Raw genomic sequence first — 71,545 nt, forward strand, 5'->3', positions numbered from 1 at the left:
TCAACACCGACACCATTCCGTTTCATGAAGATACCCCGGAGGATGATTTAGACGAGTTTTTGGAATTAATACTTGCTGCGTGCAATGCAGACACTCGATCGAGTGAAAAATCAACTCGATCGAGTGAACTTCTTCATCCCATCACTCGATCGAACGGCCGAAGGGATCACCACGATCGAACGCACTCGAGATCTTGTTCGATCGATCATCTGAAGGAAGGAGAACCTCGATCAAACAGTCACCAAGTCTCATTCGATCGAGCACGGCTGAAGAACAAGATCTGGATCGAACAGTCTCGTGGATGTTCGATCGAGCAATATGAGTGAAGAAAGCTCTCGATTGAGCATCTTGTGATACCTCGATCGAATTGCCTTGCTATGGACAAAGATCGATACGTCAATAATGCCTATTTCTAATGACGATAAAAAGGAACATATAGTTAACTCCTATTCTGTTCAAGTTCCTTATCCACAACAATTGCTACCACACCGTGCATTCCTGGACCGTATCCGAGATCTCAATGTCGCTGATCACTACAAAGCGATGATTGCCCAGGTACCCTCTTATTCTGAATTTATTGGTCAAATTAATTGGTCTAAGAAGGATATTAGTGATGTTAAGGCGGTAATGAATGTTGCTATGACTGAAGAGTGTAGTGCACTTCTTCGAAATGGGACCCCGCCCAAAATGTCGACCAGTCGTTTTTCTATACCATGTTCAATAGGGACCCATTCAATTGATAGTGCTTTATGTGACCTAGGAGCTAGTATTAGCGTTTTACCTTTGTCTCTTGCCTTGAAATTTGGGTTGACTAAGTTCACACGCGCTAAAACGACTGTTCAGCTAGCTGACCATTCTTATGTTCGGGTCAAAGGAGCTCTACATGATGTACCTGTTAGGATCGGGGATTTCTTTATTCCCGTAGATTTTATTGTCTTAAATATACCCGAGGACCGTAACATTCCCGTTATTTTGGGACGACCATTTTTGTGCACTGCTGGCGCAATTGTTGATGTCGGGGTTGGGACACTTACCTTTCAGGTCGGAGGAGAGGACTTGGTTTTTACTAAGTCCGATGACCCTAGGGAATCCATACCTATCATGCCTCGCATTGATATTCTCCTTGTAGACTCCGTTGATATTCCGTCTGAGCCGTCTTTTAAGTCACATATATTATTTTGCTTTTATGACACCTCCGCCCCATTCGGGAGCGGGTGGAGGAACGTGTCTTTGTTTCTCTTTCTACAGGTCTTGACAAGTTCAAAGACCCGGGAGGTGAGATGGGTGCTCTTAGCATGAAGTCTGGAACTGCCTGGATAGACGACCCAGGAGGAGGTGTTGATAAGGCTACACCGTCTAGGAAGAAGCTGCGTGATGAGATGATAGATTGGGACCCGGATGCTGTGGGAAGCTGTTGTTCTTACATTGCCAAGCTGTGGAGGCCGGATGTCCGTCTGACGATTGCTGAAGCTACCGCGTCCAGTCAGAGGCCTAGTAGTAGGCCGATGATTTGTGCTGTTGGATAATCTGAAAAAGGGTCGTGCGGGACCTCATAAACCAGCGCTCTCCGGGAGGCAGCCCGGACTGTTTTATTGAACTTTTGTTGAACTATTTATTTCTCTTTAGCTTTTTGTTGAACTTTAGACGCTGTTTTACGAACTCCTTATGCTGTTCTAGCTTTAAATGCGTGTTTTGCAGGTCAAAGTACTCGATCGAATGGTTTTGTGCTTGATCGAGCACTTTTTTGAGGCAGTTTTCACTCGATCGAGTGATATTGTCCTCGATCGACCAAAACCAAAATCATGCTTACTCGATCGAGTGGTTTTCTACTCGATCGAGTCCTTCCAAGCACCAGTTCACTCGATCGAGCTGTTCCAAGTGCTCGATCGAGTAGTTTTGACTCCCAGCTGATGTTTTCCGTCTATGGAGTTACTGTTTGACTTTCTTTGACCTCCCATGTTCATGGTCGGTTTGGGGAGGTCCCTCTATATGACGTTTTGTAAGTTTTCCGACTCCATTTATCCTCTTCTCTTCAGTTTGCATTTCTTTCCCTATTTTTGGTACAATGAGGGCATTGTACGGTTTGGTTTGGGGAGGTATGCATCCATATCTGTGTCTGCATGTTTCTTGCATTTTTGCTTGCACGTTTATTTATTCTCGCATGCATTGTTGTTTTAATTAATTCAAAAAATCATATAAAAACCACAAAATTTCAAAAATTTCATGTTTAATTTAAGTCGGAACGCTTGAACATTGACGCTACTTTGAATCCTTACTTGAGCCCTGCATATTCTTGACATTTAGTTGGCATGATTATGTGCATAATCTACGAGTTTTTGTTTCTCTCTTATCTGAACGAATAGACTTGATTCATTATGTCGGCAAGCTACATTACATTCTGAGGTTAGAGCTTTATAAACTGGTGACATTCATGACCGGTTTCATTTAGGATGTGAGTAGTGCTCTCTTTAAGGCATGTAACATTAATTTGCATAAGCATGAGTCTAGTCTTCTTAATACCTGTATGCATTCGGTCTGTGGATGGTGACACATGTTAGGAGAGGCAGTTCCCTTTATTTCATTCTACCCATGAACCCCACATAGCCAAATTGCCTTTTTGTCCTATTAACTACTTTCTATAATACTTCCTACCCTAGCCGAGCTAGTAACGAGTAGTTGTTGGAATGTGCTATTGCAATAGGGTTATTTTATCTGATTTCCGAGGATGGTGGAAGAATCAAAGGGAATGAAATAAAAGAATTGTTGAGAAAAATGAAACGAAAAATGAAAGAAAAAAAAAAACGAAACAAGAAAAGAAGAAAAAAGAAAGAAAAAAAATCGTTTGTGAAAAGAAACTGGTTATGATTTTCACTCCCAAGTCTTATCTATATCTTATGGGGAGTTGACGATTCTTGGTGTTTTGTGAGTTTAGTGCATGATTTTGCACCGTTTCATCTTGCTATATTGAGTACGAAGTTGGGATGCAGTTTATATTTGGATTCGTTGTTGCTAGCCTGGCTATTAACCCCACATATCCAAATTCATTTTAGCCCCTTCTTACCCATTACCTCACTTACCCAAATGTAAGTCCTCGGCATATGTCTTGGTCATTAGTATGGTTGGAATGCATATGTACGGTTGTAGAGACTTTATTCATGTTAACTGCATGCATGTTCTTATAGGTCGAGTTAGGTGAGTGTCTTACTTCTTCTTATCTTTCACATATATACTCACCTTGTGCCTAATTTTGAGTGACGAGCGACCCGTGAGAGTCCGATATCTTTTGAATCTTGCAAGGTCGACGGTTCAGTAAGTTTGAAACATTGATTTAACTCGTTTGTACTTCTCATTTGCCACTTTGTCATTTTGTTGCATTAAATCGGTTTTCGTGGGTGATTTGTAGCTGATGCGTTGGTCCCGTTCCACTGTTGTTTCTTAGTTGCATTCATATTTGCTTGGGGACAAGCAAAGGTTTGGTTTGGGGAGATTTGATACGTGCCTAATGTATAGTCTTTTTAGCCTATTTTATGCACGTATTTCTATGCTTTTATCGTGGTTTTATGCTACGAAATGCCCCGAATATGCTACTTTGGGTTATTTTGTCTTATTTGCAGGAATGAGCCATAAAGTAGTGAAATCAAGCCTTTTACCGCTCGTTTTGCATGCATTTGGAGAAAGAGTAGATTTGAAGTGGAAATGTCGCTGCATTGGAGTGCGTGAAGTTGTACTTAAGGCGTTAAAGTCAATCTAGTAGCTGCGTTGAAGAGTATGTTCGATTGAGTGTTCAAACAGGTTGATCGAAAGGAAGCTGCTACTGGAATGCTCGATCGAACAGTCTCCGTGTTTGTTCGATCGAAGGAGCTTCTAACGGAGATGTTCGATCGAACAGTCTCCCTGTCTGTTCGATCGAGAAGAATTAACGCAAGGAAGCTCGATCGAGAGCCCATTGTCACTCGATCGAGAAGGCTTATGTCGAGACTTTATTTATGTTATGTTATATTTATTTTATCTTAGATAATAAGTTCTCTGATTATAAATAAGAGACTACCTAGACCTAAGAGAACATAAAATATAATTCCTGTTACTCAGTATCACGTTACAACGTTTTGGGCGGCGTTCTTCGCTTCTCCGTCGGATCCCTTTGTAACTTCTTCTCTTCTCTTAGACTTTAATTCTATTTAGTTTTATTCTCAATTCCCTTCTTATTGCCCTTAATTTCTCTACTGTTATTTATTTCTCTTATGCTAGTAGATCTCATTAATTCCCTTATTATGCCTCTTGATCTAGTTTATTCGTATATGACTGTTATTGTTAATTCGTTGGCCATGAGTAGCTAATTTTCATTATGCTAAGACTATAGGGGATCCATAATTATGAAGGGAGAGTAATTGATTTATTGGGTTAATGCTGGTATTGTTTTTGTTGGTTAAATGCTGCAGTTAATTGTATCCGTCTGATTGAGTCGACGCAATTAGACCTATAATTCCTAGTGATCCTTGACCTGGACCGAAAGGTTGGAAAAGGCTAGACTAGTAGCGAACAATAGAGTATTGCAGTGAGGGCGAAAGTTAAGCTGTTTACACTTTAGGGTGAATTAAGGACCGAAAGGTGACGTTCGTTACCCCTTAGACCGTATTTGCATTGACCTGAAACCTAGATTACTTGACCGGATGATTATGGTGAACCGTTTGTCTTAGCTGTTTCTCTCTGCCTGTTTAATTCTTTCCTCTTGTTCTCTCTTCCTTATTTCTTATCAGTTTAGAAAAACAATCAAAACCCCCAACTGTGACAATAGACAGACCGAGTTAGACAGATAATTAGCAAATAGCCTCCCTGTGGAGATCGACCCTACTTACTGCTAGCTATTAGTTAGTTGTACTTAGGTATTTATTTTTGGTGTAGAAACGACCGCATCAGCCATTAATCAATTATTTAAATTATATAAATTATTATCATAAATCATTATTAAATTACGGGGTATTACACCCGTGCATTGCACGGGTCACAAAACTAGTATCTAATTAAAAGGCAAGCCAAATTATCTACCATCATCTACATGTCATATTTTAATTAAATAAGATAACATTTTAAACTACTCTCATGTAAAGTGGATTTTGTAAAAAAAAAAAAAAAAGAAAAAAAAAATCAAGCAAACCTTATACATTCCATTTTTACCTTACTCCTTATTTATGTTTATATTACATTTCATAATAATGGAAAAATAATGCTCAAAACTCATGAACATTGATTCATATTTACGCCTATATTAAATTTGACAATAATGACAAAAAGATGGTCAAAAGTCATAAAACGCATTCAATTGTTTATATATTTTTGATGGATGGAAAAATTTGTAAGCCAAACTTTTCTAATCTATTAACTAATTTTTTTATTTTTATATGTATAAGTTGCATTGGGTTATGAAGTGTCCATCACATCGTATACATTTGTTTTGTTCTCATCATTTAGGAGTTATCAAGATTTGTGGTGCTGAACTATTCAAAGATTAACTAGTTTTTATACCCGTGCAATGCACGGGATAGAATTGAATTTCTCGCGTATGTATTTAGCAATTATTTTTATTTATAACTAATATAGATATTTTTATTTATATTACAGGAAAATGAGTGTTAATCTAACTATGATGGCTTTGTAAGTATTATATCTAAAATTTAGAATGTTGTTCTACTTTGTAGAACTTACAACATTTTTCTTCCCAACATTTTAGAAATTGTATAGTCCATATATCATATTAAAAAATTTAATTGAAGCATGTCGTTTATTGATCAGACTGTGTTCCTCTATATAAATCAGATATATTAGAGGATAAACAAATTCATTTGAATAAGAATGATAATTGCAAGACTAAATTCTTTAAAGTAGAGTTACTAATTAATAAATTACCAGGAAGTGCACTTTATAGAATTGGATCGATTTTGTAAGTTGGCGGAAAAAAAATATATGGAAATAATTATATAATATTAAGTATAGAGCTATTACTCATATTACCAAATTTATTTAGAGGTTATACTTCAGTTGATTAGTCCAATCTTCAAACTTATTTTATGCTCATATATAATTTGTACAAGATTTACCATTTTATAAGTGAATTTTTTTTCTATAGTATCAACTAGTGTAGATCCCGCGAAAATGCACGGTAAATATAGACCTTTTAATTTTAGTGTATTAGTTATAGATTTTAGATTTATATCTCGCGAATTTTTATAAAAAATAACTAATATTAAAATTAATCAAATGAATTGAATAATTCCATGAATTGTGTTATTTATGAAAATATTTTAACTACATCAATTTTTTTAAAAAATCTTTTTTCGTCACGAAGTTAATAGTAGAAGATACAGTTTTTATGTATAGATTATTTTAAATGGAAAATTAGTTTAATAAATGAAAATCTAATTTGTTTCCATATATAAGTTTGAGCACTTTGGAGGGAAAACTTTAGAGAAGTTGTATTCTTAGTACATAGGAGGATTTATATTTTTAAAATTTGCACCTCATTAATATTTATCAGCTCACTCCATTGTATTTATATGAAACAAAAAAATTGAAATGGAAAATTAATAAAAAAAAATATTGAAGTTGTGAATTTTTTTTAGTGAATGTTTTTTGTCACGAAGCTAATAGTAAGCATGTGTCAAGTTATTCTCTACAATAATAATTATTGCATTACTGAAAAATTTAGCAACTTATACTTTATAATTTAATATAAATTTTATTTTATTTTAATGAAAAAAACATAATTATGAATTTATTTAAAAAATTAGTGTTTATTTATAAGAATATAGTTATTGAAAAGATAATAATGTAATGAAAGAAAACTTTATTTATTACCTTATTTAGCTAGATGCTTTTTGAAGGGAAAACTAAGAGAATTTTTATTCTCTTAGTAGTATGGGGGATTGTCGGAAGTTTTATTTATATTGAATATGAAAATATTTGTCGTTAAGCATAAACTAAGCAGAATGTACAACTAAATATCTTGACAAATCATTATGCAAACAAAAAATACTATAGGTAAACATAATCATAGTCGTTATTACATAAAAAATTATATGAATTTACAGCAAAAAAAAAAAATTAGCATAAAAAATGGTTTTTTTTTTGTGCGAGCATAAAAAATGGTTGATATGCACGATTAATCAACTATATCTATAAAATCTTATTAAAAGGCTAGCCTCAAAAGGCCACGCAGACAATGCCACGTAGGATAAAGAAAAGCCACGTATGCATTTGCAATGTGAAGCAGGAGCTAAGGGATTTGATCAATCGAAATTTGAGGCAAATTCTTTTGAAGAAAGGGGATTTGCAACAGGAGTTGAAATATTGGGATGCCATTTTTGTGATCAATTAAAGGGAAAATGATAATGACAATCCAAGAAAGAAATTACTTAAGCAAAGAACATCAACACATAGCATTTTTGTTTTGATTCTAGAATAATGGTTATTTTGTTTCCTACATATCTTGAGTTTTACTTGGCCAAAATTTTTGTTCTTTATATGTACAAAATCTTGCGAATGTCATATTTCTCATGGGCTTGGAATAGTCAAGTTCAACCATATAGATATTTCTCAGTAATCCCTCAAAGACTGGCATGATTTAATGTTCAGTTTGCGCACAATTGACCTGTCAGTACTAAAGGGCTCATATCTCCCAAAACAGGAAAAATATTTGGAAAATTCTTATTGGAGTTTGTAGCTAACTCATCTAGCTTCGATTTGGTATATGGGACACCTCGTGGTTCATCTTGAGGCAATATTTATAAGGTCTGCAAAACGGGTCTGAATGCTAAACTGTAAAGCAGAGGTTCAGCCTGACCTGTCGGTACTAAAACAATCATACCTCTCAAACCAGACAACATATAGGGGTAATTCTTTTTGGAGGTGGTAGCTAACTCAAGTACCTTTCATTTGGTATCTATGGGACATTCTAATTCAACTTCAGGGGCAAGATATGGGGTCTGCAATTCGACACAGAAACTGGAAGTGCTGCTGAGTAAAATGCATCAGTTCTGTTTTGAACCATGAACGTTCAAAGGTTTCTGGCCATTCATATGCTATGTAAAACTCGTCCAACAAATGTACCTTAATCTTATGATGATGCTTGGATGAGGAAATAATATTTGCATCAAGAATGAAGCATGTGGGAGCATAAAAACCAAGCCAAATGCAAGGACAAACTGTCATTGTCACTTGTGGTCATACCATTTTGGGTGAGTTCCTATGTGAGTCTTAATGAGCTATGTTGGCACTAATTTGGCACGACTTGGAGCTGTTACAAGCTGTCACAAGACTCACCTACTTCCTAAGCATAATGCCAAAAGAGGACCCTCCAACATCCAATGACAACTCACCTTGCTCTCCAAGATTTATCTTTAATGTTTTATTTATTAATGCATTGTACTAGTTGAATAACAACCCTTAGATGTAGTTCTAGGATCAATTAGATGTCTCTTGCTTTCTTAGGTTTTTATTTGCCTATATAAAGGCTTCACCCTCGATTGTAAAAGACAGACTTTGGAATATATGAAAAACACTTTGCTTTGTGCAAAACAAATCGTCTTCCTTCGTGGAGTAGCCTTAATCTCGACCTTCGTGGCTTGATTAAGAAGATGAATTAAGCTTGCCTTTGTGGATGCTTAAGCTTGTGACTATCTTTACATTTTGCTGCATTTTATTTTGTTTATATACAACCAGAAAATCGTCACCAAAAACAACTATTTCTTCCTTTATTGTCACTGTTTATTGTTGAAAGTTACAGACTTTCATTACTTATATTTCTCTTGATATTAATCCACTCAATTAGTCATATGTTGCGAAATATATGTTCCACAATGCCACATCTTAATCCGCGTGTCACTATTATCTATAAAATTTTATTAAAAGTCTACTTGAAACACCTATTAAATGTCACGTAGACATCGACTAAAAGCCACCTAGGATTATAAATTATTTTTTAATCCACTCTTTTTTCTTTCTTTAAAAAAAATCGAATTAGTAATCCCTGTTCTTTTACTTCACCCACATATGAATCAACTACATATATTGCCGATGTCCGCGCTGAAATATATTTCTATCTATACAATATAGTTAAATGACTAGCTAAATCATCTATAAAATACCATTAAAAGACTAACTTGAGTAGTATTTTATTGTCATGTGACAACTCTCAAAAACCTCCTAATATGCAATATTTCATGTCAAAATAAGTTCTAACAAATTCAAGATGTTTTATTATGCATTTACTCCACTTTTGTTTTTCCTCTTCTCCCATTCATTGTAAGTTTGTAACCTAATTTCAACCTTTTATCTTACTCTTGAATTCTTAATTTTAATGAATGTTATAGCATTTATATATATATATACACACACTTCATCTCTATAAGTGAAATTACATATCTTTTGTGTGTATATCTTATATTGATTTTATTTTATGTTTTTGTTAATATTTCTATTAGTAAATTAAGTCAAACCTCTTTATTTTGTTGTGTTTTATAGGATTCAATGTCATGATCTTCTTTGATGTGAACGCTCTATTGTTATGTTGTAAGTTACTACTTTCGCCTATTGTTTTATTTTTCCAGTTTTTTAAATTTGTTTAACTCTTTAATTTTCATATATGTATAATTTCTATTCTTACCAGCTTTGAGTGCAACATGACAAACAAAACCTTATATTTCACCTCATTCATAAATTTTTTAAAAAAAATAAAAAATATAAGTTGCAAACACCAAAAAAAAAAAATTGATACAAATCTTTTATCTATAAAATATAATTAAAAGGCTACCCTAAAATGACTAATAAACGCCACGTAAACAAAACCACGTAGGATCCAAAAATGCACGTAAATGCCACGTAGATGTGAGCATCAAAACTCATTGCCACGTAATTGCCTTATTTTATAGATTTAATTCATTTTTCTATAAATTAATTTAATTTATGTAACCCTTACAAATTTACATCAAAATTTCATAATTTATAATCAATATTGACATTTTAATTGAACTTTTGTAATAAAAATATGTTAATAAATGTCATAATTTATAATTAAAATTGACATTTTAATTGAAATTTTGGTAATAAAACATGTTAATAAATTAAAACTTTTCATATTACTTAACATGCACCCACCATTTTTATTAACACTTTTTCCAATTTAATTCATTTTTTTAATTAAACATTATAATAAATTGATTAAAAGTCTTCATAATACTTAACACCCACCAAATTAATTAAAATTTCTTCCTATGTAATTAATTTTTATAATATAATATGTTAATAAATTGATTAGATTTCTTTATACTACTTAATACCCATAATTTTCATTCATTTTTCCCTATTTAATTCACCTCTTGAGTTGCTCGGCAATCAATTATGTAATTTAATAATACCACAAAATAAATTAAAAATAAAAATAAAATATGGGAGTCTATGGTTATGTGATGACTATAAAACCTATAATACCTATGATAGTTTATATTTACAATATTTATTTAAAATCTATTACTCATTTGCCCATGAGTTTCTAAGTTGTGGATTATATTTTATGGTTTAATTTATTTATTTTATTATAGAGAATATATTGAGTATTATTATTGAGTATTGTTGTTGTTATGTCATATAAAGCATATTTTAATTTGTTATGTTATTGGTTTTATAAATCCTTTGATTTATATTTAAATTCATGTTTTTCATTTGGTTTAATTTCAATGATTTACATGTGACAATGTTGATTCGTTTGTGAAGTTTTGCCATGTTGATGTTTTACCTTTTGGTCAATATATTTTTTATATGAATTTTAAAGCATCGTGAAATATATGTGAATGCAGATAGGACAAAGCATCACGTGGGTAATCTGAAGAGGGAAGAAATACAAAAGGCACGAAACCGAGGTAAAATCTATCTATAAAATATAATTAAAAGCCTACATAAAACATATAACTTTAATTCACATGGCATTTTTATAGAGGTTAATACTAATTCATCTATATTAATTACTTAATTATTTATTTTTATACAATATTATAAAAAGGCAAAACTATGTATTAAAAAGTTAATTATCTCCAAAATTGTCACATGCTTATAAGTACTAGAAAAATTAAAAAAAAAATAGTAGTTGCAATCACTAAAAAACTAATATAAACTCTTTATTTTCCTCTCATAAATTTGGTTATTAATCTACCTATTTATTTAACTTTAATTCCATAAGATAATTAAAAAGCAAGCGATACTATCTACCATTATTATTCTGCATGTCATATTTTAATTTCGGAAGATAATTTCTAAACCATTCTCATGCAAAGTAGATTGTGTAAAAAAATAATAATAATAGAGCAAACCTGTCACATTTCATTTCTCCTTACACCATATTTATATCTATATTAGACTTCATAATACTGAGAAAAATCTATAACTCTATAATCTAAATAAAAAATCTATAATCTATAAATCTAATTAAAAGGCAAACCAAACTATCTACCATAATCTATATGTCATATTTATTTACATACGATAATATCTTAAACCACTCTTGTATAAAGTAGATTTTGTAAAAAAAAAAAAATTATAATTATTAGTAATCAAGCAAACCTTATACATTCCATTTCTCCTTACTCCTTATTTATGTTTATATTAAATTTCATAATAATGACAAAAATGATGCTCAAAACTCAAAAGTCATGAACCTTGATTCATATTTATACTTATATTAAATTTGATAATAATGAAAAAATGATGCTCAAAAGTCATAAACTCATCCTCAATTGTTTATATATTTTTGTTGGAAGGCAAAATTTGTAAACCAAAATTTTTCTCATCCCTATTGTTTGTAGAACTAAATGTGTCACTAATCTTCCTATGATTCTATTCCAATTAAGGTAAATGTATTAAGGCTTTAGATTATTAACTAATTTATTTCTTTTTTAGTACAAGTTCCATTGGTATGAAGTTTTGATCAGATTTTTCAACTTCATCGTATGTATTTGTTTTGTTCTCATTTAGGGTCTACCAAGATTTGTGGTGTTGACTTATTCAAAGGTTAACATACTTATATCTCTAAGACTTCATTCCTATTCCCTCTTTCTTTCCTTATTTAAGAAGAAGTTTAAGTTAATAACGATAATATTGTATAAAACAAATTCCACTTTTTTTGTTAGTTAATTCGCACTAATTACTGAGTTACTTTTTTATAGGGACGATTCATTGGAGAAAGAATACTATATGGAGAAGGAAAATATTAGGATTGCTTAAAGAACTATATATTAAAAACTAAGTGTAAGATTGACGACATCAACGTGAATGAGTAATAGTTTTTAGTTTTTTTTTCACCTGTATTTTTTATTTTAGTATTTGTTGATTTTTTTCATCATTTTACCTTTGAAAAAATAGCACTCTTTAATTTATCGACTGTGATCTTTATGTTAACATGTAAATGCCCGTATTTTTAGTACACGATCTATCATGAATTATTCATGAGGTAATCTTACTATGTGATTTGATATTTTATAAAGTCTCAATTACTGGAAACACTAAAAACATCACACTAAAAACAAAATATCCCGTGAAATTCACGGGCCACAAAACTAGTTATTAGAATCAAAAGTCAAGTCTTATATGTAGATCCGCTTGTTATTTATACCACGATCACTGAACATGATTTTGCTTTCCAAATGTCAACTGAAAATGAAATTGGCATAAAAAAAATTAATAGAGATTCAATTTTTAAAAAGATTGTGTACGATTCAAAAAATTCAAATTATGTACCAATATTATCTTTCATCGTGATCAAGAGTATTCTCGTTCTAAATTTTTGTATTTCCTCCATTAGTAATTCACCTACAGCCAAATAATTTATATTTAAGTCAATAACCTCTCTAAATCATTTTTCTTAAATATCAATAAAAACAATCTACAGTAATAAACTACGAAAGATGGAAATTTGCAGCGAAATCAAATAAATAGGAGTATTAGAAATTAAAATTAGTAATCCCTTTTGTATATGTGAATATTGTTACCATTTGACACTATTTATACATAAATTTTTCCACTTTGATTCAGAAGTAAATTAGTTACTTTTGGTATTCCTTAATAACTTTAATGTTGAAGATAAAATGTTGGAATATTAAAAGTTACAATTTATGTGGATAAATTCAAAATATTACTATTGAGAGAAGAAAGGTCAAAAGTATGTTAAAAGTTACACAAAAACTTTACAGAGACGGTTTCTCAATAGCGTTATTGAGAGACGTCTCACATGATGAGGGAGGGAATTACTTATTTCTTATTTTCCATGTTATGTCTCCCACTAATTTAGTGGGAGACGGTCTCTCACGAGACCTACTGAGTTATTAACTTCACCTATTAACTTCCCCCATTAATATGCACTTAATATTTATTAGATGACTTGTGGAATATAATAATAAATTTAAATTTTTTATTTTTTAGATAAATACATTGTAAATAGCTTATCTTATCACGAGGCGATTAAAAATTACTTAAGTTCACCTATTAATCTTCCCCTTTAATAATTTTTTTAGATAACTTGTGAGATATAATAATATGTTTTTATGTTTTAGATAAATACTTTCTGAACAGTTTATCTTGGCAAGTGACGCGAAAAAACTACTCAAGTTAGCCTGTAAATTATATTGTATATATAGATGTACATAATAATTTAATGAAGTTGAGGAAGTTTATAACAAAAACAAATAGTTGCATATATGAAGAGAAAAAGGATTACGCATCGGAGGTAGTACCTCAGACCTTGTAGTTTTTGAGCATATACACATTTTTTCTGAGCATATTACCATTTATAAATATAGTTTTTGAGCAATATTATATTTTTTTAGTGTAATGTTTTAGTAAATGTGCTCAAAAACTTTATACTAAAACAGAACCCAAAAACTTTAAAATAAAACCCAGAAAATAAAAAATAAGAGGTACTACCTCAGATGTATAGTCTATGAACTGATATATGAACGATGATAAATTAGAGTGATGTGATTTTTATTTGTCATTCAACATATTCTAACAATAAACGCCAGAATTTTAAATTTAGTATGTATTTTGATTTGTTAATTGTTGAATTTTTTTTAAAAATTAGAAGGTCAAACTTTGTTCTTTATTATGCTATTTAAAAACTTAGTACGTATTAAATGTTTGCAAATTTATTATTTTTTTATTTTTTCTTTTCTAAATAATAGTGATGAGGTGGATTGCTATAATTGTGTCAAAAGTGAATTTGTGTAGTTTGGTTGTTTTTTATTGTCTTTTTATATTATTTATAGATATACTTAAATCTCTATGACTTATTTCTCATTCCCTCTTTTTTTCACTATTTAAGAGGAAGCTTAAGTTAATAACGATAATATAAAATAAATTTCACTATTTTGTTGGTTAATTACCACTAATTACCGAGTTACTTTTTTTTATAGGGACGACTCATTATTGGAGAAAGAAGACTATATGGAAAAGTAAAAAACTAGTATTGCTTAAACAACTATATATTGCAGACTAATTACAAGATTGACGACATCAATGTGAATGACTAATAGTTTTTAGTTTTGTTTTTTCAAATTTATATTTTATTTTGGTATTTGTTGATTTTTTTTCATCATTTTATCTTTGAAAAAATAGCACTCTTCACCTACTTGACTTATTTAATTTATCGCATTGATCTTTATGTTAACATTTCAATTCCCTTAATTTTAGTACATGATCTATCATGAATTATTCGTGTGGTGATCTTACTATGTGGTTTGATATTTTATAAAATTTCAATTACTAAAAATACTAAAAACATCATACTAAAAATAAAACATCCCTGTTGCCAAAAAAAAAAAAAAAAAAAAAAACATCCCGTGAATTTCACGGGTTATAAAACTAGTTGATCATTTAATCATTAGTTGTATTTAAGATAGAGATTTGATATTTCCACTGTGAGTTTTGTTAATGCCACGAACACCCCTCTAATAACCAAAAAAATCTATACTATACATGCACTAACTACTTTTGTGGCATTAACAATTTTTGTCGTGGTGTGTCCTCCCTTAAGATAGGTTTGTTTTACACAATATCTATATAGGGCGGTTTTACAAAACGATAATAGTTAGAATTAGGGCAAGCAAGTTTCGGTCTGGACTGAAAAAATGAACAATACCAGGCCATTTAGTTTGGATCGAACACGGACCAGATTCATTTAAGTCGGTTCTCGGTCCACACTTTTTGAAGTTTTGATTTTTGGTCTAGTGACGATTAATTTCGATCCGGGCTAAATAGACCAAAATTTAGGTATTTCGTGACTAATTTTGGCAACTCTTGAAAAGTAAAGTCCGCCTCATTCTATCCGTCTAAAGTTAAACGGATAGTGGACCTCTCACAAAATGCAAGTGGGAAGATAAGTGGGGTATCTATTTCCAATCCAGTCGCACTATCCACTTACATTTTGTGAGAGATATATGAAGACGGATAGTATCCAGGTACAAAGAGAATTTGTGTGAAAAGTAACCAAGTATTCAGTGTTTTGTGTGGTGTCCTGAGAATTGGAAACGTGGAGCAGTAAACAGAACATCGAAATGGGATAAAATGATCCTCACTCCATAATCTACAATGATTCTCCATTTCTGCCTCAAAAATATACGAGTAATATGAATATATGATTGGAAGTAGAGATTGATACAAAACCCAGATGAGGTATGGCTGCTGCTGCACTCAACAATGGCGTCTACCTTCCTAAACCCATAATTATATCCGCAGCACTTACAAAGCAAGGCCAGCGTTTCTTGAGCTCCATTGCAATTGCGCCTTCTTCTGAACCTTTACTCTCTAAATTTGTGTCTTCTTCTTCTAAAGCTGTTACTTTAAGTACCCTTAATCATCTTCTTTCCACTGATACTACTCACCCTCATCTCTCTTCTCTTGCTCTTCCTGTATGTCCCCTTCTTTTTCTGTTTCTTCTTGGTTGCTTCATTTTATTTCATGTTTTGCGTACATCCGAACCCCCATTACCTCGCAATTTGCGGGAGCCCTCGACTCATTGAGGCACTGAGAAATGTTAAATGTTGTTGTTGTTGTTGTTGTTGTTCAAGTAGAAGAATTTATTTACTGGGTTTGATAGTGTTAGTCTGATGTTATGTTTAATTGTTATAAAAGTTGAAGAATGCGTAGTAGGAGTACTGGGTGTGGTATGTTTAATTTAATCGTATATTCGACACCCTTTTACCTTACCTAAGCCAGGAGACTGTAATGCTCTTAGGTAAATGATATGTTGTATCTAACTGATGTTGAAGTAGAAAAATGGAATGTACTGAGTTTTACAGTTTTTGGCTCATTGTATCACTTTCGTGCTCATGGCAGGAGCCTTTGATGCAATTAGGTAATGACGTTGCGCTGTCTAATTGTTTGGTTAGAAGAATGCACACTACTGAACCTACTGGTTGTATTTGTTGTACATCCGACCCCCTTGTCCCGTTAGTGACTCTAGCTTCTTTTACTTGGTAGTTGGTAATGATGTTTATCTAATTGTCATTGAAGTAGAAGAATGCATTATTCCGGGATCCATAATTTTTAGTCACAAATTGTATGCATCAGACATTCAGACCCCCTTACTGGCATACTCCCTACGCGGGAGCCTTTGAGCCGTTTGAGGTACTTGGGTAATGCTACTGTTATACCTGATTGTGACTGCAACATCATTAGTCAATTGCATCAAAGGCGAGTAATACATGGGCACTTCGAGCTTTGTATCGTTTCTCTCATATTGTTTCTGAGTCAGTATGAGCTGGGTCAAAAATTTAATGTCACTTAATACTAATGACACGAAGTTGATGTTGCAGTTGTATATGAAAATCACTCAAGTGCCATGGTTTTCCTGGAATTCAAAACTTGTTTCATGTGTGATTGCATCATTATACAAACAAGGGAGAATACAAGAAGCCGAGACTCTGGTTTCAGAAACTATTTCAACAATGTGTTTAAAGGAGCGAGATCTCGTCTCCTTCTACTGCAACTTGATCAACTCCGTTGCTAAAGTGAAATCAAAGACTGGCTTTGCATATGCTCATGCACATTTAAGGGAGCTTTTATGTACATCATCCTCCACTTTTGTGAGAAAGCGAGCTTATGAATCTCTAGTTGGAGGACTTTGTGTCATGGGTCTACCTTATGAGGCTGAAAACCTAATCAATGAAATGGGACAGCTAGGCCTAAAACCGTCACTCTTCGAGTTTAGATCTTTAGTTGAAGGGTATGGGAGGCTAGGATTATTCAGAGATATGCTACAAAGTGTTTTTCAAATGGAGAATAGCGGGTTTCCGTTGGACACAATCTCTTCAAACATGGTCCTATCGTCGTATGGTCTTCACGGTGAACTAACCGAAATGGTCAATTGGCTCCAGAGAATGAAGGCTTTAGGCATTAGCCTTTCAATTAGGACATATAACACTGTGCTAAATTCTTGCCAGACTTTTAGGTTGTTATTGCAAGATCTGAAGAGTGTTCCGATTTCATTGAATGATTTGATTTTAGTGTTAGGCGATGATGAGGCCTTACTAGTACAAGAATTGGCAGGAAACCAAGTGTTAGACGAGATGATGACGTGGAATTCTTTGGAGTCGGAGCTGGATTTACATGGAATGCACGTAAGTACATCTTACTTAGTGATGCTGCTTTGGATGGAGGAGCTTCGGCTTAGATTTAATGACGGGAAATATGAAATACCTGCTGAAATGAGAGTAGTATGTGGAATTGGAAAGCACAGTAGCATTAGAGGGGACTCGCCGGTAAAGGGTATGGTCAGAGAGATACTGGTTCGTGCAAGAAGTCCTTTAAGGATTGACAGAAAGAATATTGGTTGTTTCATTGCTAAAGGGAAAACTGTAGTTGACTGGTTATGTTGATTTTGAGAAATTTCTTGTCCCGAAACCACGGTATTGAATCTCAGCTGTGACATCGCGGCATAGTTACAAGGATTTTAGAGCCTATTGCGACTGCATTTTAAGGATTTTGTTCACTCAACATTATGTTATTCGAGTACTCTCTTAAAGGGCAGCGTTGTCCAGTATGCCAAGTAATGAGAGAGGGAGAGCGAAGAACCAAGGACACGCGAGGGTAGTATTGTTGTTTTATTCGATGGATGTCTCCGCTTCCGCTATGTAAAGCAGCTTGGAGTGCAAGGATGTAAAAAACCCGAGGATTGTACAATTGCAGGGAGCCTAAAGATCTGGGACTTTTCTCATCTTTGTCCTTCAACAATAAATATGTGGACTTATTATTTCCCCCAACGTCTGGGGACTTATTATTGCCCCCAAACGTTTGGAGCTAGGTGTAATTTGCTCCCAAACGATTTCATATGAGCAATTTACCCCCAAACGTTTGAGATTATGTGCAAAGTAACCCAGTTTTAATTTCCGGCAATTTACATTTACTACCACCACCACCATCATCAAACACAACTCCCCACCCCAAGTACTACCCCAACTCTTCTCTCCCATTCAAACCCCAATCATAACCCTACCTTCAAAATCAACCCATTTTCCAACGATCACTCTCATACCCATTTTCCAACGATCACTCGCATACCAATTTTCCAACTACCACTCCCATACCCATTTTTCGACAAGGCACATGTACTACATCAGTGAACTTGAGTTCAATGATGAGCTTACCACATTTGATATTTTGCAAGTATAAGTGAGGTTAACAGTATATGATCAATACCAAAGTTAGCTGGTGTGAATGATAAAGAATAAGGACTCTCATCTCTTAAACAAGTGATCAGGGGTTCAATGGTTGTGTTCGATGGTGGTAGGGTGGATAGTGGCCTTCTGGGTAGAGGTAAATGTAAAATTACCGGAATTTTAAAATCGGGTCGATCAAACATTTGGAAGTAAATTGCAAATATACAAAGTTTAGGTGCAAATAGCACCAAACCCCAAACGTTTAGGGGGTAACTTGCTATTTTCCCACTTACTATTCATGCTTACAATAACAAATGGCAAGAATGAAAAAATTAACTGATGCACATTTCTTTAAAAGTAGTCGGATTCCGAATCAAATTAGATCAAAGACTAGCTTCTTTTTCTTAACCGTTGGATGTAATGGAATAAAACAAAATTGTTCCAGTGAACTCCCAATATTTCTTAAATTGTGCATTAGGAAAGTGCCAATACCATCTTACTAAAATTTCAATATTGTATCATTTGCATAATTTCTTGATTTTTGTAACACATTGGGTACATTTAAACCACCACAAATTCTTATTCAAGACGATTTGCATAGATAAGACAAAAATAGAATGCTTGGGTATTAGCAAAAAACTTGTCTATGCAAGTGACATGCTATTTGACCCGTTTTATTTTGTCTTAATAGAGGTGAAAACAATCGAGACACTAGCAGGCCTCCAAATATTAAAACTGCAGCAGTGCCAAGCTGGATCAGAGTGTGTCACAGCATACAAGCATGGCAATCTGTTACTTGCGAGTCGCCAACCTTTACCGTTAGTTTTCTGTAGATAAGCCATGGTCCATGGAAGTAGCAACCTAGAAAAACCATTCATGCTACTAGCTAAAAGTAGGGCAACGAATAGAGGTGAAAGGCTAAGCAAACTGCAAGCTGATATATTTGAACCTATAAGCAAGGCTGCAGATGTAGCGAAACTACCAATGTATTCTCCTCATTTCGATGTTATACGTAATTGTCCCATGCCTTTTTTGTTAATAAAATATATATCCTTTCAAATAATAAAATTGTCAAGAAATGGAGCGTTTCTTTAAAATAAACTACTCCGTATCATAGTAGCACAAAGTCAAAACCTGGATCAAACATGGAGAACTTGGCAGTTTGATGAACACTAGATGAAATCAGAGATGGGCGGCCCAATCAGGAAGTGGGCATTCATAACTCCAGTCGGGTCCGCTATATCTTACGCAGTGTAGCCATAAGCCTTCCTCATGGTCACCATACCTGCAATTCGACATCATGATGATTATTGATTAGTGCATAAACGGTAAACCTTTTGTATACTACTACTGATAAACATCTAACCCTTGCCACTGCACTGTTTACACTCAGATTCTGTCACGGAGTAGGAGATTCCATGATTGAATGATAAGGTGAAACCGTATTCAAAAGAAAGACGATGAAAGGCCAATGTAATTGAATCATAGGTCAGAAAAAAAGGACTCTACAATACGTCTTAAATCTCAAATAATTTAGGGTCTTCTAACATGAAGCATTTGAAACTGCTAATGAAAGTTAAAATATTGTACAGAAAAAAAAAAAGGAAAACAAAAACAAGAACGAAAAGTAGTCTATATATACAGTATAATTTTGTGAAAGGCATACAAATTCTGGAAAAATAATTTATGCTGAGGAGGATCATACGAGACGAGTTAAAAACCAAAAAAGGGGGAAAAAAGAGGAGCACCAATCAATAATCAACCATAACTTGAATCTTCTTATCTGTCCCCCACCCTCACCATTTCCTGCATCACTGGTAGAAAGGCGACTCTCAAGGTGGTCGGCATGGTAGATGGGAGGTGTGGCTGTGTAGGTGAAAGGGCATCAAAAAACGTTCACGTAGGTTTATAATGCTGAAATGGCATCAAAAACGTTCACGTAGGGTGAGGTCTCACCCAAAAGCTACTAAACAAAGAATAAATCAAATCAAAAGAACAAAAATATAATTCAAAATATTGAGAATGACAAAATGAGGATAAAAAGGAAATGAAAAGAAAAAAAAAAGAAATTGAAAAATAAGCAAACAATATACAAAATTCAGATAAACACCATTTTAGTTTTTGACTATATCATCAGATTTCTTCAAAAGCATACTTCGGAGTTCAGACAAACAGGCCCATGAAAAGAATCAATGAAGAAGAGAATCTTACCCTTGAGGTGCCAAATTTGGGCAATTAGTACACATAGGATCGATGCTAAATTCTGCTGAGGATTCCTCCTCAAGCTCAACATTGTTCTCACAAGCAGAAGATGACAAAGAGTCCCCAGATTTTGCAGCAGTTCTATCAGCACTTCTTCCTTCAGTAGAACGTCGACTAATTGATTCACCAAGATACATGTTGTCATTGGCGATTGGATGGCCAATATGCTGGAGATGTACCCGTATCTGAGAAATATGAAATAACCGCTATCACAAACTTACTCATTAGAGGGATGTTAGCTTCTTGGAAACTGCGAGCCAACCCAATGAATGAAACTTGCATATTTGAGCATTTAACTATCCTAAACACACTAGCATAAGAGTAAAAGATATAACAAGCTAACTCCAGCACCACCCAGATAAAACTAATAATATGATGCTACATGGATTAACGGCAAGAAAAATTACAGGATACCTGCATCAGCACTAGACCTGGCAAACGGAGTCAGATTCAGGCCAGGACATTGAGGGTTTGGGTTAGTCTGGGTATGGGTCAGTTTTGCTTTGAATCACTTATTGGGTCAGTGGTTAGAGTCACGTCAATCTATTCATTTTTGGGCCGTTTTGGATAGTGGCTATTAAGGTTTTTGTTTTACTATCATTTCGTTTCGGGGTCAAATTTGGGTTGGGTTTACTTTGGGTGTTCTTTTTGGGTTTAGGACAGTTCTGGGCCTTCAGCTTTCGCCAAGTCTAATTAGCAATCCACTATCTAATAGTATCTATGACACAGCTGGCAGTAGTTGAAAACTTGAAGTTACCTGATGAGTTCGGCCAGTGAGTGGTTCACATTGCACAATGCTGTGAACACCATCAGTATGAAGCCGTCTAAACTTTGTAAGAGAAATTTTGCCTTTCAACTTAACATCAGCCAAACCATCTCCTACCTGCAGCCATTAGATTTAGCACCAGAACAGTCATACGCAAAAATTGTGATTTAATTTAGAAACAAATGACAGATGACGTATCAAACATGTAGTAGCACAGGCAAATGCAAGTAATGCAACCTTGAATCTTGAGGAGAGTTCTAGCATTTCAACATCAGTCATAACCAAGTATAAAAAGGAATTAATCAACATGGCATGTAAGTGATGTAACTACAGTTTCCATAAGGTTTGCGCTTTTGGTTGCATCTAGTGCCTCACCTCGAACCCACCTCCCAGGGGCTCATAAAAAAAAATATGAATGTCCACAGTTGGAAAAAATTACCTACTTCAAGGCAAGACCCAAAGCCAAAACAGCACACTAACTACACAGTTTAAGCACGAATAGAAAACTCAAAAGAATCAGCCTTCAAAGTACGAACAGCCTCTTTCACCAATAAATGCACATAACTAAAAACAATATCAAATTAGAAAGGGACTCATCTCCCACACGGCCACACCAGCACCCAACTCCCTGTTTCAAATTTCGATTTAAATCAAGTGATCGGTTCAAAATTTGTGAATTTATTTTGCCAACCAAGAACACAAACCAATTTGCATATTTATAGATACGATAATTGTTTCTAATATCAGAGCATACTGCAACGTGTGTGACATTGCAACTTCAAATGAGTTAAAAACCTACTTTTTTGCCTATCAATGAGGATTGAGAGGTGCAGCTAATCTATTTCGTCATGACATAATAAACAGTCTGATTCTGGATTGTGATGAAATAAATCAAAATGGCTCACTAAAGTGGCTGCGCTTCTTTCTCTTGTGAAGTAGCAGTCCTTCGATGCACTTATTAATGCAATTTTCATCTTGCGTCATTTGGAAACAGCCTCTATGTGTTGCTAACACATGGGTAAGGCCCCACATATCCGACCCCCCCTCCTCCAAATTTGAGGGAGCCATTGAGGCAATGGGGTAATGTTGTTGTTGATGACATAATAAAACACAACCAGATAAATCAGTAGCATGGACTGTGCTGCAGCAAATATTCAACAGTCCCCAAATAAAATCTTACCTCAGCCGCACTTCTTCCTTCTCTAGGATCATGGTTTATGTTGGCATCCACAACTTTCTGCAAGGAAAAAATTATCTAAAAATAAATTGGAAGCCAGGTAACAAGAATGGTTGAAACTTAGACAAATGGTCACTCGTTAGGAAATTTACAAACTGCTAACCATCATCTATGTGCTAATTCCAGAAGTTACCCACAGCTACATGGACATGAAGCAAATTGCAAAGGATCAACCAAACCAATGTTGGAACAAATTTCAATTATTTCGTTTCACACGAAAGTGGCAATTTGCGCCCTTAACTTTGTTCAATGGTGAAATCAGGCCCCTTAACTTTCAATTGTAGCAATCAACCCCTTTAACTTTAACAAAAAGTGAAATTAAACTCTATTATTTGATTTCTCATGAAATTCCCCCCAAAATTCATTTTATAATTTAACTAATCAATTACAATTTTTTTTTATAACCTTACAACTTTTATACAATATATAATTGTAATAGTGAGTATTTTTTTTATATAATTTTACAATTATTAGACAATTTATTATGAATGTAAGAATAGTTCATATATTCTCATATTTTTATTTTGTTTATTATAGATGAATGTAAAATTATTTTTTAGGCGGATGATTAATTTTATATAAATTAATAGAGTTAAAATTAGTCATTTTTATGTGATATTAGTTGTATAATATAAATGTAAAATGAATTTTTGTTGATATTTAAATGAAAATTAAAAATTGGAGCTGAATTTCACTTTTTGTTAAAGTTAAGGGGGTTGATAGCTACAATTGAAAGTTAAGGGGCCTGATTTCACCATTGAACAAAGTTAAGGGGGCAAATTGCCTATATATTGCTAAAAGACACTGTTAAGAGCTTTGAACTATGACGTGAATATTGTGGCCCACCGTTTTAGCTTATGTACAAAGAAAGTATAAATCAACAATTAGTGTAGGATAAACCAAGCACAATCACGAGTTATGCCCTAACATTGACTTGATGGAACTCATAGAAGGTATTCACATTTGTGCTCACATAAAGTCTTAAATATCCAAGCACTGAATTTCTTTGCACAAAAGGAAAAAATATGGCCAACAAAACAGTATGGCAGCAATAAGTGACAACTCAAAAAAAAACATTTAGGTGCGCAAATCTACTGCACAAATCTATATTCATGAAGTCATTTTCCATTTATTTGCTTTCTCACAAACAGAGTACAAAGAAATAGAAGCTCGGTTTCTGAGTTCTTTTTCCCCTTTCTCTGCTGCAATAAAATGACTTCAAAAGTTTGGAGAAACATCTACTCAACAGAGGTCACCAAGATGCAATTTCACTTGAGACATTAATCTGAGAGATTGACAACTAAAATACCTCACCCTCTGGAAATATCCCAACAACCTTGGCAACGTACTGTTTCTTCACGAGCCCTCCTTCGATCTGATTACAGACAAGATATTATCAAGCGTCTTCGTGAACCAAAAAGGCAGACAACAAAAAAACAAAACAAAAAACCAACAAATTCTTCTCTAATCGTGGCTGTTTAGAGAATACAGAACACCAGTGCAACTCATCTCCTTCAAAAAGTTTCCTTTTTTGAAAGAATATGAAATTTTCGGATTAAGCTTTGTTGTAGTTGATGAAACATGAGATCTGTATTAATACCAAAGGGATAGCTAAATAAATACATATACAACAACAACATTACCCCAGTGCCTCAATGGCTCCCGCAAATTGCGGGGTAAGGGGGGTCGGATGTACGCAGCCTTACCCTTGTGTTAGCAACACAAAGAGGCTGTTTCCAAATGGCCCAAGATGAAAATTGCGTCGAGAACTGCATCGAAGGACCGCTACTTCACAAAAGAAAGAAGCGCAGCCACTTTAATGAGCTATTTTGATTTATTCCATTATAATCCATAACCAAACAGTAATGAGTCTTTGGCTCCATTGGAAATATGGAAAAGCTAAATAAATACATATGATGTGTTTAAATTGTCTTATCAATGCCAATCACAGTAACAATTGAAAATAAGAGTAGGTCGTGGGGTACTATGATGTGGTGTCTTGGATAGTACAGCGGTTGATCATGGTTAATTTTGTAATATCCATAGTCATATGGATCTAGTACGGGTTGTATTGGCTATATCATCCTAGGATCAGCACATTATTCACAACTTAAAAGTTCATAATTCTGATATCCTTTCAGAAAAGTTTGTGATATGCACATTTTCAGCCACAAGTTCATAGAAAAGGTTCAACGGATAAAAATGCGATACAAGCTCATCTCATTAATTCTTTAAGGCGTAGTAGGAAAAGGAAACAAAAGACTCTGGATAATTTTAAAAAAATAAGCACAGTTGGCCCAAGTTTATAAATGAACAATATAAATTTAATTTACCTGTTGTCTGAAAGTATCAGCCTTAGAAGCAGTTCTGGCCAATATCAATAGTCCTGAGACCAGGCGGTCCAATCGATGTATAGCTGAAGTTGACTGTGAAGGCTTACAAATCATAAAGCTAACAAAATTTAAGAAGAGAAATTCAAGAGACAGAAGGTGCCTTCTCACATTAGCAAGGTCATGGACATCTCCTTCCAAGTTCTAACTATACAATTATAAATGGAAATAAAAAGGATGCTTAGCAGCAGAGTAGCAAATTAGGATACGGAAAAGTGGAGCAAAACCATATTCTGCTTCGAGAATGCCGATAACTGTATTTTTCCGATATTGACCACAAGAATGAACCTTCATAGTAAAAAGAAAGTATAGTCATGACTTATAGTAACGTAGAAATAGGCATCAATTCATCAAATGATAATAAACCATCGGTCTCCAAGAAACCAGATGGTCTTTGAAACTGTCTCCAGGTACCCTTATTGAGCAGGAAAAACCGGCACAAAGTACAAGTACAGTATTATAACTTAAGAACTCCCTTTGTCTCGAACTCTCAATCAATAGTTATCTATGATTGAATTTGCTTCACAAAACAAGACAATAGATAAACATTAACTGGGATGGAGGGGGTATGAGTGTATGACATTTCAATAAGCCACAATAATTTCTAGATTTAAAAAATGAGAAAAAAATGCAAACAAGCAATAAAATACCTCTTATTAGTCAATGACAAGCATGAATAATCTCAAAAACAGGAATATACAGTTACTGATTAAGAAATACTACTTTGAGACCTCGACTTCTTCTTGCCCCTATAAATCACCAGAAAAGCAAAAAAAAAAGTGGTAAGCTTAGTACGGATTACGGAGTATCAACTTACAGGAATAGATGCAGGCTTGCAGACCGTCAACACATCCTCGCCTTCCTGCAGAACCGAGACATCCCAGGCCATTACAGGTGGTTCATGCCTACAGCCTTTATCAGATCAATTACTAAAATAAAGTTGAACACAGCGTCGATATAAATTAAAGGAAACTCCATCATGTTCAAAGGCTGTACAAAGTACAAACAAAATTGGCAAATACTCCAATATTTAAAACATATTTTGCATTAATGACGGCCAAACAAACCTGTGAACAAAGTGGCTTATCTTCTCCGACGACTTAATTCTGTGGTAGATTGAGACAGTTTTCCCACCAACAAGTATTCTTCCACTTTTAACAGCTCTTACCTAAATAGCCATACAATTAGCTTCAAATATATAAAATAAACTCACAACATCACAGACCATACTTTGCCTTTAACTAATAGTCCATAAGTTGCACAGTGAAGGTAGTACCATTGCACCATAGTATGTCAGATTACGAATGACATATGAACCAAACTTGCAGTAATTGAAAGGTTTTCAGCATCACGAGATTTGGCTACGTCTACTTTGGTGGCCTAAGATTTGCAACAATTCGACTTTGATTACCTACAGTGTAATATCGACAAAACTTCATCCAGATAACAAATATTTTTATCATAGTAAAGTAGCTATTTTGCAAAATTCTGTGAAAATACACCTTAATATTTCTTTTATATCTATTTTCACATTATATTATGCTAAAAAAAATATCAATTAGAGAAAATTTGACTATTTTACCCCTTAAGGCTACCAAAGTGATGAAATTTTTGAACATTGAATCAACAAAGACGGAACTAGCTCAAGTCCCAACTCTCAACTCTGAAGTCACAAAATCAAAACTAGCCAAAACCCGTGGCACCAGAGTGAAATTAGCTCAAACGTGAGAGCACGAAGCATTCAAAGTAGAACATAAGTTTCCGTTTACTTCCAGTTGACTTCTAGACAGTTACTTAAACTCTTATACAAACATACATTACTCTATACAGGTACCTACTAGTGTACTACTAACATTTGCAGGACTTAAATTAAGCTGAAAAAACACGGAAAAATCGAGTCATTAAATTCAGTAGCAGTATCACATACATAATAATCACGAGGCCGTCCTCTGAACTCGTCAGTAAACATATCAACTATAGTTTTACCCGTCCAGCGATTCTTCCCCTGCTCACAAATTTACCAATTAATTTCAGAAAAACCTCAATTCAGTAATTACCAATGGTAAATAAGATTAAACAGAATAAGTAACTGACATGACAAATGAACTCGAAGTAATACGGCTTGACGTAGCGCATTCCTGTGGACGAACAAACAGGCGCCAAAATTAGGTAAAAGTGTAATTCCCTCCGTCTCAATCATTTGTTTACTTCGAATAACAAAAAATATAAACAAATACACTATTGACTGAGACGAAAAAAGTTAAATATACTCCGAATATAATAACATAAACTATTGACCGGGATAGAAAAAGTAATTGAAGTGAGAATAATAAATTGGGGAATACCTTTGTGGAAAATGTAATCGTCGCGATGAGGAGGGTTTGTTGGGGTTTGCCATACAATGGTGTCCATGGCGGCGGTTGTCGCGGTGGTTGTTGCGGTGGCGGATTCTAGGTTAGGGTCGTTGGTTTGAGGGTGTGGGTCTCTTTTCCTCTTCAAAGTGTTGGTTGTTATCATTTTGTACACTTGCTCATATGCTTTGGTTGATAACGACCCAAGCTACTTTTGTCGGTAGAGTTTGTGAAACCTTTACTAAATATGAATCCGACATAATCTCATTCGAATCGACCTAAATTCAAATTGTTTTCATATTGATTCGATATGCTTGACTCAAGGTTATATAATTAAAGAGTTAGTATTTTGATATTGTTCGAAATAGGATAATTTGTCATTTTATTGTTATTATTCTCATGGTTCTGAACTCGGCCACGAATAAACTAAAAAATTGCGATAGAAGTGTTGGTCAATAAAAGTTACTCCATGGATTAATCACACCGATAAATAAGTTACATGACTAATGAGATAAGAACCTACAAATGAATAGTTAATTATTGAGTTTTATATAGTACCTTTTAACTCGTAAATTTGTTACCTTGCCATATATTGATCAAAGGCCTTTACTCCTTTAGTAGCATGACACAATTAGCACATTTTCACTAATTCTCAATCTCACGAGAATAAACCCTAAAACATAGACAATACAGAGTACTTCGTATCTTTTCTTCTGTGATCTTTATCATGTAGTATTTACACAAGTACTTTGTATATCACAGCCTAATAATTTCCGATCCACTTTATTAGTAGTATTCAACAAGAATAAATTTTAAAAAAGATTTATTAGTTAATACTAATATTATGATTATGACTACGATTACGATTATGATTATGAATTATCGGAAATTTGTTACTCTTAATTGATATTTGTAAAGGGTGATTAGTGTTAAAGAAAACGATATAGATGCACTAAGATTTGAAAGAACGATAAACCAAGAAATGGGACCTATGAGTAGTATGACTTCCCTTCCCATTTCCTAGTTGTTTTTCGCTTTGTCAATCAAAAATCACACCACAACTAATATCATTTCTCCCATCATCTCATCATACATACATAATAATTCAATTCAATTGGTCAAACCCTTTTAATTTTACAACAACAATAACTAATCACCCGCGTTTCAATACCATCACTTCATCCCAGATCCAGTTCCAATCAACTTCATTCATTCAAACTTCCAAAATCCCAGGTAAGATGATTGATTCATACCATGTTATTATTTGATTGAATTATGATTAATTTGCATGTAATTTTGATGAATTAATGTTGTTTTATGATGTGGGTCAATCTCAGATTGTTGAATCGTGGTCCCAATTTTTGTGAAGAAGAAAGAAACAAAGAAAGAAAGAAAGAAACAAGGAAGTGTGTGTGTGTGTGTGTTTTTTTGTGGAATCGTTGAGTCAACTCAGTAAGTATTATCAAATGCCGGAAGAAGATCTTGTTGATATTAAGTTTAGGCTGTATGATGGATCAGATATTGGTCCTTTTCGTTACTCATCTACATCTACTGTTGATATGTTGAAGGAAAGAATTGTTTCTGAGTGGCCTAAAGGTATTATCTTTCTTCATAATTCTCATTATTTTACTATTATGATTCTACTTCTTGGACATGTTTAGAAATGATTTTATGTTCTTTTTGATTGATGGGATTGTAGTAAGTGTTTAGCTTGTGTGTGATTGTTTGGTTTAGTGGAATTTTGTGTATGAATGATAGGACGGTTAGCATGGTAAAGATTAGTTGTTTTGTTTGCGATTGCGTGGCTCGATTTTTTTTCCCATTTTGGATGAAGCCAAAGATTATTACTCATTGGTTGTGGATTACGATGGAAAAAAAGCAAAATAGGTCACGAAAGTGGCTGTGCTTCTTTTGTGAAGTGCTAGTTTATCGACACAGTTCTTGATGCAGTTTTCGTTATAGGTCATTTGGAAATAGCCTCTTTGTGTTACTAACAAAAGAGTAAGGTGACGTACATCCGAACCTCTTTATTCCCCAATTTGCGGGAGCCATTGAGGCACTAGGGTAATGTTGTTGTTGTTTGTTGTGTGGCTCAATTAATAGTTGGTAACTGCTATTGTAGGAATTAGGCTATTGGGTTTTCTTTTCAGTTTTCGGGTTTGAAGGACAATGCATGTGAGTTTATGCCGTGAAAGGGGCAGTTGCTAGACGAGTGAGGTGCTTTTGGTTGTGATTATATGTCACTTTATATTAGTATCTCGTCCGAAATTGAAGGCTCTGATGCTTAGATCCATAAGTTTTATTAAGTGCAGCCTTTTCATTTACAGTCTAGCATGGATTGGTAGTTAGTTCCTTGATGCAAGCACGGGTTTATTATGAGTCGGTTTTGTATTATGATATCTTCAAACTATTAAGGAGTATTCAAGAACTATGTTATTTTAGTTATGGATTATGGTATCTTCAGACTACTATTCATGTTTGAAGCAGGGTTGCCTATTTTGTAGTCTGTCCCAATACAAATACGTAATACACATAAAGAATATGCACAGCATGCTTATGATGCCATAATACGGTGGATCTTGGACAAATATCGCAATACGTTGTGATGCGAATACAATATCATAATGTTGATGCGAATACAAAATTTGTGCAAATCAGTTTGTGACTCGGTGGGATTTGAGTGAATTCAGTAACTTTGATTTGAACGACAACCCCCGTACATTTATACGTGAAAGGGGCAGTTGTTGGACTAGCGAAGTGTCATTAGCTGTGAGTATATGTCACTTACCCTTTGTATAAATGAAGGGAAAGGGAGGGTAGGGAAAGGAAGCGGACCGGAGCAATTCTCTTTGCTTGGTTAGCAAAATACAGTTGGGTGTACTTGGAGGAAAGGGAATACAGATCTTTCTATTTCCCATTCCCTCCCCATTCTTCCCTTTACCTCTCCTCCCCTTCCCTCTTTTTGTATGCAAACACTCCCTTAATGTTAGTCTGTTACATAAAATTTCAGTCGTTGATGTTTAGATCCACTTTGGTTACTTCTCCAATAATAGTAGTAGAATTTAAGTCCAATAAATAGTTCTTTGATGAAATATAACTAAATTACGATAATGTCTATCTGACTTAGCATTCGTCATTTCGTCCTAGTGGAGCTTTTTGGTTCTCTTTTTTCGGGTTATGATATCTTAAGCTTATATCAATCCTGTGCATTTCACAGTTTTTACTAAACTTCTTCGGGGAAACGAAATATCTGTACTTGGTGAAACAAAATCATTTGTTCAACACAATCATCCAAATATCTGTATTTGGTAAAGCGAAATCATTTGAGCAAGAGTTTTAAAAAAGCGATTATCGTCAAAATCAAATTTATGATTTACTGTTTCAAGAGACAAATTACATTATTAGGGGCCTTTCTCATCACATTCTTTCCTTTTATTTTCATTTCCTATGGAGCCAATCTAAATAGTATAAAAGTTGAGTTCTTTATAACTCTCTTATTGGCCCCTTAAATTCATGAAAAAAAAAAAAGAATTTTGAAAAAGTGGTCCCTATTGCAAGTAGTGGGTGTCAAAGTTATTTAATTTCTTTCCTCCCTCAATACATACGTACAACCATTATCTAACACATAAATATACATTACAATATACAAAACATAAGTTAAAAAATAATTGTAAACGTGAAAAAAAAAAAAAACGATTTTTTTTGCCAATTATTTACATTCTCTTAAATTAAAAATATGACTCGCAGTAAAAAATTTTAAATATGCCATAATATAATACCTAATCGTGGATTTTCTGACAATAAAATATATGTTTAACAAATTTTATCGCTGCAGACCGTGCAATTTCTGCACGGGTGTAAAACTAGTGACTAATTGTTCTTTGGTTCTGGATCAAATCAATAAGAATGTGTATCTTCCACTAAAAAAAATATATGAGCAGTGTGTTGGGATCCTAGTTATTTTTCTAGCTTATTTGTGAACTTTGAATTATGGCTTGTTTTTTGTGAGATCTACGCATTCGTTGCTGTCTTCATCAGCAATAATGTTATGAAGCTTAAAATAATACACATTAGGTCCGCTAGTTTGAACAGTTTCTCTCATGCATTGCCCCTTGCGGAGAACTTTTATTTATGCTGATCTGGTTGTCGTGGGTTTGACTTTTTCTTTCAACATTTTGATGTTGCAGCTTTTAGGTATTATCCTGGCGGATGTTATCTATTTGTATATTTTACTTTGATTTCTGGTAGTAATGTTCAATAAACATGTTTTCAGGCAAGACTGTTTTACCAAAAGTGGCAAACGAGATCAAGTTGATAAGCTTTGGTAAGATATTGGAGAACAATAAGACAGTTGGCCAGTGCCGGGCGCCATTTGGTGAGCTTGCTGGAGGAGTCATGGTGATGCATGTGGTTGTACAACCATCACAAGCCAAGACTAAAGCAGGTGCATTTGATATGTTTTTTCATGTTCATTGTAGTATCAAGCACATTTAAACAGTGTTGCTTTTCGTGTGTAGCGTAATCCACATTCCTTAGCTATGTCCTATTTTACTCCTACTCAACTGGTAACATAGGACGTGATACACAGTTACAAGTGTTGACACAGCTGTTTTGTGAAAAAGGCTGAATATTGTTGGCCTAAATTGAAGTGTCAAAATGTCGTTTTGGAATGCCAGTGTCAGACAGTCTACACATTGACATAGTGCAGTGTCGAAGTAACATAGCTCCATAAAGTAGTTTGGAAATATATTTACTTGACATCCTATAACATATTGTATTGTAAGATGAGATCAAAATGAAGGATCTTTCTGTGTGGATGTGTTTCTGTGAAGTGTTTGCGACTTACCATTCCATCTCTCTGACAATTTTATCTTTTTTGCACACACACACTACACCCAACCACCTTTTATTCTTTAGGCGCAGAGTAGATTTGCTGGCCTTTCCCTGTTAAACAGTCCTCTGCCGTATTCCGACATATTCTTCTTTTTCGCCCAGGCTGGGAGGGAAGACTGGAGGGCACATAGGGAGAAGGGAGGGGGTTGTTTCCCTCTAAAATGTGACCCACAAGATTAGAATTCACTATTTCGTTATTCTATGGAAGGAAGGTGGTAAAGGTTCCGTTTTGATTCCCTATACATATAAAGCTATGATGACACATTCGGAACAATCATCTGCCATCATTTAGAGATGCACTAGGGCGAGGCTGGTGATTGAAGGTCTTTGTAGATGAGTAGATTGGTCCCTTTTATGTGGTTTATGGAATCCAGATGTAATACGATATTTTATCCCAGCCCTCTCTTAATTGATATAATCGAGGACTCAACTATTGATCCTGGCATAACGGTTACATTGGCATAGGCGCATAGCAATCATGTAATTGCTCAATTTAAGTAAATGAATGGAATCCCTGAAGGAATTGTGGTGAATGCCTAGTGACTTTGCATTTTGAAACCCTGAAAATTTGCTTGGTATTGCCGAATTGGCAGCTGCTGCACAATATTTGGTTCGAACATGATGGACAAAAACTAAATGATTGACTAATCAATATTCTGAAGTAGCAGTCGGTCAATGCAGTTTTCATTACAGGTCATCTAGAAAGCCTTTGAGTGGGGTAAGGTAAAGTCGTGTGCATCTTACCCTCTTACCTTGCCATTGGGCAGGAGCCTTTCCGTGCAGAAGGCTAATGTTGTTGTTGGTGGTGGTGGTGTTGTTTACTGCTAGGTGATGAGTCTTATGCTGTTAGCTTTAGCAACAGCTGTTTCCCAAGAGGATTTCGGAAGCTATTCTTCCCCCATTTGCTGCAGTTTCACACTGTCCACTCCACACTTAGTATCTGTGCAATTAGATCATGCTTGCTGTTTCATGAAGTTGCAATTTGCAAATGTGATATATATTGTCTGAAACCATGGCTTTTGTTTTGTGGTTGTGAGCAGAAAAGAAGATTGAAGAATCAAAGAAATTTGTGTGCTCATGCTGCATTATGTAGGAAGGAGAACAGAGAGCAATATTTGTGCATCCAACAAACCGAGTCCTTTCTCGATAAGACGACAAGTTATTTTCTTGAAATCTTTGCTACTTTTGTGTACCAGTAACACGAACCTATATAGAGGAGCTATTTTCTGTAATGGAAAACCCAAAATTACTGTGAAAAAAAAAATTATATATATAGCTTTGTTTGTGTGTGTGGCTAATGGCAAGTTATAACAACAGCTGTGCTCTTTTTTGAAATATAAATCTAGAGTTCATACATTTTCTTTTTCCAGTTAACTACTTTTGTTGCCAATTGAAAACAAAAAAAGACGGTATACCAAAATTACTACTTATATATATGAGATGGTCTCTTGCCATAATTCAATGTCACTCTTTCTTGAAAAAAACACAAAACACAAATAAAACTTGTCATAGCACAAATCCATTATTCATAAAATTAGAGTTAGCTGAGACAAGACCTTTTAGATCATTGTTAGTGAAAGATCACTCGGGAAATTACACCACTACTAATAATTTTGTGTAAAACATAACGAAACACTGATTTGTCAGACTCAGTCACTCAAGCAATATATACAGATAATGCCTAAATCAATAATCACTATAAATTGTTATATAGTATGATCACTTGGGAAATTACCGTCTAATTAAGGCTTTACGCGGCAAGACTTTCTCTCTTTTTCCGGAGAGAAAAGGACTAGCTTGCAGGCCTTCGATCAGGAGCGTATTGGGGGTTTGAAGAAGAACACAAAGAAAAACCTTAGCTTCTTCATACATCTTTCTATAATGCAATCCATGAAATTCACAGTTTAAGAGAGTTTTATCAACTTGATCCTCTAAATCCATAGAATGACTAGAGTTCTTGGAATCTCAAATTAAGAAGTAAAACGGAAGTTTGGGAGTGGGAGAGATCAGATAGTAGATTTTACATTAAGCACACCTCGGTCGAATCCTGTGACAGTAACATCTGGGAAGATACAATGGTAACATAGAAAAACTCGAGACTAAACTACCACCACATTATTAGAAATAATACAAGGATATAGTTCATCAATTTAAATGCCGGACCTACAAAACTGGAAATCAAGGGTAACGTAATCCAAGTTCTATATCTCCCGAAGGACCTTCTCAGCTGCTGCAATCGTCTGTTGAATGTCATCATCAGTGTGTGCCAAGCCTGTAAATCCAGCTTCAAACTGTGAAGGTGCAAAATACACGCCTTCCTCTAACATTTTCCTGTGAAACCGCCCAAACTTTGCCACGTCACTCTTCTTCGCGTCCTCAAAGTTGTAGACGGGTCCGTCAGCGAAGAAAAACCCGAACATCCCACTTATATAAGCTCCACATATGGCATGCCCAGTTTTCTTCCCAGCATCAATTATGCCCTGAGTGAGTTCACTGGTAATCTTATCTAAATGTTGGTAACTTCCGGGCTGCATTAATCGTTTAAGTGTATGGATGCCGGCTGTCATGGCCAACGGGTTCCCGCTCAGGGTACCCGCTTGGTACATGGGACCTGCAGGAGCCACCATCTCCATGATATCCCGTCTTCCTCCATAGGCGCCAACTGGTAGTCCCCCACCAATGATTTTCCCGAGGGTAGTAAGATCGGGGGTTATATTGAAATATTCTTGTGCTCCCCCATAGGCCAGTCGGAATCCGGTCATTACCTCATCGAATATCAAGAGAGAGTCGTTTGCTTTCGTAATCTCGCGAAGGGCTTCAAGGAAGCCAGGGTTTGGCTGGATAAAGCCGGCATTTCCCACAACAGGTTCGAGAATAATGGCAGCAATTTCTCCTTTGTTAGCCTCAAAAATAGCTTTCACAGTTTCCAAATCATTGTAGGGAGCCGTTAGGGTGTCTGCGGTGGCAGCCTTGGGAACACCTGGGGAGTCAGGAAGCCCGAGAGTAGCAACTCCACTGCCTGCCTTGACAAGAAAAGGGTCGGCATGGCCATGGTAGCAACCCTCGAACTTCAGTATCTTTTGCCTGCCGGTGAATGCACGAGCCAAACGGAGAACACCCATACATGCCTCAGTTCCCGAGTTCACAAATCGGACCATCTCAATACTTGGAACAGCTGATATGACCATCTCAGCCAGGGTGTTCTCGAGAAGACATGGAGCTCCAAAACTTGTCCCCTTTTTCATGGTTTCAGCCAAGGCTGCAAGTACCTGTTAAATTGAGAGGTCAATAACACACGCCAACACACATGATATGACGGATACTAGCTTAACCCTTAGACTATTGGGCATTTACACTTTATTTGGAATGATGTGAAGGAAGATTAGGTTAAAGAGATCAATTTAACATCTCTTGGATCTACATTACTCTGACTCCTCTAAGTGTCGGATGCGACACGGTATACACAGTATCGGAATGTTGGACAGAACAATTTTGTGAAAAAGTTTCATGCTTATGGCCTATAATGAAATGTAAAAGTGCCGTGTTTGAACAAAGTGAGGGTCTGACGGACACTCAACACCCAGGCATGAAGCCTCACTTTCACTGAGTTTCACCACCAATTTGATGCTTTGCAAAAACTGTGAAACTCTAGGTGACACTTTAACCAACATAAGGCAGGAAAAAAAAGTAGATCAACAAGGTGAACGAAAATCTTAACATACATTCACCCTGATCCATCCATGACGTAGGAGATGAAAATTAATTTGTCGAGTACTCCCTTCATAAAATGTAACATATAAAAATGTAAAGTTAAGGGGGAAAAGAACCTCGTCATCAGCATGGCCAATAATAGCTGGTCCCCAGGAGCCTACATAGTCAATGTACTCATTGCCATCTATATCCCACATATGAGAACCCTTGACCGAATCGATTATAATGGGCTGCCCTCCAACAGACTTGAAGGCACGAACTGGGGAATTTACCCCTCCAGGCATCAACTCCTGAAACCCAATGACATCAAAATTAGATCCAGATTGAGGATAATATATCAGGTGTCATACGTATATAAAGTGTACTGAACCACTCAAACATGGTAGCTACAACCAACAAACGTAATAATCATCTACCATCGGGCATATGAGTATATGACATATCGATCAAAGGGGTCTTCAGTTACGCTAGTCTTGATGGTCGACAGAAATATCTCAAAAACTAGCTAAGAAATGAGTACATCGAGCTCTGTTATGTAAGAATCAAACTGCGATAACAAAAATCATCTACCATTGGGCATATGACAAATCGAAAAAAGGGGTCTTCAGTTATGTTGGTCTAGATGGTCAACAAAAATTATCGCAAAACTACCGAACAGATGAGTATATCGAGCTCTGTAGCAAATGATTCCTCGTATTTAAATCCAGCAGCAAACTGAGATAGCAAGAAGGATCACAGAATGATAGATGCTCGTATTTTCACACTGTTCAGACCTAAGTTCGATCATACCTCTACCGCTCTACGTAATGTTTTGTAAAAGATGTCTAGGGACTACGATAAGGGCAAACCAAAAACTATCATCACATTCAGTTACAAATACTATCACCCTATGATACAAACCAGTAAGCCACTCCCCATCATTTCCCAAAAAAAAGACCAGGAAAGAAAATGAAAGGCAGATTGAGTGAATAGGGAGTAGGATTGTAGGAGTACATATGTGCATTTTCAGTAAACTATTTATCAGCATGTTTCAGGGAAAACGTCACGTACTACTCTGTAGAAGCTAAATTAATGCATAACTCCCAATCATGTCTAGTAACTGTTAATGTCGAGACTAATTATAGATCGAAAATTCTAGTCAGCTGCTTCAGCTAGTGAACAAGAAAACATAGCTCGAGATAGTTTGTAATATATAAAATTTCACAAAATCTCATTTGATACCGTCATAATTTCCTAAAACCAAGTGGTGATAGCAAGAGTAACTCCTTGGTTTATTATATCCCTCCTCATTTGTCAATCTCATTTGATATAGTCTTAGTTTCCTACATCTTTCATTCTTTCCATATTATGTGATTCACTTAATGATAAGTTTGTAGCAACACAGCATGTTATAAGTTTAATACGAAGCGCACTTAGTTGCATTACAATCGAGGGAAGGGGGATTCGACCCAGTGACCTATTGTCCACAATACTTCCGTCTTAACTACTCGACTAAGGAGGTCACCTTATAAACCAAAGAGTTACTCCATTCATGACCCGAAACCGATTAAATTGAAATTCCACATCCCAATTCTCAATTATCAATACCATAATACCTCAAACAAAACCACATTTAAAATTACAATAAAATTTATAAAAAATAAGGAGATTAAGTAAAAGGGTAAAGTAAAGTAAAGTAAACCTTGGCAATTTTAAAGGCTTCCTCAGATTTCTTAAGAGTGTAAGTCTTCTTCTTCTCGTCAACGGAAACCGCCATTTTAACAGCAAAAGGAGAATGAGAAGGACGAGATAACTTGGATTTATGAGTGCATAAATTAGATGCACAATTAATGCCTAACACTGTTGTTGTTGAAGCTGCAGCTGCCATGGCTAAATTCTCTCTCTAAGCTTGTAATTGTGAAGATAAGAGGAGATCAGGTAGAAGAAGATGAAAGCAGAAAATGTCAAAATGATGAACTTGAATGGATTGTAAAAGGAGATGTGGGGTTGGGTACGTCGTCGTTTGTTGAAAGTTTATGATGTGGGCTTTATGGTGAATGGTGGGTGGATTTGGACATGTGTGTTTGGGTTTTGATATCGCAAACCCGCTTGCTAAAAGTCGTCGACACATTACTTCGAGTCGTCAATAAATTTAATAAACTTATTACTAAATTAACCCTCCCGCACCAAACACTTCAATTAAACTAACCGATTAACAATTTAATTGACAAATCGAAACTAACAACTAAAATTGAATTACTGATGATATAATCGAAACTACAAATTATTAATCAAAACAACTATTTTCTACTCGAAGTAATCTAATCTAAACCAACAACTAAGATTGAATTACTATCAACTTAATCAAAACAACGTATTACTAATATAAAGAATGAATTAGTAATCGAATTAAACTAATCAAGACAATGTTAAATTAACCAAATCATTGAAAAAAAGGGGCCGGACATGGAAGACCCACCTCCCAACCAAGGTCAAGACATGGGAGTTCACATCCCAACCTAGGTTGAGACGTGGAATTCCTTATCTCGACTTAGGTTTGGACATGGAACTCTCCCAATTTTATTTTTCTGGTAAATAATTTGATTAGTTTTAATTTGATTTGAAATTATTTTTCGGAATAAATCGGTATAGTTTATTGTTAGTAATTAGTTAATTCGATTAGTTTAGTTGATTTGTTTGTCGATTATATTTAGTTGGTATGAAATATTAATCTACCATCATGAAATGATTGATGATCAATATGATGAATGATGTAAGAAAGAAAACGAGAAATTAGAGAGATAAAAGAGAGAGAGCATTAGAGTAAGAAAGTAATATATATGTTTGTATTGAATGGATTTTATAATGATCATGTTGTTACATCATAGTATATATAGGCTAGGTAGTTGAGATTCTAACTAACTTTCCTAACCAATTAATAACAACTTTTCAACAACCTTGATGGTTGTTAGAATAACTAACTCTAACTGACTATATTTCCGTAACACCCCCCCCCCCCTCCATCTCTCCTCCCCTCCCTTTTCAAGCTAGGCTACACTCATTGATGTGTAAGCCAAGTTTGAAGCAAAAAGCCTTATGTTCAGTAGCTCCAAGAGGCTTGGTCATAATGTCAGCAAGTTGATCACTGCTCTTCACATGAGCAGTTTGTAGCAATAATTCCTACTGTTTGTCTCGAACAAAATGTCAATCAACATTTAGATGTTTCGTGCGCTCATGAAAAACAGGATGTAAAGCAATGTGCTATGCTGCAGTGTTATCACAGAGAAGAGTAATAGGCAATGGCACTTGAATGTGAAACTCAGCAAGCAATCTTTCCAACCAGTGGCGGAGCCAGGATTTGAACTTAGGGGGGCAACAAATTTTAGGGTGGTGAGGGGGAGGGGGGAACGACTAATTTCACAAGGCACCCTCGAAAAAATTTCGAAAAATTTAACTAAAAACTTCGAAAATTTCATCCGCCGAGAGGGGGGGACCGCCTCTGCTAGCTCCACCACTGTTTCCAACCAAACAATCTCAGATGTAGTGTATGGCATACTGCGATATTGTAACACCCCAATTATCCGGCCAAAATAATTGAAGCATTACAGTCTCGGTTTCCCGAGGTAGTGTTTCAAAATATCAATCAAGAACATTTTATTAATGTAATGTTTAATGATTTACATAAACATAAACAATTGAATAAAATTACAACTCATGACATCTATACTCTTCTAGCCAACTAGACTCGTCTCGTGACTCATCAAGCTCGTCCCGTCTCCCGCGTGATATCCAAACAACCTTTAATTAACCTGCTTCCCATATGATCGGAAATATCACATGAATCTACACAGGTCAACCCGGAAATAGGTGACAATTACACAGACACAACAAACGTCAGTTTCATTAAATAAATAAAGTGTGACACGACTAGAGTGTGTGAACATGCAACATGACTATAACATGAATGGACCACTATCAAACAACCACCACCATGGTGCCGGGACACGCTCAGACATACCGACAACCACACTGGTACCGGGACACGCCCAGACATACCGATAACCATAAACAGGTACCGGGACATGCCCAGACGTACCGGGGCTGGAAGCCAACCGGATCTCATGCCAGACGTCGTGTCTCAACCACACGAGCCCCTCCGTAACTCAAGCCATTAATATGCACATCCCTCTTGGAGTGGGAAGCTTCAAGAGGCGACTTAAGCTCAAGACGGTCTCCCAACCGTCTTACGTCTCCAAAACAATCAACAACAACAAATCCTCCAACATATACATTCACAACCGTCACAATATGAAATGCATGATAGACAATATATACCATGACATGCCAAACATGCTATGGTTACCAGTTCCTCAAATGTCCCGACTCATCGAGCCGTCAAAATCGATATCACACAATACGACTCACTCCATGCAAATGAATGATAAAGACTCATTTTATATAACATTCCGTCTTGATGGTTGATCTTGTCTGGTGGATTGTTGTGGTAATTGAGGGTGCTAGTGAGCGTTATGAAAGTAAGACAGAGTTGACAACACTTATGTTGTGGGTATCCGATAGTATTATGGAGTTAGTATTGGGAGACTATGCTGTAGTTGAGACGATATCGTGAGCCATGTTGTGGAAAGAAGCGTGGTTGGTAGAGTTAGTGTTAGGTGTCCATGTTTTATAGGTTGGGTTGGAACTTCGGGGACGAAGTTCTTTTTAAGGGGGGAAGATTGTAATACTACGGTTTTCCTAAGCGGGTACTCGGCCGAGTATGGCCTACTCGATCGAGTAAGGGGTGTCGTGTATCTTGGTTTGGCTACTGCCCAGGAACACTCGGCCGAGTATGTGGAATACTCGACCGAGTAGAGGGTACTCGACCGAGTATACTCTATACTCGACTGAGTATCCGGTCTGACAGGTTTAATTCCGCGATTTGGTTAAGGTGATTAGAGATTATTATAAATTATGCTTTTACGGTTTCTAAATCATTTTTACCAAAACTAAACGACACTCACATCTCTCTCTAATCATTATCTAGGCTAATTGATCGGTCGCAAGTTTACACTTCCGTCTCTTGTCTCGATTTATTTGGTAAGTCTCTAGTTCGTTGTAATCTGCTAATAGGTTTTCTTTTAGGGTTTGGCCCTAATTATTGTTTGGGTTAATTTGGGGGTTTAGGGTTTGGTCATCATATGTGTGTTGATTGTTGATTATCGTTGTTGTAGGTGATGATGTGGTATTTGTTATGCATTTTTATGATTGATTGCAGCGTAGCGGATTGCGAAAAGGTAGGGTTTCTCTACTCAATTCATGTTTAATTGATTTGAGATTACGTTGTTTTGCGTACAATTGTTTGTCTGTTGATCATTGTTGGAGTGTTGGTGCGGTGTTGGTGTGGTGATCGTGTTGGTGTTGTGATGATTGTGGTGGAGTCACTTACGGGAGTGGCTTCACAGCCTAGTTCGCCCTCCGTGGAACCCGTCACGAGAGGGGATGTGCACATTAAGGGACAGGGATATTGCTCGATGATGAGCGGGATTTAGGTGGGGATTGGCTGCGGTCCCCCACTGGTGGCGAGGATTACCTGTTGCGATGGGTAATCTGGCAGAGCTATACACTTCATTGTGTAGTCGGTTACTGTGTAAGATCGGGAGACCGGAGGAGGAGGATGATCAGCTAGTTGCTTATTGTACCTGTCTTATTTTAATTATTCAGTAACTGACCCCGTTGTTGTTTTATAAAATATGTGGTGATCCATTCGGGGAAGGTGAGCAGATTGTGACAGGTGATGCAGTCGTTTAGCTTTGGGGCAGTCATGGGGAGTCACCACACAAGCTTAGCTTTCGCTGTCAAGAGTTTTAGTTGTCTTTTATAGTTGTTGATTTATAACAACAATTTGGTTTGGGATTTGTTTGAGACGATGTAAACATTACTCTTTCTTACTTTAATAAATGTGTTTTGGATTGTTGCTTTTGATATACTAACCCCGGGCAACCGAGATGGTAACATCCTTTCATGCTAGGTTAGTCCTTGATAAGGTACCTTGCTATGAGGGGGTGTTACAAAGTGGTATCAGAGCCGACGATTCCGGCGCTTAAAACTAATGAACCCAATGAACTTAGGGAGTCTAAATAAAATGAACCCGGGGAGAGTTGTTTGGAGCTACCGCAAAGACTTGGGAGACGTCCCGAAGTCGCTCTAAGGCCCTTACGATCTCTAACCGGTCACATGGGGGAGTCTTGAAAACTGTTGTATGTCGAGTCATGTATGTGTAGTACTTGTAACTTGAATTTTGTGAAATGGTTGGATGAAATAGTGAAAGTGATGGAACATGGTAGTATATGAAAGGTGGATTGTGAATTCGTATATGATAGATCTTGAGCATGAAATATATAGAGCATGTTACCTGTTTAATATGTGGCTTTCAAAATGGTAGTGGTACATGTGTATATGATCATGTTGATGTTAATGTTTTGTTTGTTGGTAGTAGCATGTGATTAAGGTCATGCGTCTATATATATGAATGTCGTGTTTAATTTTCATGTGGGTATGATAAAAGTTCAACTATGTACTGGTTTTTAGAAGTATTGAGTTGTTATTGTTGCCTTATGCATGTTCAAGTTGTTTTGGCTTAGAAAAATTGATTTGTCTGAAGACCGATTATGGAAGAGTTGTATTAAAACTGTCATAAGTCGAGTTCCAGAAATGATATTGCTGTGATTCTAATTGGAGATGATAGCTTGTCCTCTTACGATTCTAATGATAGTCACACACTTAAAATGACCAAGTAACGAGTGAGATATGACTGTTTTACGAAAACTGGACGGTGTTGAATACTGTGTCGATACTCGACCGAGTATTCCATATTCGGCCGAGTAATCTTTCTGTGATAATTCTGTTCAGCTTCTGGAGTCGTGAACTCGGCCGAGTAGTCTCATTACTCGACCGAGTATCCTGTACTCCACCTAGTATACCATGTACTCGACTGAGTACCTCTTTGGGCAGTCACTTTGAGTCGATGGCTATGTTCTTACATTTGTTTTGAGTCGTAGGGTATGTACACATGTATGTTTTGGGTCTTAAAGTGTTCTTTTATATATGTGACGGTCTTGATACGTAAGTTACCAAATGGTATAATAGGGAGAATGCCGGCTTATGAGAGATATGTGTTGGATAGGAAGGACATGAGTTATATGTGGTTGTGAGGGATAGTGGAAAAAGGAATGGGAAAAATGATGAGCTAATCGAGGTAAAGAGCATGTTTTGTGAGATATGGTGAGTGATATAGTCGTGTGTTGAGTAATATAAAAGTAAATGTTTATTGACAAGAGTGATATAAGTGTAAAGAAATGTGAGAATGAGAGATTGAAATGAGGGATGCGAATAGTGACAAATTGGGATGTGTAAGAGTTTATGGAGGGAGACAGTTAGGATTGTGTTGGTTAAGGATATGTGATGAAAGGTCGTTATAGAGAGATGGAAACGAATGGTGTATAGTGAGATCGAGTTATGCCGCGATGGGTAGATAGTGGTCGAGTTTGGGAATCTGGAATATCAAGAGGTGAGCCTAGTGTGTAATTTTTTGGGCAATTAACGGTATGAGGTGAATTTTTGGTTTCTAGAGATACGAAAGGGAGATACGACTAATTGAAGAGTAACCGTTAGTGTGTGGACGTGATGGTGACAAGTGTGAGTGAGTAGTATGATGAGAGAGGATCGGTGATAAGGAAGAATGAGAAGATATTTATATGAATTAATGTAATTTGAGTTGTGAAGCAACAAGAAGGTAATCGGATAACAAAGAGTTAGGTAGAAGAAGGAAAGAGATGAATTATTAGTTGGTATTATTGGATGGAATAAGTTGGGAGAACGTTGATCAAAGTTATGAGACATGAAAATAAGGAATCATGGAAAGGCACGATAACATCATGAGAGGCGGTGAGTTAATAGTTATATAGGAGTTCAGGACGACATGTTAGCCGTGAGTTTCGAGGTATTAAGGGGGTAAGAAGCTGGCAGGGTGTTTGCACGATATGTGATTTTGGAAGAGAGTTAGGTGACGATATAATAAAGGATAGAATTGGAAATAATGTTGAGGTAAATTTTGTTGATGAATTTGATGTTCGTTATTCGGGATGACAACCAAAAAGCGGAAATGAATTGTTATATAAAGAAGTGATAGTAAAAGAGCGGTCATATGAAGGATGGTGGTGTCGTATTGTTGTCACTAGTGGTTGAGGATGATGTTACATTAAGGAAGTTAGTTGTTCTAATGAGGTTGATTTTGTGGAGACTGATTGGTATGTATGGTTGTGAGGGAGTATAAGATGTGGATATATGAGGTGTTCGCTCGTAGTTGGGTACTGATGATATGGTTACATTGTCAGGAAGTGATAGTTATGCGAATGGGAGAATGTAATAGGAGGGGCATACGAGTTAAGCACGAGTGAGAGGGAACCTTTATCAGGTAGTAACTTACGTAATCATGATTGGCTAGTTACATTTGTTTATGGGTCATTGATATGTGTAAATGTTTGTGTGAGGTTCTGATCTCACGAGTCATGGTATGGATAATATTCATAAGGTTGGTATAACACCCGAATAATTTGGTAATGAGTAATATAATAATTAGTAAATGAATGGATAGTTTAACGGTCTAAGTTACGATTATAGATAATAAATGAGATAATTTTAGTAATAACATGAAACTGGTTTCGTAATAAAAGAGTCGTAAGTAAGTTATTTACTTGGATCGATAAGCAACCCGTATTGTATTAATTGGAACCGTATTAATAACAAAAAAAAAAAACAAAAAAAGAGAGAGATGAGTCGACACATAACGTGTCTTTTGCCTAGACTTTTCTGTCGATGAAAGCCAACATTGATACTCACCAAAACACACAAACCCTAAGAAGATTAGAAGGAGAAAAGGGAGAAGAAGAAGAAGAGGAAATAACCCTAACAATTCATTGTTTCTTGTCGCTTTTGCTCTCAAATCGTCTCTAAATCTGTAAGTTTACCATAATCTATTAATTATAGATGTTAATTGTAGAAGTTAGAGTAGTATTTGTCACTAGAATTATGGAAATGGTGTTGATTTTTGATGATTGTTGTGATTTTTATGAACTATGCAATTAAAGGGTTTTTGTGACGATTTTGTTAATGATGTTAAGTAATCCATAACAAATATGAATTAGTCTTATATTTGCATGTTTATGATTGTTAATTTTGTTTAGGGATAGATTAAGACGAAAATTTAGTTTATTGTATGAACTTAGAACATGGTTAATTGAATTGTTATTGTCGCTGAAATTGCGGAACTTTGATGAATTTTTAATTAATAATCGGTGCAGAATTGGGGGATGACTATTAGAGATGAAATTTTAGATATTGAAGTGTAGAATGTGTATAAAAAAATTGGGAACGTTTCAATGTACAGTTTGGCCCGAGAAGCTGTTTTAGTAGAGCTGGACAGAAATTAAATTTGTGCTGAAAGTAGTTAGCAATCTTAGCATTAGTCTTTGATTTAGCTATTTACACCTTGTTATTTTGTATGAAAATTTAAAGTGGGTAATCTTGATATGACTATAATATAAACATTGGACCTTAAAGCTAAATCTTTGGTTAATTTATTTTTTAAATAATGTATACATACCTTCTTGTAAAAAGGGAGATTGGATTCATAATTGGTTTAGAGATCGTTAGTTTGTATATAGGTTGGATTGTTTAACTTATGTGTATTAAAATGGAATGTATATAAATATTGTGTAGACTCTGAGTTTGTAGCCGAGGAGTTCTAGTGGTCACTTTTGTGGAGTCCTATTTCCGATCAGGTAAGGAAAATGCTTGTCATTTTATAAAACTATATCATAATGCTTATGGGATTATTTTTCATGTGTATGTATTGATATTATATTTGACAAAGGAGGTTTTTTTTAAATGGTTTGAAGCGGTTATTCTTTTACTAATAAAGTTATCTTTTGATAATTTAAAGTGTTTGGTAAAAATGTTTGTGAGAATGGTTTTGAAAAATTATTGTTTATTTATATTTTTGGATAACTTTGGAATTTATGGATATATGAACTGGTTTTAAGTTTGGAAATCAAGTTTTATTCTTTTGATGGATTTCATGAAGTAGAGGGGTAGGATGTTTCCATGGACATGAACTCCTATACAGGTGTCCAGTGGGGGTTAGTTGATCGAGATCCCGCCTTCTGATCCTCCTCTTTGAGATAAGCTCTTTGAGGGGCGTGCACGCTCGGGACTTTTGGCCAGGTAATTACATAGTTGGGGAAGTCATCCTTGGTTCGAAACTTGGTTGACTAAACCTTCCATTTTCCTCTACTAGGATATCATGATAAAGGATTGGTGGAATATTTATTTTTAAAAGTGATTTAGAAATGGTAAAGTGGTTTAAAATTTTAAGTTGTTGGTATTAAACATTTTAGTTACATGTATACTAGTTTGCTATATATACAAAATATTTGTAACGAGACTTGGTTTTCCTTGCTCAACCACGGTTGGTTGATATTTTCCGGTTTTTGTGTGTCCACCCAACTATTTATAAATTTGATGGGTCTGTTATGAACCATATGGTATTTCCCGCCATACTGGGGAGCAGTGTTAAATTTTGGTGTACAGGTTCAATGAGTCTTTTGCTTTTGCTTGGATAATGGCTTGGCTGGACGGGAATCGAGAGTGACGTTTCTACGACTATTATATTGTTACAATTTTTGGTCACGTCACTAAACGTTTTTTATATTTTACGCTTCCGCGAGTTTTCAAATGGACTTTTGTTGCTTAAATAATGTAATTTCGAGTTTCTAAGTACGAAAATATGTAATTATCTTCTTAAATTATTTTGGGGTTAATTTTAGTTATAATTTTACCTTTAGTGTAAAACTTTTGAGCTGTAATCGCTAGCACGATTCATCTCGTGCTCGTAACACTCCCGATTTTGTCCGTTAATTGTTAATCATTAAACAGGAAATTAAAGAAAAAGGGCGGAAGAATTGGGGGTGTTACAGTTGGTATCTGTGATTCCGTCTAATATGCTGCGTCGTGATCTAGTAGAGCAGTTTTAAGAAAGTCCTGTGGTCAAGGAAGTTGTTCTGAGTTAGTGTTATGAGATTGTAAAAGTTGTGATGACTATCGATGTGGTTGTTGTGCACTGTGCACGGTAATTCGTGTTGTGATACAAGTATTTTTCGTGTTGTCATAGATTGTTGTTTGTTTACTGCTATTTCCTGTCAGTGTCGGTCGGGGCATATAGACCGTTGTTTTGTTTCCTGATGTTTCTTACCAGTGTCGGATTGGGAGTGAGAATAGAGTATGATATGAAAGAGAGTTAGGTATGTTTCTGTTGTTGTCATGGTATAGTAATAATCTGTTAATGGGACACAGTTGTGAGAGGTTGTTAGAGTACTTTTAATCTTGTTTTAGATAAGGCGTTGGTGGACATAGTTGTGGCAAGAGAATTGTGGAACATGTGTGGTATGAACTGGAAACTACAGGTGGTTTAACACCTTTTCTTGGAACAGTGAGTACGGAGTTTTGGGACTTAGTATCATGTCAAGTTAAGGGTGAGTTTTGTGGTAATAAAAGAGATGAACTTGAGAAGCTAATGTGAGTATGCGTAATATTTTGTGGATTGTGAGCTAAGATAGTGGAGATTAGTGTATAAGTATATAGAAGTATGTTGTTTTGCGGTAATGTGGAAGAGATGGAGTGGTGGTTATACTAAGGATTTTATGATATATGTTATGTGAGTACAAAATAATTGGAGGCACGAGAACTGTTAAAGAAAGAGAGCCCTGGATATAGGAATGGTTGTAGGTCTTGAGGTTATAGTGGGTTATCGTTGACATGCGGTGGTAATGAGGTTTATGGGAGGTATAGCAAAGGACCTAGTATTAGTGAGTTACGAGGACGTAACATTTATCTTAAGAGAAGTAGAAGGGGAAAAGAGAGTTTGATGGTTGTACATGTTATAGTACAACTGGAAGTTTGAGTGTTGGTGTAGAGTAAAGGATGGATTCGCGTTATGGTTGATTTTATTACAGGTAATGGCAGTGCTCGTAGTAGTATGATGTTTAGGAGTGTGAGTAAACTTCGATAGTGTTAACAGTTTGTGTGAGGATGTTTATGTGTATGAGTAAACTTCGAGGACGAAGTTCGTTTTAAGGGTGGTAGAATGTAACATTCTGTCTTGATGGCTGATCTTGTCCTGTGGATTGTCGTGGTAATTGAGGGTGCTAGTGAGCGTTATGGAAGTAAGACAGAGTTGACAATACTAATGTTGTGGGTATCCGATAGTATTATGGAGTTAGTATTGGGAGACTATGCTGTAGTTGAGACGATATCGTGAGCCATGTTGTGGAAAGAAGCATGGTTGGTGGAGTTAGTGTTAGGTGTCCATGTTTTATAGGTTGGGTTGGAACTTCGGGGACGAAGTTCTTTTTAAGGGGGAAGATTGTAATACTACGGTTTTCCTAAGCTGGTACTCGGCCGAGTATGGCCTACTCGGTCGAGTAAGGGGTGTCGTGTATCCTGGTTTGGCTAATGTCCAGGAACACTCGGCCGAGTATGTGGAATACTCGATCGAGTAGAGGGTACTCGGCCGAGTATACTCTATACTCGACCGAGTATCCGGTCTGACGGGTTTAATTCCGCGATTTGGTTAAGGTGATTAGAGATTATTATAAATTATGTTTTTACGGTTTCTAAATCATTTTTACCAAAACTAAACGACGCTCACATCTTTCTCTAATCACCCTAATCATTCTCTAGGCTAATTGATCGGTCACAAGTCTACACTTCCGTCTCTTATCTCGATTTATTTGGTAAGTCTCTAGTTCGTTGTAATCTGCTAATAGATTGTCTTTTAGGGTTTGGCCCTAATTATTGTTTGAGTTAATTTGGGGGTTTAGGGTTTGGTCATCATATGTGTGTTGATTGTTGATTATCGTTGTTGTAGGTGACGATGTGGTATTTTTTATGCATTTGTATGATTGATTGCAGCGTAGCGGATTGCGAAAAGTTAGGGTTTCCCTACTCAATTCCTGTTTAATTGATTTGAGATTACGTTGTTTTGCGTACAATTGTTTGTCTGCTGATCATCGTTGGAGTGTTGGTGCGGTGTTGGTGTGGTGATCGCGTTGGTGTTGTGATGATTGTGGTGGAGTCACTTGCGGGAGTGGCTTCACACCCTAGTTAGCCCTCCGTGGAACCCGTCACGGGAGGGGATGTGCACATTAAGGGACATGGATATCGCTCGATGATGAGCGGGATTTAGGTGGGGATTGGCTGCGGTCCCCCACTGGCGGCGAGGATTACCTGTTGCAATGGGTAATCTGGAAGGGATACACACTTCGGTGTGTAGTCGGTTACTGTGTGATATTGGGAGACCGGAGGAGGAGGATGATCAGTTGGTTGCTTATTGTACCTGTCTTATTTTAATTTTTCAGTAACTGACCTCGTTGTTGTTTTGTAAAATCTGTGGTGATCCATTCGGGGATGGTGAGCAGATTGTGATAGGTGATGCAGTCGTTTAGCTTTGGGGCAGTCATGGGGAGTCACCACACAAGCTTAGCTTTCGTTGTCAAGAGTTTTAGTTGTCTTTTATAGTTGTTGATTTATAACAGCACTTTGGTTTGGGATTTCTTTGAGATGATGTAAACATTACTCTTTCTTACTTTAATAAATGTGTTTTGGATTGTTGCTTTTGATATACTAACCTCGGGCAACCGAGATGGTATCATCCTTTAATGCTAGGGTTGTCCTTGGTAAGGTACCTTGGTATGAGGGGGTGTTACATTTTATAAACAAATGCAACAATGAAACTGAGTAGGATAAACCTACCTCACAGCAAATCCGTATAAGCAATCCGTCACACAAGCTTAGGCCCGTCTCGTAAAACCGTTTCACAAAACCCATTTCCTAAAATACGATAATAATAAAAATACGTATAAATATACCAATATAATACATATACAAATACGTATTAATATTCTAATATAATACATATACAAATACGTATACAACTAATTAAATACTCGCCTTATACTCTTATCCCAAAACCCAACTCAACTCAACCCAACCACCACTACCTCTCCACACCGTGACCACCAAATAGCCATGGTGGCGCGGCTAGGTTAGCCCCTAGCCGCGCCACCTAGGGTCGCCCTAGCCCACCACACTGCACTAAGCAACAACACCAACAACAACCATACACGACACCACAACCACCCCCCACCGCGGCCACCACTGGCCACGCTGGCCACAGTCGACCACGGTGGGTCCAGTGACCACCCACCATGCCGAGGCAACTACCAGCGGCAACAACAAACAACAACGCAACAACAGTCCAACACTTCCATCCGACACCTCCCTTTTCTCCCCCATTTCCGCCACCTACAACCGCCTTAACCGCCACCTATGACCATCCCTCAAATCACCTCTTTTCCCTCGACCCAGATCTGCCCAGAAACAGACCCACACCGACCCGAAACACCCTCAAAATTGCAACCCTAACCCGAGTCACCAAACCCCCAAAAATCCATTTTAAAACTCTCGGTCAAAGCCCTATATGGGCGGTCAACGGCAGTCCATTGGTGGTCAAAGACGGGTAAAAGATGGGTCAAGGTCGGGACAGGTGAAATGTATAAAATAAATAACATAAAGGCTAGCATAAGACGGTCTTACCTTACGAACTCGATGCGGAGGGACAAAAGACGATCTCCCTTTACTTCTCCTTTTCTCTCTTCTTTCTCTCTAAAATTGTCTCTAAATTGTGTGGTGGAAATGATGAATGAAATGATAAGGATAGGGTAGTATGGGTGGGGGTATGTATATAAAGGTAGAATGGTAGGTGGGAGTATATAATACATGATTACATGTATCTTATTAATATTATTATTATTATTATTATATTATTATTATATTATTCCGTATCAACATAACTCGTATAGATACAATAAAATATTATTATTATATAATTATTAAATACGGAGTATTACAGATATTCTGCCTCAGCTGTGCTTTTACTAACAGTCACTTTTTTATTTGTCTTCCACGACACTAAATTAGAACCCAGCAGATTACAATAGCCACTAAGAGACCTGCAACTGAAGGCACAGGTGCCCAATCTACATCTGAATATGCTTTGAGAACAGTTGGAGTTGCTGATGAGTAAAACAGTCATGTGTTGACAATCCCCTTTACGTACTTGATAACATGAACAACTACTTGATAATGCTCTTGCCTTGGTTGTTTGACAAACTGACGAGGTGTTGAACACTATAAGAGATGTCTGGTCTTGTCATATTGAGGTATAGCAACCTACCAATTAATCTCCTATATGGCTCAGGGTCATCTAGTATTACTCCTTTAAATGTTGACAGTTTCAATCCTTTCTGCATATGAAATGCAACTGGCTTACAATATTCTAATCCTGCATCTTTGATGATGTCCAAGATATATTTCCTTTGATGATCATAATCCTTGAACTATTTCTAGCAACCTTAAGTCCCAGAAAATATCTCATAGGGCCTAAATCCTTAATAGGAACTTAGCATTCAAACTGTTTTTCGAAGAAATTATACCATTGAGATTATCTCCAGTAAGAAGAACATCATCAACATAAACCAGTGCAGCCAAAGAACACTATGTAACTGCATCAATCCTGGTATTATGTGGTTTATGTTCCACTTTATAAACCCACTTACTACCTATTGCCTTCTTATTAGGAGGCAAATTAGTAATCTCTCATGTATTATTCTTTTCTAAGGCCTAAATCTCTGCTTTCATAGCAGTAATCCAATTCGCATCAGTCAGGGCCTGCTTATAAGAGCTAGGCTCTAGCTGTGCAACTACATTGCATAAAGAAAGTAAGTAATGCTTATCAAACATGTTTAATTCATTAATAACCCGAACATGTAGTGCACTAGCTTTAGGTAAACTGACCTCATAATCACTTAGTAAAACTGATGGCTTTCTAATCCTATCAGATTTTCTAGCATTGAGTTCACTGTGAAGCTGAGTCTGATCTGTACCAAAGGTAGTAGGAGTATCAGACTGTGTTGCAGAAGGAGCTGCAGAACAAATTGGTTTTGATGAACCATGCTGACCAGACTGTGGTATAGAAATTAAATTATCAGTATGGGTGAAATCAGACTGAATAGGAGTCTGCCTTTCCTTATTTATATTTGATTCTGCAAGTAATAAATCAGCTAAACTAACATCTGTTACTAGTGGCAGGCTAGAATTAATATTGGAACATTTCTATGGAAATATTGTTTCCTGAAAAACAACATCCCTATTTGTAAAGATAACTCTTTTATCTAAGTTATAAAGCTTATACCCCTTTCTGACCATAAGGGTAACCAATGAACACACACCTTTTTTTCCTTGGTGCAAACTTGTCCTTAAGAGTTATGGGCACAGTTGCATAACATTGACAACCAAAAACCCTTAATTCATCAAAAATAGGTACTGTACCAAAGAGCAACTCATGAGGAGTCTTCCAATTGAGCACAGGAGTTGGCATTTTGTTAATGAGATATGTGGCAGTCAACAAGCATTTTTCCCCAAAACCTGTGTGGAACATTGGAGTGAAGCTTGAGTGCCTTAGCAGTGTCTAGCAAGTGCATATGCTTACGTTCAACTCTGCTATTTTGTTGTGGCCTACCAAAAATACTTCGTTGATGAATAATGCCCTTGTCCTTAAAAAATTGAGAACACTGGACTTGGAAAAACTCAGTTCCATTATCAGATCTAATAATCTTGATCTGTTTATGGAACTATGTCTCTACAAATTCTATGAACTGCTTGACCAAAGCTGGAACTTGTGCTTTATTTTGCACTAAAAAGGTCCAGGTATTCTTGGAATGGTCATCCAGTATAGTCAAGAAACATGTAGCACCAGTTATGGATGCAATCTTATAGGGTCCCCACTGTAATACTACGGTTTTATGAGTCTGTGAATACTCTATCGAGTGGGGCTTACTCTGTCGAGTAAGTATATTTTGTATACGAAACAGTAGTATGCCTGTAGGCTACTCGATCGAGTAAGCTTGGCACTCGATCTAGTAAGTGTCACTCGATCGAGTAAGTGCCTTACTCGATCGAGTAAGTCGGATTACGAGTGTTAGTTGACGGGTTTTGCTAGGCCTATAACAACTTTGATGAGGAAAGAGAACAGGTTTTGTTGGGATGAAAGTTGTGAGACGGCGTTCCAAACATTAAAGGAGCGTTTGACCACAACTCCAATCTTAGCATTGCCTGAAGGGAGTGAGAACTTTAAGGTGTATACGGATGCTTCAAAGAATGGGTTGGGTTGTGTGTTGATGCAGAATGGGAAAGTGATTGCCTATGCTTCTGGGCAATTGAAGCCTTATGAGGAGAACTACCCTACACATGATCTAGAGTTGGGTGCAGTTGTGTTTGCTCTTAAGATTTGGAGGCATTACCTATATGGGGCGACCTTTAAGGTATTTTCAGATCACAAGAGTCTCAAGTACATCTTCACTTAAAAGGAGTTGAACATGAGACAGAGGAGGTGGATAGAGTTGATTGGCGATTATGACATGGGCATTATCTACCATGAAGGGAAAGCCAATGTGGTTGTAGATGCTTTGAGCAGGAAGAGTGTGCATTCTTTGTGCACAGCTATATCCTTGATGAGATTGAGAGATAAGGTGGGGAGGTTCGGGATACATATGATCCAGAAAGGGGATGCTATGGGAGATTTGACAGTGCAGCCTGATATTTATGATGATATTCGCAGTAAGCAGGTGTTGGATCCCAATATTGTGGAGTGGAGAGCTGGAGTAGAGAAAGGGACAGTGTTTAGATTCTCTATTCATACAGATGGTAGCCTGAGGTTCGATGGGAGGTGGTGTGTCCCTAATGATGAAGAGCTGAAAAAGATGATCATGACAGAGGCTCATTGCACACCATACTCGGTACATCCAGGCGGTGACAAGCTATACAAGGATTTGAAGAAGATTTTCTGGTGGCCTGGGATGAAGAAAGAAACAGCTGAGTTTGTGGCTCATTGTTTGACATGTCAAAGAGTGAAAAGAGTGCAGCGACGACCACAAGGTAAGATTCAGTCTCTTGAGGTACCTAAGTGGAAGTGGGAGTCCATTTCTACGGATTTTATCGTTTACCGAAGAGTCAACAGGGTAAAAACATGATATGAGTTATAGTGGATCGACTGACCAAGCCAGCTCATTTTGTGCCAATGAAAGATACATGGACTAAGACACAGTTAGTTATGGCTTATCGGAATAATGTGGTGAGATTACATGGGGTGCCTAAAGATATAGTGTATGACAAAGATTCGAGGTTTATCTCACGGTTTTGGAAAGAGTTGCAAGAGTCTTTGGGAACTACCTTGAAGATGAGTACAACATTTCATGCTGCGACAGATGGCCAGACGGAGATGACCATCAAGACTCTAGAGGATATGTTGCGAGATTGTGTTATGGATTTTGGTGGTAGCTGGGAACATAGGTTAGATCTGATTGAGTTTTCTTACAACAACAGCTATCACACCAGTATTGGCATGGCGCCATTTGAGGCTTTATATGGGAGGAGATGTAGGAGTCCGATTTGTTGGGACGATAGTGCTGAGGCAGTGGTTTTTGGACCAGAGATGGTACATGAGATGGTGGAGCAGATTAAGCTGATCAGACAAAGGATGAGAGCGGCCCAGGATCGACAAAAGAGGTATGCTGATCTACATCGACGGGATATAGAGTTTTAGGTTGGGGACAAGGTTCTTTTGAAAGTGTCTCTTATGCGTGGGGTCATAAGATTTGGCAAGAAAGGGAAGTTGAGTCAGAATCTCATAGGACCGTATGAGATCTTAGACCGTGTGGGTGAGGTTGCTTATCGGTTGGCTTTACCATCTGCTTTGGATAGGGTACATAATGTGTTTCATGTGTCTCAGCTGCGAAAGTATGTTAGTGATCCGTCACATGTGTTAGAGGTAGAGAACATAGAGCTGGATGAGTCATTGTCTTATCTTGAGGTGCCTAAGCAGATTCTTGATTGAAAGGTTAGGAAAACTAGACATGGTGAGACAGTGTTGCTTAAAAATCTTTGGTCTAGTCATGAGGTTGAGGAGGCTACATGGGAGGCGGAGGAGGCTATGAGGGAGCGATATCCGTCTCTTTTTGATCAGGTATGTATGGTTACGGGGACGTAACCTTGTTTCTTTTAGGGGGGTAGGAGATGGTCGCAAAGAGTTTTTACATGTTTTTATAGAGTTTGTATGTTTTATGTTGGCCTTAGTACAGTTTTGAGTCGGGTTGAGTTTGGTTTGGGAAGTATGTTTTGGAGTTTTATGTTGAGTTTTTGTTTTTGTTGATTGTGTCGGGAGAGTGTTAGTGTGTATTGTTATGTTGTGGTTTGAACTTCGGGGACGAAGTTCTTTTTTAAGGAGGGAAGATAGTAATACTATGGTTTTATGAGTCTGTGGGTACTCTATCGAGTGGGGCTTACTCTGTCGAGTAAGTATGTTTTGTATACGAAACAGTAGTCTGCCTGTAGGCTACTCGATCGAGTAAGCTTGGCACTCGATCGAGTAAGTGGCACTCGATCGAGTAAGTGCCTTACTCGATCGAGTAAGTCGGATTACGGGTGTTAGTTGACAGGTTTTGTTAATAATGCGGATTAATATATAATAAGTTTCGTTATCTTCTTTAAACACTTTTACAAAACCTAATTCACTGTTAAGAGAGATTTCAAGTTACGTTGCCTTGTTCTTCCGCATTATTAGCAAATTCCGGAGCTAGAGGTGTCGGTTTCCTTTGTTCTTTGTACCGTTGTGATCCTTGCGTCAAGGGTAAGTTCTACATATCATTTTTATAGCATTTGGTTAATGTTGGTTAAACCCTAATTTGGAGATTTGGGGGGTTTTTATGTTTTGTGTGGTTAAGGTAGTAATTGTATGAATGTATGTATAGGAGGAGGATTCGTAGAGGAGAGATTTTGAGACATTTTGCTAGATCGTCCGATTCTCGTGATTTCATTCCAGGTAGGGTTTCCCTACTCAGTATTAATTACATGATGTGTTTGGTGGTTTCATTGTGATTATTGTTTAAGTATATTGTTGGTGGTTGTGACGGTTGGTGGTTATATTGTTGGTTGTATTGTTGATTAATATCATTGATTGTTGTTGTATCCGCATCGTGGTCTTCGGGGGTGCGTCCCTGGGCCGAGTTGAGTCACTTGCGGGAGTGGCTTCACCCCATTGATTCGTATCCGTGGAACCCGCCACGAGAAGGGATGTGCACATTAATGAACATGGGTTTATTGCTCGATGGAGATGAGCGGGGTTTAGGGTGGTTGCGGCCCCCACCGGTGGTGTGGAGTATCGTTGCGATGGGTATTGGGACTACACACTTTAGTGTGTAGTCAGTTGTGTGGAGATTGATTATGGAGACTGGGGTTTGATGTGATGATCGAGCTATTTGGCATTTGTTTTATTGTGATTTGTATTGTGTAATTAGTACTGACCCCGTGGTTTGTTTTGTAAAACTGTGATGATCCATTTGGGGATGGTGAGCAGTCGTTGAGCAGGTTTGATATGATGCATTTTGGCTAGCTGGGATGAGTCGTCACTTGGCAATTAGAAGAATCTTCCGCTGTGTTACACGATGTCCTTAGCTGTTCAGTTTTTCTAGTAGACAGTTTTGGATTTGGTTGTATTTCAGTTAACAGTTTTGAGTTTGGGCATGTAATCACTTAAACAATATTTTACCTTTATAAAGTACGTTTCTTTATTGTCTTATGATTATCATTGCCTCGGGTAACCGAGATGGTGACGTTCCTATACCTGAGTGGTCCTGATAAGGCACTTGGAGTATGAGGGTGTCACAAAGTGGTATCAGAGAGACGATCCTGAAACCTATAACCAATGAACCTAATGAACATAGGGAGTCAAATTAAAATGAACCCGGGGTAGAGGTTGTAGGAGCTAATAAAAAGGCTTGGGAGACGTCCTAAAGTCGCGAACTTGCCCTACAATTTTGAACCGGTCACATGGGGTACGTGTCGGGATCGTATGTGTTCTCTTCTTGTTTGTGTATCTACGCAGTAATATGTGGTGTGAATCGATGGATATATAAATGTGGAGGATGGGAATGTGAATAAAAGATGATTAGAATTGACTTGTATGTTGGATGTATGAAGCATGTTGCTTGTTTTCTAATGTGGCATATTATTGATATGGAAGTAAAGTTGTCTTGCTTGAATATATAAAGAACTGCTTATATATATATGAATTGCCGTTGTTTTATGTTGGTATATAAAGTTTGTATTGTATAGTTGGGAAGGAAAGATAAGCATGCGGGTAGTTAATCGAGTCTGCATGACTCGATCGAGTGGGGGGCACTCGATTGAGTAGGTGAGAGGCTCAATCGAGTGGGTCTGACTCGATCGAGTGAGTGGTTTTGTGTTTTCTGGGCAGAAGCGTGTTTTTGGGCACTCGATCGAGTAGGTAGGGGAACTCGATCGAGTGGGGTCAGCTCGATCGAGTGGCTAGTCAGCTCGATCGAGTATGTTTTTGAGCAGTGTTCTGATCAGGTTCTGGAGTCGAGGCACTCGATCGAGTAGGTAGGGCACTCGATCGAGTGGCATTAACTCGATCGAGTGGGTTTTGGGACTCGATTGAGTGGGTTTTATACAGGTCGTATGCGTGTTTTGGGTTATAGTATGAGTGTTTATGTCTACCTTTCTCTTATATAGTTACAAGATGCCGCCAAAGAAAACCGCCTTGTATGCTAGAGCTGAGAGTATGACGATTGACGACATAGTAAAGATGTTAGAGCACCAAGATGTTCTTACGGAAGCCTTGAAAAGAGTGGGGAAGGATAAGGAGGTTGATCACTCCAAGATCAGCATCCATATATCTAGGTTTAATCCGAAAGAGTATAAAGGAACTGGGGCGCCAATTCTCCTGGATAATTGGCACAGGGAGATAGAGAATATCCTGGAGTTAGTTCACTGCCCGGATGAGTTGAAAGTGGAACAAGCTGCGTTCTACTTGAGGGAAGCGGCAGGTGAATGGTGGGATAAGGTTAAGGTGGGTGCTAGGGAGATGTACATGAAGTAGGGGTTACCTGCAATACCTTGGAATGAGTTCAGAAAAGCCATGAGACGTGAGTTTGTGCCGGAGCATGTGAGAAGTAAGCTGAGGGAAGAGTTTGATGAGTTTAAGATGACATCTGATATGACGGTAGCTAAGTACTACCGTAAGTTTAATAAGAAGTCCAGATATGCTGAGGATATGAGGTTGAGTGAAGAGAATTTAGCTTTGAGGTTTGAGAAGGGGTTGACCCCCAAGATCATGGAGAAGCTACCGGTGGGAGTCCTTACAGATGTGAAGGAAGTCTATGAGCGAGCTAGGAGGGCCGATAGGTTGGTAGAGATGACCAAAGAGAGGGGTGCTGAGAAGAGGAAGACTGAGAGTGAAGGGGGTGGTCAGTCCAGCTATAAGAAGAGTAATCATAATCAGGTGAGAGCGTATTCTTGTGCTCGGGGTTGATCTTTGGGCTTCATATGGGCGTGGCCGTGGGAGTGGTAGCAGTAGCTGGGGAATGATCTGTTTTAACTGTGGCGGTGTAGGCCATAAGAGACATGAGTGCACCAGTGCGATGAGTGGGGGTTTCCAGAGACCATCACAGGGGAGCTTTTCACAGGGTCCTACACAGAGTTATGCTAGTAACAGGCCGGCTGGGTCATAGAACAACAGGGGAGGTCAGAACAACAACGGTGGGGGTAACCGCAATGGCGGTAATTCTTATCAGAAACCAGCTACGAACACCAACAACAACCAGGGGTCGGGTGCTAAACCGACTACCTCAGCTAGTACTGTCCAGGGAGGTGGGCAGAAGACCAGTGGCAAGCTGTTTATGATGGAAAAGAAAGCAGCTAAGGACGACACTCATGTTATCACTGGTACATTTCTTGTTAATGGTGTTTATACCTTTGTTTTGTTTGATTCGGGAGCATCACAGTCGTTTGTATCATCGAGTCATGTTAAAAGCTTGAGTTTGAGTGAGTTTGAGTCTGTAAGAGAGGAAGTTTTTATACCTTCGGGGGAGTCTGTATCTTGTGGGAGGTTGTATAGGGGTGTGTCCATGATAGTTGGGCAAGTTGATCTACCTGTAGATTTGTTGGAGTTTCCTTTAGATGGGTTTGAGATGATAGTCGGGATGGATTGGTTGGGAAAGTACAAAGCTAAGATAGATTGTCATCAAAAGAAAGTTTCTCTGAGAGGTCCTAAGGGGATTAGCGTGTCTTATCGTGGGTTTATTGTCAAACCCAAAGTTAAGTTGATTGCAGCAGTGACCTTGAAGTCCTATATGAGGAAGGGGTGCCCGTTGATCTTGTGCCATGTGAGGGATCACAGAGTGGAGAGTCCGACAGTTGAGTAGATACCAGTTGTGGGAGAGTTTCCATATGTCTTTCCAAAGGAGATTCCGGGGTTGCCACCGAAGAGGGAGATAGATTTCAGTGTTGAGCTGAAACCGGGGACGGGCCAATCTCTAAGGCACCGTACCGTATGGGTCCTAAGGAGTTGGAGGAGCTAAGGAAGCAGTTGGATGATCTAATTGAGAGGGGATACATTAGACCTAGTGTATCACCGTGGGGAGCACCAGTTCTGTTTGTGAAAAAGAAAGATACGAGCCTGAGGTTGTGCATAGATTACAGGGAGCTGAACAGAGTGACGGTGAAGAACAAGTATCCTTTGCCAAGGATAGATAACTTATTTGATCAGTTGAGTGGTGCAGTAGTCTTTTCTAAGATTGATTTGAGGTCGGGTTACCATCAGGTGAAGATTAGAGAGGAGAACATACTAAAGACAGCTTTCACATCGAGGTATGGCCATTATGAGTATGTGGTGATGCCGTTTGGGTTATGTGGACATGGCCCACCTGCAAGCCCACTTCGATCTGTGGACATACAGCGGTCTTTTTTGAAAGCCACGCTCGGCGGCGTAAAAATGCTTTCGACTGGATCGTTTTAGATTGGTCGGTTTCGTCTCGGTAAGGGTCTCGAAATGATTAGAGATATTCGGAGTCGCCACCAAGCATTTGTGGGATGCCTGGAACCCGTTCGAATACCACTTTATACCTCGGTCAAATCGAAGCACAAAGCAGCGTTTGACATAGGTACTAAAGATAAGGAAATCGTCCCTCTTTAGCATCCTATCTCTAGAATGACTCTAAATGCACGCCCGGATAAGGTCGTCCACTATCCAAAGTTTCTGATTAAGAGGTGAAGGTACATATTGGGAAGCCCTTTAATCAGACACCCAATCCCGCCCGCGTTTAGCGGCCTCTACTGATCGATCTTGGTTGGTTGAATGCAAAAGTTGATAAAACGGTTTAAATGCATGAATGCGCATCCAATGATTTAAACCTAACATGTGAGAGCTTTCTAAGTCGGTTTATTTAATCCAAGTATCAAGTATAAGATGTCGAGTTGGATTAATGATTGATTTTCACGCAAGACGGAAATTAAACATCCATTTACCGTATTAGGTTTATGGTGCATAACATGATCCATTTGTCTTAGTAAGGCATTTTGCAAACATGATTTTTGAATAACCAAATAGTCATCTGATCCGTCCTATATCCGGGTTAACCGGAGTCGGGATCGTCCTAGACTAATGCTGGAAGGGATCAGGCCCTGTATCAGACAACTACATGAGGCACGAGCCAGCTGGCGATACAAAGGGCTTCCCTCTGGTTTTGAAAATGAGAAATGGAGAGCCTGTTTAGGCTCAGGTTAGCCCACGGTTTATGTGCCGTGTTCTGACCTTTTAGAAAACGTTATAAAACGTGTTGAAAATGGGTATTCGAACCCGGTTTGATTTGAAGGGGTCGTTTAGACCGCATTTGTTGATTTGAAGAACTAGACTCGAATAATCATCATTATTTGATAATATTCGGTGTCGGGTTCGATTTGACAAACTTGACATGTATAGTTTTGAAAATGATGATGGGTTAATTGTTTTAAGTCCATTTGAATGTAATTAGTCGGTACTCATCATCGTACCCGGGTTAAAATCCTGCATGGTATGTAGAACCAAGGATGATTTTGTGTTGGTGACTAATATGTCGGTTTGAAAATGTAAAGAAATGAAATAAAAGGCTTTAAAATACCTTCTAAATGTCATTAACCAAATATTATCACCGAAACACGGATTTAACCGTCATGGTATAAGGAACCAAGGGTGAAAAATATTTTATGGTTAAAACATGTGAAATAAAATGAAAAGGGTTCGAAAATACTTGAAACGGTGAAAACCGATTACAAATATGAAAAATGGATTAAGGGAAATGACGAGAACAAACACGGTTGATTTCTGGTCTGAATACCCCATTTAGGCGCGAGCTAGTTGGCGACCTAAGGGGCTTCTGCCTCAGACCAAAAATCAGTTTTGGCTCGTTTATTCCATGTTTTGGTTCATGTATGCATGTTTTAGCATGTTAGAGTCATGAAGCAAATGAAAACATAATAAAAGAGGAGTTTTAAACCCTCATACTTACATGTTTGGTTATGGCGAGTGACTGACGTAAGTGTAACAACTCGTTTGATCGGAAAAAACTCGGTTTAAAACCGTTTTGGTAAGTAAAAAGAGTGTTTTAAAAGTTTAGTGATGGTGTAGTGGTCGAAATGGTCGGTCAAGTGGTTTAATGCACGATGACGGTACCAAACAATGTGTAAGGCTCGTGTTTACGATCGGTAGGTCGTAAATACGCGTCGGGTTGTGACTTAAGAAGTCGAGTCGAGAATTTTAAGGGAGAAAAGAGGAGGCGGACACTCGCGTAACTCTCAAATGGGTGGCATTTGAGGGGTATTTATAGGAGAATGAGTGGTTGTGTGAGTTTTGAGCGACGTGGCCACCTGGGCTGCTCAAAGAGGCGCGAGCCACGTCGCGGTTCTTCGAGTTGTGTTGTCACTTTCACAAAAAACGCAATCATAATTTGTTCTATCCTAGGTTTTGTAGTCACATGTTTGGTACTAGACCATTCATGAATCCGGGAAAACTTAAGGTAGAAGGTTTGAAATGTTTGTTTTTTGTGGTTGACTCGGTTTGACTCGTTGTTGGAGTCGGGATTTGAATTTTTGAGTCGGTTTTTGGTCCGGTGTCGGTTTTGACTCTAGTTAGTGTCATTGTGACCCCGTCGCCGTGCATTAAACACTCCAGGTATTTTTGAAATGTTTTGAATGTTTTATTTTCGAAATCGTTTTAAGTTTTCCGACGTAAAGTTGTACACAAACTGTCGATCAAACGCTGCGATTCCAAAACATGTTGTAGTCCGATAATCATCGGGTGTTTGTTGGAGTCTCGCAGACATCGGGTATCTCTGAGCCCCCACTTTGACTGAGGCTTGGATAGGGCGAAAGTCAGAGTAGAGCCCCCAGGTCAATCGAAGATTACAACCTGGAGAGCCAAGCGACGTCGAGGCGGCTCGAAAGGATTCGGGCCAAGGACCTGCCGTCGGGAAGGGCGACGCCAAGGCGACTCGAGGGTACGAGCCAAGGACCTGTCGTCGGGAACAGTTTAGAGTATGTCGACCGTCCGTGCGGGTCGTTTTAAAGTCCGTTAGACTGCGTACAAAGGCTCGCCAGCCATAAGAAGGAGTCATACCTGAGGCATCTTTGGATATGTCCTTGCACGTTTGCGGATAAAGGCTCGCCAGCCACTGGTAAGGAAATGTACCCGAGGCATCTTCGGGATCTGTTCTTGAATGTTTGCGGACAAAGGCTCGCAAACCAATGATAAGGAAGTGTACCCGAGGCATCTTCGGGATCTGTCCTTGAAAGGTTTCGGACAAAGGCTCGCCAGCCATGGTAAGGAAATGCATCCGAGGCATCTTCGGGATGTGTCCTTGAATGCTTGCGGACAAAGGCTCGCCAGCCATGGTAAGGAAATGTACCCAAGGCATCTTCGGGATGTGTCCTTGAAAGGTTTGCGGACATTTCCTTACCAGTGGCTGGCGAGCCATGGTAAGGAAATGAGCGGGTTCCGCGAGGAAGCCCCCTGCTGGTATTTGAAAGAATAGTGAATTTGGCATCTTCACCATTCGTCGTTCCTCTTTGAACTTGAAGTGGCGGTTTCGATCGCCGTTTGTTTGAATTTTAAAGGAAAATAACAAATTTTAAATCTGCTATTACATTTGAAATGACGGTTTATATGCCACCGTTGATATTTGAAAGAAATAGTGAATTTGGAATCTTCACTATTGATTGAAGTGACGGTTTATGTGCCGTCGTTGACATGTGATGGAAATAGTGAATTTAGAATCTTCACTACTGATTGAAGTGACGGTTTATGTGCCACCGTTGATATTTGAAATAAATAGTGAATTTGGAATCTGAACTATTGATTGAAGTGACGGTTTATGTGCCGTCGTTGACATTTGAAAGAAATAGTGAATTTGGAATCTTCACTATTGATTGAAGTGACGGTTTATGTGCCGTCGTTGATATTTGAAACAAATAGTGAATTTGGAATCTTCACTATTGATTGAAGTGACGGTTTATGTGCCGTTATTGACATTTGAAAGAAATAGTGAATTTCGAATCTTCACTATTGATTGAAGTGACGGTTTATGTGCCGTCGTTGACATTTGAAAGAAAATATTGGAATTCAATTTCCAACTACTATTTTGAGCGTGACGGTTTTAATTGACGTTGCTTAAAATTTGAAGAAATAGCGGTTTTTGAATCTTCGCCATTTTTTTTTTGAAATGGTTGAAGGGAAATGGTGAATTTTGATTTCACCATTATTTTTGAAATTGGCGATTTTGATTGCCGTTTGCTTGAAAAGTTTCGAAAATAGTGAATTTAAATTTTCACTGTTTGATTGGAGGGACGGTTTATGTGCCGTTATTTAAAGCTTTCGAAAATAGTGAATTTGAATTTTCACTATTTGTTTTTGAGAAAAATGACGACCTTTAATATCGTCAAATGAAAATTTGAAGTTTGTCACGGGAAATTGGGCTAAAGCCCAAAATCCGCTGAAAGAGCAAGGGGAGGCCTGCTTTAGGCGCGAGCAACCTGGCGAACCAAAGGGGCTTCCCTATATTCTGTAAAAGACGCGAGTTCAGGCCGCATCTCATTCATCATTCCGCCTTCTTCATTTTCGACATAAAACCTGCGAATATCGCCATTGAAGGACCTTCTTGCTTGTTCGAGTTCTTGGCTTCATCAACAATGTCATCTCAAGGTAAGTATTTCCTCTTGAATCCATTTAAATTTTTTGATCTTTAAATCGAATTGGGCATTTTTGATTGAGCCCATTTCGAGTGAAATTGATGTTTGCATTAGGTTAGAAACCTGTTTAGGAGTATAGGGGTGCTTTTAGTTTGCATTTTGGTCCCCGTTCCCGCTCCCTATGCTCGAAAAACGTGAGTGAGGCGAGAAACCGTCTCATTTCACAATGCCAAGTTTATTTGCTTGGGTAGTGGGTCCCACTAGGTTGCATTGTAGTTGGAAAAACCCGTATTTGCCATTTAAGGACCTTCGTTGGATGCTTGTGGGCAAAATTGGATTTTTGCCTTTTGCGACGGTCTTACGTCTGACAAAATAAGCGCCTGTTTGGGCTTGAATTGAGTCAGTTTGCCTTGAATTGGACCTTATTGGTAATTTAGGTCACCTTGAGGTGTGATAAAATCACGTTTGCCTTTTTGCGGTTGTTTTAGAAATTTTGACCGGTTTGGGCTCAAATTAGCGTATGAATTGCCTTTTTGAGCCGTAGAAAAATACCCATTGTGTCGGGAATGTATTTTGGGTTGTTGGCGGACCTTGTAGGGGTCTTGAAATGCCATTTTTGTGATTTTGACTCGTCTTTTGCTTGAAAAGAGGGGCGAGTCGTTTTTGTTTTTTTTTGTGAACCGTTTTGTTTGGTTGGATTTTGGGCGGGATTGCCCTTGTTTTGCATTGCAGGTTGTTTTTTGTTTTTGGATTTATCCATTTCATGCCGTCGTAATGCCGAAATTCCGGCTGACGTTTTGTTTGTTTGTAGGAGAGCGATCGGGGCAGGCCGAGTCTATGGCTGCGACTCTTGAGGAGTTGTTCAGGTCGGGCCCGGTTAGCACTCCGGTTAGCACGCCTGGCGTGGTTGTGGAGGACGTCACTCAGGAGGAGAGACCTCCTGAGCAGACTGTTGGGGCCTCAGGGGCCGTCGAGGAGCGTGAGGAGCCCGTTGTTGGGGCTGTTAGCACTGGGAAAGCTCAGACTGGGGCTGAGGCGAGTACCTCCGGGAGGAGGGTTTCTTCGAGGGAGCGACGTCCTCGGGCGACTAGGCGGTCATTGCGGGATGTCAACAGGGTCGTTGAGTTGGACTCTACCCACCACGTCGAGTCTCGTGGCCATAAGAGACGGAGAGTGGAGACAGCCGAGGACGATGCTGACGTCGCGAGCTGGAGAGCCAGGCGAGTTCTGGCCCCGCGGGGGCTGCTTTTACGGGGGGCGCCTGAGTGGGCCGAGGGTTTTGACGGTAGCCAGTTGTTGCTTCGACTGGACCGACACCTTTCCTACCGTGCTTACGAGGGCGTGGTGAGTCGTATTCTTTGGTTGAATTTTGTCATTTTTGAAGTGTCGGGCCTAAATAGGCATTCTGACGTTGTCTGTTTTTGATTTCAGGAGATTGGCACCATGAGGACCTTCTCGGCCTTTTCTACCTGCTTGGGTCTCTACGACGTTCTCCGAGCCGGGTCGAGGGCGTTGATAGAGAGATCGGCTTTTGGGCCGTTGGTGGTCGCTTGGCGGGACATTCACAGGTCCTCGATTAGGGCAAACCTGTGTTTGATCCGCGCTATGTTGGATCGGTATTGGGATACGACGTCGTCGTTCCACATGGAGTTTGGGGAGGTGCCAATTGAGTTTACCGCGACACCGGAGAGAGTGTCCTCTCCCGCGGTTACTGCTTTGATCGGTACTGCTTTGCCGGAGCCTTCCGACGTCACTCCGTACCTGATTGCGAGTTCGTACGTGAAGGACCACTTCACCGAGAGGGTGGCAGTATTGCTCGGCGCCGTTGGCGAGCCGGAGGCGAGAGGTTGAGGCCGACGCGAAGGAGGGCTAGCGTGGTTGTGGTACTTCTTGGGTGCCACGTACTTTGGTGACAAGGGTGAGCGCTTGTCGACCAAGGTGCTTCCTCTCCTCACCGACTTTGACACTTTGGGTCGGTTTGACCGGGTTACGCGGCTTTGGCAAGTTTCACCGTGACTTGCACGCGGCGGTGCGTCCGGAGACAGTGGGAGCGGGTAGTGCTCCTGCTTTGGTTGGTCCCAGCCTCATCTTTGAGGTACGAGTTTTTTTGTGGTAGTTTTTTTTTTGAGTTTGATTTTGATTTTGACTTTGGCAATTTTTGAGAAATTGGCTAATTTGTATTTGCTGTGTTTGATTAGAGGCTTGGTTGTATGCTTACTTCACTCCTCTGCGTCCGGGGACCACAAACGGTGTTCCCTCGACTTACCCTGCTGTGAGGGTTGGACGGTGTCTCGGAAAAAGTCGACTAAGTCGACTTACGAGGACTGCAGGCGTCGCATGAACAAGCTTCGGGTTGCTGATATAAGTTTCCGCTTTCTTTCCCTTCTCCTTTATGGAAATAGATAGAGATAGGATGATTAGGTAGCTCATAAAGCCCCCAGTTAGCTGAATAGCTTTGCTTTGGATGCAGTTTGTTGGGCGGCCTTGGGAGCACTACACGGGTGTACCGGATGCCATCAGGGAGCTTTTGCGGCCTCGCAGTTCCCTGCGTCTGTACTTGGAGACGGCGATTGAGCTGGTTTGGTAACTGGATGAGCGTTTAGTTCGCCAGTGCTTTACCGAGACTTTCGTCGTGCCGGTTGACCCGCCTAAGATGTTGTTCCAGGAGTCGAACCCTGACGAGGTTGAGGAGCACCTTCACGGTAGGGGAGGTGAGGAGTTGTTGCCGCGGGACGCCGACTACGACACCTTCCGGTTGTCGAGGCTTGCTTGGTACCCGATTGAGGTATGTTTTCCTCTTTTCTTTTATTTTCATTGCCTCCCTTGATAGGAGGGTTTTTCATCTTTGATGTGGATCCAAATGGTAGGGAGTCGACCACGATGAGGACTCCTTGAGCCTTTCCCGACAGAGACCACTTTTCAGGGGCCGGATGGCGAGGAGCTTCAGTTGCGCTTACCGGAGCCCGCAGTGGCCGAGGTGACCGATGCCGGCATGGAGTGGAGGTTGATCGTTCTAAGGGTGAGTTCCTGACTTGAACACCTTCTCCGATTATACTTTGCCTTACATTGTATTGAAGGACATTTTTTGTTTTGTAGGTGACGACTGTTAGTCACCAGAGCTTGTGGCGGATGGCTAACCGCTGGAGGGCGCTTGCTAGTGACCTGGCTACGAGGGAGGCTCGGCTTTCTCAGGTACGTTTTGTATGTTGTTTTTGTGTATTTGGTGTTGTATTTCATGTTTTTAGATCTTGAGGATCTGTTATTGTGTTTTGCAGGGCGCTGCGGATTCGGCGGAGCTTGCTCGGGTCCGTGCTGAGTTGGAGGCAGCTAGGTCGATGATCGAGGCCCAGGGGTTGGGAATCACTCGTCGGGACCAGGAGTTTAGGCGTCGTGATGACGAGTTGCGGAGTCGAGACGCGGAGATTGCCTCCCTCAGGGCTCACCTGGCTGCGGCGGAGGAGGTTCGCGTCGTGATGGAGGAGGAGACACTGGAGAGTTCTCTAGAGAGGGAGCCTGAGCAGGTGGTGGTGTCTGCGTTGGCGGCGACCCCTAGTGAGACCATGACTAGTCCAACGGGAGACGTCGAGTAGTTGTTGTAGTTTGTCCGTGTCTTGGACTCTTGTATGTACATATTTACATTTTGCGTGAGGCGGTTTGTATATATGTGTTTTTGGATTGTGGTTCGTTTTGTGATTTTGGCTTTTTTGTGTTGTGTTTCGGAGGAGCATTGTCGGCTGTTGATTCTCCTTTTGCTTCGCACTAGTTCTTGCATCGTTAGTGTAGAAAACAAGCAACAAATAGCACATACGCATAAATGCAAACACGTAGAAGAGTTTGGTTGAAAACCAAAATTAACCAAGATGACTTGAAGTTAAAATTGAAATTTTGAAATGAATTTTGAAAATTCCGTGACAAGTCGCCACGTTTGGAATTCAAAGGAAATGATTTGAAAAGTTGAGCAATTAACTCGTGTCGTGAATTAAATTGCATCGAAATTATTGAAATTGACTCGAAAAAATTCAAACTCAAACCGCCAGGAAAGAATTTTAGAAAATGATTTTTGCGAGTATATTTGATTTTTGATTTTTGAGGTCAAGACTCGAATTTGTGAGTGCTTGAATTTTTGAGGAAAATTGACGTCGTGTTATCAATTTTCGGTTTTGATTTTTGATGGAAAATTGCAAAAAAGCGAAAAAAATTCGGCACTTCGACTGACATGGAAACGATCCATCGCGGATCGGGGCGACTAGCCCTTCCCCCCTTAAAAAAAAGAAATAAAAATCCGTATGTTTAAAGCTGCGTCATGGAAACCGTGTCGGATTTCGTAAAACGCGAAAACAAGGAAATGTGAGTGTGAGGAAACACAAAATGTCCTGGATTATCCTGAAGAGGCGCGAGTTTCCTGGCGGGAGGTTTGAGGTGTCAGGAGAAAGCACAAGTTGAAAGAGACAAGTCAACAGCGGGAATCCTGGGGAAGCCTCAAAGAGGCGCGAGCAGCCTGGCGATGGAAGCCGACTCTCCTCTTTTTCTGAAAAAATGCGCTGATCTTTTGTATAAATAGGGACGTTTGCGCTTCATTGTTTCATCATCCGAAACACAAAAACATCTCTACAAAACCTCTCCTTCTTCCAGAAAAATACTTCATGGATGCTTTTGAGAACGCATTGCGACAATGGTGTCGGGATTTGTCGCCTCCCGAAAAGCATCAACTCGCTTGCATGGGAGTTGGTCAATTGTTGGTGATTCGTCAAGTCAAGGTGCAACCTTCGTTTCTTGAAGCATGTTCTCGGTTTTGGGATTCGAAACACCATGTTTTCGTTTTTCCAAAAGGCGAGCTTTGTCCTCTTGCCGAAGAAGTTGGAGCCATTGGTGGGTGGCCGGGTTGTGTTCCAGTGCTTCCTCCGACTCGGTTGTGCTACAAGGAGAAATTCCGTTCCATGTTGGGCATGTCAACAAACAAAATCAACTTTCTTCTTGCTCCACATGGTATGGATATGTTGGCTCTTATCAACATCTTTTCAAACCGATTAGATGCTAATGTCTCGGAGGTGGCTAGGAGAAGGGCTCTCACATTTTGCCTTGTCCATGTGTACCTCTTTGTTGATGTCTTGAAGAAGGAGGGGCCGAGATGCCATGGTAGCATGACCCTTATCCATGTGATTGAGCAAATGGAGCATGGTAGAGATCATTCGTGGTTGGTGCTTGGGGAGATTATCCAAGCTTTGGACAAGGAAGGCTCTTGTGGAGAAGCTCCCTCTTTCGGATCCCCAAGGATCCTCCAAGTGTGGCTTTTGGAGAGGCTAAGGTATGTAGAGCCTCCGGTTAATCCTTCTTCTTACTCCTTCCGTCACCTCACTATGAGGAAGAAGTTGTACCCGGATAGTTTTGCTTCCACCGAGGCCTATTGGGCCGCAAGATTGGCGGAGGAGGGTGGTCCTCATATCCGTTGGGTGGTGCCGTGGTGGCACTTGAGGTCCTTCACGGGGTTGCCCGCTTTGGGTGCTAGTCCTCGTTCTTTGATGGTGGTGGGTTTGAAGGTTGTTTCCTTCATTTATCCCGAAAGGCTCATGAGGCAAATGGGGCGTCAACAAAAGGTGCCCGCTCAAGATACTCTTGTCCAAGAGAATGTTTTCCGGAACTCCGAGCTTGTGGAGTTCTTCGAAAGGTGGTGGGCCATTCGGCCGCTTTGGGAGGTACCAAACCCCATTGCCACGACATGGGTGACTCCCGCTTATGTCAAGTGGTCAAGAGCTCCGTCCTTGGAAGAGAGATCCAAATTTCGTAAGGACGAGGTTGTTGACTTGAAGTACCGAGAGGTTGGTAAGGCCAACCGTGCCTTCTTTGAGGAGTATGTTGATGGATCTACCCCCGATGTGATGAGGCCACCGAAGAGGAGGAGTTCCGGCCCCAAGAATATGGTGGGCCATGCATTGGCTATTTTTGAGTCGAACATGGGGTCTTGTGCTAGACCGGAGGCCGTCGCCGTCTTAGATCTGTTTAGGATCCGTTCGGAGAAAGAAGTCCATGCTAGGCGGGCCAACAAGAAGAACAAGGAGAAGATGTACCCCGAGGGAAAAGGCAAGGGTAGAATGGAAGAGTGAAGACCTCCATTACCCACTTTATTATTATGTTGTATTATTGTTGTGAGTTTTTATTATGTTGTACTAGCTAGTTGTTGTGTGTTTTGTGCTAGTTTCATTATGCGAGGTGTGTTAGTTGACACTGTAGCTTTGACAAGTTGTAGACTCGTCGAGCTTTATTTGTTGTTGGAATTGTAATCCCTCCCATTATTAATTAAATAAGAGGATTGCTCGTGTCGAAAATTGTGAACGCTTGTTTCTTCTATCCATTTGGTAAAGGCAATTCAATTTGAATCGTCCTAAACAATTGCACTTGGGAAAGTGGTATTTTATGGAAAGGGAGAAAGGCTCATTTTGTATTTTTGTGGGAGAGGGAATGGTTTTCCCTTTTCTCCTTTTTTTTGGGATGTTTTTTTTTGTATGTGGGGATTTTTGTATGGGAATTATTGTATTTCATTGTGGGAATAGTTGTATCCTTCTTGTGTAAGAAAGGACTGCCTACGTATTCACCTGAAGAGGTGAAATCAAACCAGATCGTAATTCGAAATGTTCTGTGAATTTGAATTGGGTTTTGTGGTTGTATCCCTCAGACATAAGAGGGACTGCCTACGTATTCACCTGAAGAGGTGAAATCAAACCATGCTCGTAGTTCAGGGGGTTGTTTTGTTTTAGTGCAAATGGACGTTGCCTTTGACGGATCAAAAGACATTTGAAACAGGCAAGGTGCCGTAGCTTAGACTCGATAAAACATGCAATTTCAAATCAGAACACGTTTGAGGAACTTGACTTGAAAAGGGTTGAGGCCGTTGCTAGCTGTAAAACTAGGCTAGGCCGTTGGTTACTATGGTTCAAGGGTAGTATTTCTTGAGTTGGTCTAGGTTGGTCGGGTTTGTAAAGTCCTCCCCATCTAGGTCACTCAGTCTCACTGCGCCCCCT

The 71,545-nt window shown here is 38.2% G+C and overlaps 5 protein-coding genes across 6 annotated transcripts; 2 read left to right on the top strand and 3 right to left on the bottom strand.

Annotated features, from left to right (window-relative positions):
* The first annotated feature begins 15,525 nt into the window (after positions 1 to 15,525).
* On the top strand, positions 15,526 to 18,426 carry LOC141653340 (pentatricopeptide repeat-containing protein At2g17033). The gene is made up of 2 exons (XM_074461066.1): positions 15,526 to 15,944; positions 16,851 to 18,426. The coding sequence occupies exons 1-2, from the start codon at positions 15,711 to 15,713 to the stop codon at positions 17,910 to 17,912; spliced, it is 1,296 nt and encodes a 431-aa protein (XP_074317167.1). The 5' UTR covers positions 15,526 to 15,710; the 3' UTR covers positions 17,913 to 18,426.
* Positions 18,427 to 19,601: 1,175 nt separating this feature from the next.
* Positions 19,602 to 27,920, bottom strand: LOC141653341 (RNA pseudouridine synthase 7). Of its 2 annotated transcripts, none has more exons than XM_074461067.1 (12): positions 27,693 to 27,920; positions 27,442 to 27,485; positions 27,275 to 27,352; positions 26,415 to 26,515; positions 26,165 to 26,252; positions 25,557 to 25,635; positions 25,291 to 25,373; positions 24,267 to 24,332; positions 22,901 to 22,975; positions 21,712 to 21,837; positions 20,904 to 21,139; positions 19,602 to 19,977 (listed from the first exon to the last, which is right to left on the bottom strand). In XM_074461067.1, the coding sequence occupies exons 1-12, from the start codon at positions 27,862 to 27,864 to the stop codon at positions 19,875 to 19,877; spliced, it is 1,251 nt and encodes a 416-aa protein (XP_074317168.1). In that variant the 5' UTR covers positions 27,865 to 27,920; the 3' UTR covers positions 19,602 to 19,874. The 2 variants fall into 2 exon arrangements, with proteins under 2 accessions (XP_074317168.1, XP_074317170.1); XM_074461069.1 differs by having other exon boundaries at positions 22,901 to 22,957; positions 27,693 to 27,918.
* A 646-nt stretch (positions 27,921 to 28,566) lies between these two features.
* LOC141653342 (membrane-anchored ubiquitin-fold protein 3) lies at positions 28,567 to 33,947 on the top strand. The gene is made up of 4 exons (XM_074461070.1): positions 28,567 to 28,931; positions 29,036 to 29,294; positions 31,972 to 32,142; positions 33,632 to 33,947. The coding sequence occupies exons 2-4, from the start codon at positions 29,165 to 29,167 to the stop codon at positions 33,682 to 33,684; spliced, it is 354 nt and encodes a 117-aa protein (XP_074317171.1). The 5' UTR covers positions 28,567 to 28,931; positions 29,036 to 29,164; the 3' UTR covers positions 33,685 to 33,947.
* A 543-nt stretch (positions 33,948 to 34,490) lies between these two features.
* On the bottom strand, positions 34,491 to 38,302 carry LOC141653339 (glutamate-1-semialdehyde 2,1-aminomutase, chloroplastic-like). The gene is made up of 3 exons (XM_074461065.1): positions 37,984 to 38,302; positions 36,419 to 36,592; positions 34,491 to 35,860 (listed from the first exon to the last, which is right to left on the bottom strand). Exons 1-3 carry the CDS (start codon positions 38,167 to 38,169, stop codon positions 34,793 to 34,795), a joined length of 1,428 nt encoding a protein of 475 aa, XP_074317166.1. The 5' UTR covers positions 38,170 to 38,302; the 3' UTR covers positions 34,491 to 34,792.
* Positions 38,303 to 52,076: 13,774 nt separating this feature from the next.
* LOC141651289 (uncharacterized) lies at positions 52,077 to 52,833 on the bottom strand. Its single transcript, XM_074459008.1, has 2 exons — positions 52,685 to 52,833; positions 52,077 to 52,545 (listed from the first exon to the last, which is right to left on the bottom strand). Exons 1-2 carry the CDS (start codon positions 52,831 to 52,833, stop codon positions 52,077 to 52,079), a joined length of 618 nt encoding a protein of 205 aa, XP_074315109.1.
* Between the last annotated feature and the right edge of the window lie 18,712 nt (positions 52,834 to 71,545).

This window comes from Silene latifolia, chromosome 4 (assembly GCF_048544455.1).
Source record: "Silene latifolia isolate original U9 population chromosome 4, ASM4854445v1, whole genome shotgun sequence".
Classification (NCBI taxonomy): Eukaryota; Viridiplantae; Streptophyta; class Magnoliopsida; order Caryophyllales; family Caryophyllaceae; genus Silene; species Silene latifolia.

Excerpts from the sequence above, each read along its gene's own strand:
- LOC141653340 (XM_074461066.1), top strand. The coding sequence starts at position 15,711 with ATGGCTGCTGCTGCACTCAACAATGGCGTCTACCTTCCTAAACCCATA. Across the intron at positions 15,945-16,850 it reads TCTCTTCTCTTGCTCTTCCT|TTGTATATGAAAATCACTCA; the intron begins GTATGTCCCCTT and ends TTGATGTTGCAG.
- LOC141653341 (XM_074461067.1), bottom strand. The coding sequence starts at position 27,864 with ATGATAACAACCAACACTTTGAAGAGGAAAAGAGACCCACACCCTCAA. Across the intron at positions 25,374-25,556 it reads TGGTTTTGCTCCACTTTTCC|CTATACATCGATTGGACCGC; the intron begins GTATCCTAATTT and ends AGTCAACTTCAG. Across the intron at positions 19,978-20,903 it reads CCAAATTTGGCACCTCAAGG|GTATGGTGACCATGAGGAAG; the intron begins GTAAGATTCTCT and ends GTCGAATTGCAG.
- LOC141653342 (XM_074461070.1), top strand. The coding sequence starts at position 29,165 with ATGCCGGAAGAAGATCTTGTTGATATTAAGTTTAGGCTGTATGATGGA. Across the intron at positions 29,295-31,971 it reads TGTTTCTGAGTGGCCTAAAG|GCAAGACTGTTTTACCAAAA; the intron begins GTATTATCTTTC and ends ACATGTTTTCAG. Across the intron at positions 32,143-33,631 it reads ACAAGCCAAGACTAAAGCAG|AAAAGAAGATTGAAGAATCA; the intron begins GTGCATTTGATA and ends GGTTGTGAGCAG.
- LOC141653339 (XM_074461065.1), bottom strand. The coding sequence starts at position 38,169 with ATGGCAGCTGCAGCTTCAACAACAACAGTGTTAGGCATTAATTGTGCA. Across the intron at positions 36,593-37,983 it reads AAGCCTTTAAAATTGCCAAG|GAGTTGATGCCTGGAGGGGT; the intron begins GTTTACTTTACT and ends ATTGGGTTTCAG. Across the intron at positions 35,861-36,418 it reads TTGGCCATGCTGATGACGAG|GTACTTGCAGCCTTGGCTGA; the intron begins GTTCTTTTCCCC and ends TCAATTTAACAG.
- LOC141651289 (XM_074459008.1), bottom strand. The coding sequence starts at position 52,833 with ATGCCAACTCCTGTGCTCAATTGGAAGACTCCTCATGAGTTGCTCTTT. Across the intron at positions 52,546-52,684 it reads TTTGCACCAAGGAAAAAAAG|CCTGCCACTAGTAACAGATG; the intron begins GTGTGTGTTCAT and ends TATTAATTCTAG.